The following is a 71,744-nucleotide window of genomic DNA, read 5'->3' as shown; positions in this document are numbered from 1 at the left end:
GTAATTTAGTCAACCATGCTATTATCTCATAGTAGATATAGACCATCTAAAAATCATCAAGTCTTTTAATCATACTCCAAATGTCCCTGAGAAGTGGATGGACCCCAGGCCCTCCCATACTCCTCTCAACTCTACACCTAGAACCGTGGCATCATAAAGATGGTTCTCGGCTTTTTTCAACTCTAACAAAACTTATGTATTTTATTTTATTGATTGTAATAAGAAATGGTTGGATTCTATCCATACAGTCCGCCTCTAGATCTTGAACTCATTCCCTTATAAGCCTAAGATCAACGTCGGATTGGATTGAGAATCTCCTGACAAATTGCAAAATCTCTGGTAAATGATGCAAAATGCATTATTTTACAAACAACCTAGTATATCATAAGGGGAAAAAAAAAGGAGAATTATGCAGAGATGCAAAATGCATTATTTTACAACCAACATATTATATCCTAAGGGGGTGGAAAAAAAGGAGAAATATGCAGAGGGGAAGACCAACAAAACTTTGAGGTCAAGGCTAATATATATAGCCTTAGACATGGTACAACCCTGCTACATGTGGACTGTAATCAGATTAGTCATTGAGCAAGATATCCTTGCTTGATCTTTAGCTGAAATTATTTATGCATATTCCTCATATAAGAATTTTTGGCATATTAGTTTACCAATCCAATTTCCAAATAATTCCCTTTTTAATAAATATATATATATATATATATATATATATATATATATATATATATATATATAGGTACTCATTTTTACTGTACAAACCAAAACAGTCCCTGCAATCTACCTGAAGATTAGTTTCACTAACCTTTAACATGAAGTGATTATTATATCCGTACCTAATTTTAGGCTAAATGAAACTCTTGATTTTCGTATGTATAAAGTATAAACCATAGTATACCATATTATACTGAACCAAATATACCGTACCAATTTGATACCAATGGCATACCGACCATACCGATACTATGCTAAGTATGGCATCAATATAAAATTCGGTACCAAAATTAGCACCAAGACGGCGAATTTTGGCTTAAACTATATTCTTCCTATCACAAGCCAAAAAGAAGAAGTGCCAAATGTCTTTTCTTTGAAAAAGGAAAAAGATTTCACTGGAACACAAAATCTAATACATCAAAATAATTTAGAATAAGATAGATGAATGGAAGTCTTATCTTACTTTTATAAAGATTCATACCACCTCCACTTTTCAGCACAAACAGCCCTCGATATCCAGTCTATAGTAATACAGCCATATCAATCCAAACTATCTTTATTCATGGAATCAGGCCCGTCCGTGGAATCGTCTACAGCCTCGCCCGATGCTCACCGAGGAACGGGTAGTCAGTGTACCCCACCACGGGATCATGGGTGTAGAACGTGGCCCTCTTGTACCGGTTCAGATCACCGTTCACCTTGAGTCTACGGACCAGATCGGGGTTTGATATGAAGAGCCTCCCGTAGGACACCAGATCGGCGTCCCCCAGTGCCACCGCTTCCACACCGAGATCCCGCGTGAACCCGCCGCTACATATAAAGGTCCCCTCGTATCCGGCCCTCCACGCCCGCATCAGACGGCTTTCCTCGTCCATGCTCCCCTGTTGCCCGGATTCGGTCTGGCCGTACGCGGTGTACCGCGGCTGGGTGACGTGGAGATACGCGAGACGCTCGCCCGCGGCGCGCTGGATGGCGTTGAGCCGTTCGATCACGGCGAGGCCGAGCCCGAGCGGGTTCGAGTCGTAGGCGTCGAGGTGGTCGATGGCGGGCGAGATGCGGACACCGACCCGGTCCGGCCCGATGGCGGAGGCGACGGCACGGGTGATCTCCGAGATGAACCGGCACCGGTTCGGGAGCGAGCCGCCGTAAGCGTCGGACCGGTCGTTGATGCCGTCTTTGAGAAACTGGTCGATCAGATACCCGTGGGCCCCGTGGATCTCGATGCCGTCGAAGCCTGTTGATTGATTGGTGGACCCCAGATTAGTGAAAAAAAATAGTGAACACATTGGTCCCCAGCACTGGGAATAACAACAGCTTAGATTCCAAATGGGTGACATCACATGGGGTTTAACAGGTCAGCAAGTTAATTGCCATAGCAGTATTCTTATCCACCAGCTAGAGATATTTGATAAAGTTTTGAATATTCAAGGCTGAATAAAGAAAAAAAGTGTGTATGCTTATGCATGCTAATTGTAAAAAAAACTTTATAACAATGAAAAGCTAATATACATCATTATCCATCCCTTATCAGCTTCATCTTGTGGAATCAAATGATTCATTAACAAGATATCCAGGCTCAATTTGCTCGAGATCATGAATTCGAATCCTATTTCGACTTGGTTATCCCTCCAAGTACATGATCTCAAGCATCCATTAAGCATGGTTGCTTGGCTTGGATGTTAGAAAAGCTGAGGCCTTTTGATCCTGCTCTGTCATCAGTTCTCATCCAAGGGGAAGTCCCACCAAAAGCCCATCCACAGCATGAGCATGAGAGTATAGTAGAAACCACATTATTTTGATGAGCTCAATCATCAAATTAAGAAACAGAATGATTGGTGTAACCATTGGTAAATCCCGTACCTGCTTCGATGGCATTTAAGGCTGCTTGGCGATATTGCTGGACTATCCCTGCGATCTCCGACGTGGCAAGCCTTCGAGGCGTAGGGTACTTGCCATAGCTCCCATTTGGCATCAATATCCTCCATCTACTTGATATTGGCTTATCTGTTGAGGATATAGGAGCTGCGCCACCGGGTTGATAGACTGTAAGAGAAGAAGTTTAGTCAGCATCTAAAGAGAATCACAAGGTAAGTTTCTATGCTTACAAGTTCGTAATTTCATACACAGAAGTCAATCTTTAACAACAATAATTTGAGTGAACAAGTCTAGTTGTATGAAACTGTTAGCTTCAATTAAATTCAGAGATGATGCTGTCATCGCATGATTGTATTTTGCTCAAAGGTTAATATGTCAGATAATTGCAGACCTCAAAGATATAATCCTTTGCATTGTTATTTCAAGTCAAAACAGATTAATTGTAACACCATGTTAGAATATTCATTATTGAAGTGGTTCGGAGTAATGTTCATAAAACTAGACAGTAAAACAGGTGATTCAGACATCTCAACTTTCATCATCATTTTCTTTTTTGTTTATAAACAACATTCTCATGCTTAATTAAACTCATCTATTATAGGACTTCAGATGAAATGAAATCTACCTTGATTAGAAGCTCGACCAACATGCCATAATTGGCAGAAAATGATGCTTCCCTTGGCATGAACAGCATCCACCACTTTCTTCCATGCATCTATCTGCTCTTGTGTGTATATCCCCGGGCAATGTGGAAACCTTCATCAAACAGTAGGCTGCAAGTAAGAATTTGTAGCATAATTTGTCCAATGACATAAATATAATGAATGGATTGTCCCCACCCCCCACCCCCCTTCCCTTTTCATGCAGCATCTTCTTTAAATAAAAAGATAACATTTGTGTAATTTGAAGCTGTGACAACCTACATAGTTTTGAGATAGGCGGCGCGATAAGCATCTGCAGAAGTCAATTATGAGGGGTTATAATTTTGGTGCAGCCAATTCATCCACCCATAGAATGACTGCAGTCATAAATCTATTAAATGCATCTTTGTCCGAAACCAACCCTAGATTACAAGCAAACAGAATGGTGTCCATCACCCATGTACTCCATACATTGGCCAAATTGGCAGTTCATAAGGTGGCATGCAGACTTATTAAGATGAAGACTTCAAGTCCGCAACTCAAACATCACATCTCATCATGGTGTTTTCAGATACACAAGTCATACAATGTTTTGCTGCTAACTACCTGGTAAATTTCTCTTAAATGGAATTGATAATGGAGCACACCTCAAAGTTCTTATTTAGTTGTATATTACTGGGCTGTCACAAGCTAGGACAGAAATAATGATTCACCAGTGCTTGGTTCTTTGTAAGTGCAAATTCAAACATAATCCAGCCTCATAAGGCTGCTAAATGATGGATCCAGAGCAACCATCAAAATGAAGGCAGGCTGCATTTCAGTAGCTGAGTAGCTAGCGACTGATGCAAAAAATATAACCTTTTAGGGACCAAAATATAACCGCCGTCACTAACAAAGTAACTTTTTGCAACGGTCACTTGTGGAAGCCACAAAAAGCATCCTTCAGTGATCACACAGGCTGCTGCTAAATCTTGACTTTTTAATGACTAAAATCCAGCAGCTGCAAAAGAGCTCTTTTTAGTGGCAGCTGCAATTTGGGTTACTAATTAATTGTTTTACTGACGCGACTTTTAGTGACCAGTGTGGCCACCACTACTTGCTGCCACTAAATATGTCTGAAATTTTTAGTGGCGGTCTCGGTTGCTAGTAAAACTTAGTTTTTTTGTAGTGCCGCAATATATTTTTCTTCTTGTAAAGAAACTTAGCATACAGTGTGTGCATAATGAGACATCAAATCCTTCATGTTATCATCCATTCGAAAGCTATACCAACATCGGCTAACACTAATAGATGGCTGATAATATGGACTGGGTCACTGGCGCTGATCTTGATGTGCCATACAATCCAATATCTCAGCCACCTTTATGGATGACCAATAGCAAGATGATCCAAAATATTAATCTAGTTCTTTACAAGTCACGCAAATTATCATCGATCAATATAGTAAAAACAAGTTTCACAAAGGATCTAAAAAGTGATTACAATATTTAGTGATGAAAACATTATATTAACATGGTGAATAACATATCAAAATATATCTGCAATACTCTTAAGACATAAGCTGGTAGCTGAGCATATATCCTTTTTTTTTTATTACTGATCGAGATAATCCAAGCTGATATCAAAGTACTCGATCTAACTCCTAATCCATCTTAGATTTAAAAGCTAAACGCATAAATGAAGTTAATAAGATGGCTGAGGATGACGAAAATACCCTGCGCCGGTGGGAGAAATTACGGTGCCCTCGGTGATGAGGAAACCGCCCTCGGTGGCCCTCTGGACGTAGTATTCAACGTTGGCGGGCTGCGGGACTCCGTTCAACGCTCGGCACCTCGTCATCGGCGCCAGCACCACCCTACACGTAAATATGCATAACATATAAGGATAAAACGGTAAACGTAAAATATCTCGCAACACCAGCAACTACTTCAGCTTTACCATCATCCACCCCCACCCCCCCCCCCCCCCCCCCCCCCAAATTCCCCCAAAACTCCACTAACTTTACAAGCTTAGCCCCAGTACATCTCAAAAGCCCACTCAAAAGTTAGCTTTAGTAAAAGTAAATTCGTCGAGATATATGGGCAATTCCGTCAATCCAATAAATTTGTTATTTTCCCTCGCTGTTACTCTAAAAAGAGAGGAGAGATGAGCTGACCTATGGGAGAGGCGGAAGCGGCCCATCTGGTATGGGGAGAAGAGGGACGGCCGTTGATCCGGTGATCCCTCCATCAGATCTCCACTGTCGAACACCAGAGAAGAGAAATCTGGGGGGCGAGGGGGAGAGTAGGAAAGGAAGGAAGGAAGGAAGGAAGGAGAGTTCGAGCTTTAGAAATAATAAAGATGGCGATCGGAGGGTGGAATCCGGGAAATAAAAGGACTTGACTTCGGGCTGTACGGGAGAAAGATCCGGTCACCGCCTCCTCCACCGTCCAGGGGAAACACGAGCCAATGAAGCGAGGGATCAGGTTCGACTATCTCACCAATGGTGTTGGGACCGCGGGTTCCGTCATTGGTGCGCGGTCGTCGGTCGTCGGTCCCCTGGTGGCCGTCTTTTTTCACCGCCATCCAAGTTTGGTCCGATGCAGGGAGGAAATTTTTCGTCCGCTGGGGGCCAGTGATTCGACAACACCTATAAATGCGACTCTCAAAGGATCTCGTGTATTGCATCGGTTGCATGCAAGGTGGGGATAAAGATTCCGGTGTACAGCGGTCCGACGACGCATTTGTCATGCTGGCCCCTCAGGGGTCGGGGCTGCGCGCACATGTTTCGCATTGATCGGCGTGTTCAATAATAAAAATAATAATAATAGCATAATTATAAAAAATATCTTTAATAAGAAATTATAATTTCATCAATTAAAATGGCCTGATCGTTTTAAATAATAACTTATCTAAAAAAATGTAATAAACGTATGTTTGCTTCCTTACTAGATCTCCGATACTATGACTTCATCATGACAACTTATTTATTCTTAGGATTTAGATATATAATAATCAACAAACAAGAAAATATATAAATAATTCAGAACTTCTTTGTAATTATTAGCTTGTAACCATTTAAAATTAAATCATAAGTATTGGCATATCTTTAAGATTAGCATAATTTAAAAAATAAATAATAAAAAAGTAAGGATTTGATTTTTAAATAGTATTCAAGCATACATCCACCATATGGCATAGTTAATCTTATGCAAAGATAAACCTTAAATACATCCCTATAAACATAAATGCTTATAAGCTATTGAGTAGAATAAATCTGTTACGGGGGAACTTAGCCACCATGCCCCACGTGACCGGCACACGCGCCCAGGAAGACTACGGCTGCCCCTTGATCCAGCAATCCGACCTCGGGTCGGATATCTTCAGCTCCGCAGCCCGACCCCGAGTCGGCTGCCCCTTGATCCAGCAATCCGACCTCGGGTCGGATATCTTCAGCTCCGCAGCCCGACCCCGAGTCGGCTGCCCCTTGATCCAGCAATCCGACCCCGAGTCGGATATCTTCAGCTCCGCAGCCCGACCCCGAGTCGGCTGCCCCTTGATCCAGCAATCCGACCTCGGGTCGGATATCTTCAGCTCCGCAGCCCGACCCCGAGTCGGCTGCCCCTTGATCCAGCAATCCGACCCCGAGTCGGCAATCTCTCGACAACAACAGACTGTTCCTCTGAGGCACGCCGCGGCCCTCTGCTCCACAACTCCCTGCAACGGCCGTATCCGGCGCTGCCCCACGATCCCCTGTAACAGCCGTACAAAGCGGAGCTCCACTATGCCCTGCCATGGCTGTACCCAGCGCTGCCCCACGACGCCCTGTAACGGCCATGTCAGTGGCAGCCCCATCGTGCCACACGATGACGAATTCCCGGAAAAACCCCCCAGCCTGATATATATGAGGCTGGGGGGGAAGGGGGAGGGTAAGATATATCTTCCAGAGTATCATCTCACCTGCTACCTTCTCCTTCTCCTTCTCCTTTAATCTCCTCTGACTTGATCGTCGGAGGGCCCCCACTACCCCGGTGGTGGTGCGAGGCTTGCTTGCAGGTTTCACGGCGGAGGGCGGAGCGTAACCAAAGCAACTCAAAGGGAACCCCATTCACACCGCTGTGCCAATCGTTCTCGGTTTGGACCACCAGCAACAGTTGGCGCTAGAGGAAGGGCCCGGATCTCAGAGCGATCGTAATGGCACGGCGAGGTGGTCGTGGAGCTTCCAATGCTTCCGGTCGCGGGGCCTCTCGCGCCACTGGCCGGGAGGCCGCTGCATCTCCAACACGCTCTCAGCAACACTCCACCGCCCCACCGCCCATTCAGATGGTCGAAGCCGCCCAGTTCGACCAGCTAACCCAGCAGGTTCGCACCCTCGCGGAGGCGGTGCAGAATCTGCAGGGTGCGATGTCCCGGGCGCCGCAGCGGGCTCAGGAGCCACTGCTCCCTGAGCGCTCGCCTGTCCTCCTCAACCCGCGCTCCTTCCTCTCCCATGGGGAGGAGCGCCGGCGCGAGGAGGATTCTCGAGCACGGTCTATTCTGCCGGGACCTTCCCATCGGAGCTGCGCGGGGTACGAGAGGCGGGCCCGGGCGCGTTCCCAGACCCCCCAGTCCTCGAGGAACCCGCGCTCCAGTCGGTCCCCCACTCGCCGCTCCTTGTCTCCCACCCACCGGTCGCGCTCCCTGGACCGGCGGGTGGACGATCTCCACCGACAACTCCAGGTCCTGAAGGGCCATTCCAAAGATCCCTTCGCCGACTTAGAGATCTCCTCCCAGCCGGCGCTTGCATCGAGGATCCTGCGGACCCCGAATCCCCCGGGGTTCAAAATGCCGGCGATCGAGCCCTATGACGGGGCGGCAGACCCGTGGGATCACGTCGAGAGTTTCAGGACCCTTATGCTCCTCCACGGAGCATCAGATCCCCTTCTCTGCAAGGCCTTCCCGGCAACCCTCCGTGGCCCGGCGAGGGCGTGGTTCGCCGGGCTGGAGGCTGACTCAATCCGGTCTTTCGACCAGTTCACTCGCCTCTTCATCACTCATTTCGCCGTCAGTAGCCGGCGGCGACTGGTCTCCGACTCCCTCTTTGACGTCCGGCAAAACGAGGGAGAAAGCCTGCGGGATTATCTTACCCGCTTCAACAGGGCTACGCTAGAGGTCCGGAACCTGAGTCAGGAGGTAGCTCTTTCAGCCCTGAAGCGTGGCTTCCGGAAGGGCAGGCTCACCTTCTCCCTGGACAAACGCCTGCCGCGGAGCTTCCCAGAGCTGTTGTCCCGGGCGAACCAGTATGCGGACGCCGAGGAGGCGGCCGCCCACCGGAGCAAGGAGGCTGCCGAGATCCCTCCAAAGCTTGGGAAGAAAAGGCGGAAAGAGGCACGCCAGAGGAGGAGCCCGACGCCCCAGCGTCGGCGCAGAAGCCCGTCGCCGGCGAAGAACCACGGCGCCCCACGCCCTCGTTCTCCGCCTCGACGTTTCAACCGGTACACCCCTCTCCTGACTCCCCGGGCCCAGATCCTTATGGAGATCAAGGGGCGGGAGGACCTCCCGGCCCCGAGACAGATACGAAGGATCCCTGGAAAGAGGCCCTCCCGGGCGTACTGTGAGTACCACCGAGACCACGGCCACGACACAGAGGACTGCTTCCAGCTTCGGGACGAGATCGAGGCCCTTATCCGTCAGGGGCGTCTCGGTCGATATGTGAGCGACCGACGTCCCCCCGCAGACCCGCGTCCGGCCGACCCGGCTCCTCCGGAGCCTCGGGAGCAGAATCGACCCGTTGCGGGCGTGATCCACACTATCACTGGGGGCTGCTCTCGGCCCGTGAGGAACGAAGGGGGCTCGACGGAAGCGTCAGGGACGGCCGTCGTAAAGAGGCAGAGGGTCGGCAATGTAATCACCTTTTCTAATGAGGATGTAATGGGGGTTCAGACTCCCCACGATGACGCCATGGTGATCTCCCTCACTATGGCAAACTATGATGTAAGGCGTGTTCTTGTGGATAGTGGAAGCTCAGCTGATATTTTGTTTTACGAGGCCTTCCAAAAGATGAGCTTGTCCAGACAATTGTTGCACAAAATGTCCACCCCCCTCGTAGGATTCACCGGTGACGCTGTCCCGGCGGAAGGTATCGTTGAGCTGCCTGTGACTGCGGGCGTCGCACCCGCAGAAGCCACGGTGCGACTCGGGTTCTTGGTCGTCCGTGTTCCCTCGGCCTACAACGCTATCCTCGGGCGACCCGGGCTGAACGCCCTTCGCGCGGTGGTCTCCACGTACCACTTGCTCATGCGGTTTCCCACGGCGGTCGGGATCGGAGAGGTCCGAGGTGACCAACCGACCGCACGGAAATGTTTTCTAGCAACCCTCAAAGGGAAGAAGCCCGTGGAAGCCCTAAGCGTCGAGTCCCTTGATGCCAGAGACGAGGTGGCCTTGCGGCAGGGGGAGCCGGCCGAGGGTGTGGTCGAAGTCCCCCTCGAGGAAGGCCGCCCCGACCGGGCGATCCGGGTCGGCGCCAATCTCGATCCAGGAGCTCGGGCCCGGTTGGTGGAATTCCTCCGAGCCAATACCGATGTATTTGCCTGGTCGGCGGCCGATGTACCTGGGATCGACCCGGAGGTCATTTCTCACGCCCTCAACGTCGACCCGACCCACCGACCAATAAAGCAGAAGAAGAGACACTGTGCCCCGGATCGGATCCGGGTGGTCGACCAGGAGGTAGACAAGCTCTTGGAGGCAGGATTCATAAGGGAGGTAAGCTACCCCGAGTGGCTGGCAAATGTTGTACTTGTCCGGAAGGCGAGCGGGAAGTGGAGGATGTGCGTCGACTATACCGACCTGAACAAGGCGTGCCCTAAGGATAGCTTTCCGCTTCCGCGAATAGACCAACTGGTCGACGCGACTTCCGGATATCAGCTGCTGTCTTTCATGGACGCCTTCTCCGGTTACAACCAGATAATGATGGCCCCACAGAACGAGGAGAAAACTGCCTTTATAACAGACCGGGGGCTGTACTGCTACAAGGTAATGCCCTTCGGTCTCAAGAATGCTGGCGCCACTTACCAGCGCCTCGTCAACAAAATCTTCAAAGAGCAAATCGGCCGGAACATGGAGGTGTACGTGGACGACATGCTGGTGAAGAGCCGCCATGCAGACCAGCACATCGCGGATTTGGAGGAGACTTTCACCACCTTGCGGAAGTTTCGCATGAAGCTGAACCCAGCGAAGTGCGCCTTCGGCGCTTCGGCCGGGAGGTTCCTCGGTTTCGTTGTCAACCAGCGGGGTATCGAAGCCAACCCGGACAAAATCAAGGCCATCCAAGGTATGTCCCCTCCGACCAAAGTAAAGGAGGTTCAGGAGCTCGCTGGAAGGATCGCCGCGCTTGGACGATTTGTGGCAAAATCGGCCGAACGCTGCCAACCATTCTTCAAGGTGTTAAAACGCCCGAAAGACTTCCTCTGGACGGCCGAATGTCAAGCAGCATTCGACCAGCTCAAGGAATACCTGGCGTCTCCTCCCCTACTGTCCAAGCCGCAAGAAGGGGAGATGCTCTACCTCTATCTGGCGGTCTCCCCAACCGCGGTCAGTGCGGTGCTGGTTCGGAAAGAGGCAAAGCTCCAGAAGCCCGTGTACTACATCAGCCGGGTCCTACGGGATGCCGAGACGCGGTATACGAAGGCTGAGAAGATCGCCTTCGCGCTGCTGACCGCGACCAGGAGACTTCGCCCCTATTTCCAGGCCCATTCTGTCACCCTCTTAACTGATCAACCACTACGACAGATCCTCAGCAACCCCGGGAATGCAGGACGGCTGGTGAAGTGGGCAATAGAACTCGGTGAGTTCGACATCCGCTACCAGCCTCGACCCGCCATCAAGGCCCAGGTGCTCGCGGATTTCCTCGCTGAGTGCACGGTGCAGGAGGCGGAACCTAGACCGCCGGAAACACCCAGCCTCGACCTCCCGACCTGGACGCTTCACATCGATGGGTCGTCGAACCCCGAGGGTGGAGGAGCCGGGCTGCTCCTTACCAGTCCTAATGGAGTGATAGCCGAGTATGCCTTGAGATTTGGATTTCCAGTGACCAACAACGAGGCGGAGTACGAGGCCCTAGTCACGGGACTCAAACTCACCAGGGAGCTCGGCATCCGGCGTTTAAAGGTCTTCACCGACTCCCAGCTGGTGGTCGGGCAGGTCCGTGGGGAGTTCGAGGCCCGGAGCCCGACCATGCAGAACTACGTCCGGAAGGTGCAAGCACTCATTCCCGATCTCGGCAGTGTCGACATCCAGCAGGTCCCCAGAAGCGAAAATGCTAGGGCCGACAGGTTGTCCCGCTTGGTGAGCGCAGAGGCGCACAACTTGTCGAGGGCAATCTACCTGGAGACCCTGGAGGCCTCGAGCATCGGCGAGGCTGGAGCGGTGATGGCGATTGATCCGGAGCCGTCTTGGATGGACCCGCTCGTCGCCTACCTCGCCGAAGGGATCCTCCCTGAAGACGAAGATCAAGCTCGGCGACTTGTCAAGAAGTCCGCCCACTACGTACTCTATGAAGGGAGGCTGTATCGGATCTCGTTTACCGCCCCCCTCTTAAGGTGCCTCCGCCCCTCGGAGGCGGCCTACGTCCTCGGCGAAGTCCACGAGGGCGTTTGCGGATCGCACTTGGGGGCTAGGTCCTTGGCGCACAAGATCATGAGGCAAGGCTATTATTGGCCTACCTTGTTGGAGGACTCAAAGGATCATGTACGGAAATGCGACGCCTGCCAGCGCCACGCCAACGTCCAGAGAGTCCCTTCTGTCCCCTTGGCACCAATCACCGCACCCTGGCCCTTCGCACAGTGGGGAATGGATATCCTCGGACCATTCTCCGTCGCTTCAGCCCAGCGGAAATTCTTGATTGTTGCAATCGACTACTTCACCAAGTGGGTGGAGGCAGAGCCGCTGGCCACTATCACGGAGGCGCAAGTCCGGAAGTTCGTGAAGAAAAACATCATTGTCCGATTTGGGGTACCCCGAGTCCTCATCTCGGATAATGGTCGACAGTTCGACAACAAGCATTTCCGTGATTTCTGCGAGAAGTTCGGGATCGAGCATCGGTTCACATCTGTGTCGCATCCCCAAACCAACGGTGAGGCCGAGGTCACAAATCGGACAATCCTCCAAGGAATTAAGGCGCGAATCGGTCGGACGGGGCAAGCTTGGGTCGAAGAACTTGAGAATGTCCTTTGGGCGTATCGGACCACGCATCGGACCCCTACCGGGGAGACACCTTTCAGCCTGACCTATGGCACGGAAGCGGTTGTTCCCGTGGAGCTCGGACTCCCCTCGCCCTGGGTGGCCACGCACCGACCCGAGGCCAATTCGGAGCAACTCCGAGGAAACCTGGACCTCTTGGAAGAAGCAAGAGAAATGGCGCAGGTTCGGATGGCGATGTATCAGCGGAGGGTGGCCCGATATTATAACTCCAAGGTCCGACCGAAACTTTTCAGAATCGGAGATCTGGTGCTAAGGCGAGCCAAAGCATCTCAACCCGCGGAAGGTGGGAAGCTGGCGCCAAATTGGGAAGGCCCGTATAGGGTTCGCTGGGTAAACCGACCTGGCTCCTACCAGTTGGAGGCCCTAGACGGTCGAGAAATTCCGAGGAGCTGGAATTCCGCTAACCTGCGGGCATATTACCAGTAGAACGACAAAGCCAGGAAGACAGTTCGAAAAATGTACAATTCTTTTCATTTCAATAATTCCTGGTTACAATGGCGTGTTCGTGTGATTACAAAGAATTCTCAGAGGGGGATTGGGGAGTAAAGAAAATAAGGAAGAGGTGGGGACTCCGTAGAGTTGAAGATCCGGGATCCCGAACCCTCCACCCGAAGCAGCTGCAATCCCACCGGGCGTGGGTGCTTCTTCCCGGAGGCGCCGTCGACGCCTCACGCAAAAGACGAAGAGCCGGCACGGACGAAGAAGAAGTGGACGAAGGAGGAGTTCGCGCTGCCTCCAGAGGAACGCCACCTCCAAGGGATATTCCGGTCCTCCCCAGGAGAAGGGGAGGGAAGGAATACAAGGGAGAAGAGCGCGAGGAAGCGTGATCCCGGATGAAACGCCTAGAGCGGAGTTCCGCCGGGGAGAACCTCCTTGTTGATCCCAGATGAAACGGCTAGTTGGCGGAAGTCGCGAGGGGCGCGCCTCCCGTTCCTCCGGCAGGGGTTTCCCAGCCACACGCCGGAGAGGAGGTCCACGATCCATGGCAACCTGAATAGCTCCGGCTTGGGAGGCTCCACCGCACCTGCACTTATATTTATAGCCAAACTGTGGCCCCCCGGTCGTTCCGATGCGGGTGGCTCCAATAAAGGCGGGCGCACCGAATCCGGAGCCGCTCCAGCTCTCGAGGCGTATCCTCCCACGATCTCCTAAGCGTCGTTCTCCTTAATTGCATTCTTCATGCAGGACACTCCGGGCGGTGTGTATCCCACGGCCCACGTATCTCCGCTCGCGCCCAGGCCGCATCCGCCTCGAAGAGCGCGCGTATCGCGGCCGCTTAACTGACACTCCTTGCAAGCAGCAACTGGCGATCCGATTTCCCAGGTAACGCCTCAATTAGCATTTAATACCCTTCTGGTGTTCCCCAGGCGACGCTTGGAGAATAGGAGAAACACGATCGTAGCTGGCCACGAAGAAATCCCGTCGAGCGGCAAGCGACAACGAGCGGAATTCCTCGAGGCTCGGCCCTCGGATGCCAGGCTAACCCGATGATCATCCCGGGAGCAGACTAGCCTGAAGCCCCGACCGGTCGCCTCGGCTTGCGCCAGCCTTGGCCGACCAACGAGCGGAATTCCCCGAGGCTCGGCCCTCGGATGCCAGGCTAACCCGATGATCATCCCGGGAGCAGACTAGCCTGAAGCCCCGACCGGTCGCCTCGGCTTGCGCCAGCCTTGGCCGACCAACGAGCGGAATTCCCCGAGGCTCGGCCCTCGGATGCCAGGTTAACCCGATGATCATCCCGGGAGCAGACTAGCCTGAAGCCCCGACCGGTCGCCTCGGCTTGCGCCAGCCTTGGCCGACCGATGAGCGGAATTTCCTGAGGCCTACTGGCCTAGTGCCGGAGGAACTTCAAGAGTCAGGAGTCGGCGAGACGCTACCAAGAGTTAAAAAGAGGAAGGACGAAAGTGAAATGAGGAAACACTTTGTTTGCATTAACTTTCGTTGCATCAGGGCCGAGACCCATACAACATGACAAAACGCCAACATACAAAGAAAAGAACAAAGAAAAATACAGAGGGTCAGCTTGGAGGAACCCCTGAGTCAGGAACGGCGAGCACACCCGCAAGGGGTAGGGAGACAGTTGGAGAATCAGCAGGCAATGGCATCGAAGGGGAGTCGAGGAGGGAGACCCCACTCAGGTCAATTTTGGGGTATCTAGCGGACACCCTCGCCAGGCCTTCATCGAAGCCTAAGACAAAGGAGTCGGACCCCGCGTCCGACATGTCACGGATGAACTCGGCGGACTGACGATAGGCCTGTACCGCCTGACACCCGATTTCCGCGCTCTTCTCGGCCAGCGCCGCCTCCGCTCGCTCCGTAATCTGAGCTTTCGCCTCCATGACCTTCGCCACAATCCGGTCGTCCGCCTCGGAGGAGACCCTCAGCAGATCGGCCCGAGCCTCCATGTGCTTCGCCTCGGCAGCAACGCGAGCAGCCTCAGCCTCCTCCAGGCGCGAATGAAGCTCCTGGTTGCTCGCGCGGGACTCCTCCAAGGCCGATTCCAATTCGGCCAGCTTGGCTTCAAGAGATCGGGCTCGGTTGCGAGCGTTGTCGGCTGACTGCTGGGCCTTCTCCCACCTCTCCCGGAAGTCGGCAGCCTTCCGGGACTGCTCTTCGGCCCGCTCCTCCGCCTTCCTGATCTCGCCTTCGAGACCCGAGGCAACCTTGAGTTGCTCCTGAGTCTCCAACAGTTGCCTCTCGAGGGCGGCGAAGCCGAGTACCCGCTCTTCGGCCACCTGGAGCCTCGTCTCGAGGTCCCTGGTCGTCCTCCCCGCCGCAGCCTGGCCTCCCTCCTCTACAGCTTTCAGTCGGCTCTCGGCCCTCGCCAGAAGCCTCGCCTGTTCCTCGTGGCTCTCCTCCAGACGGATCATGTACTGGGCGAGCTAAGAGATAGGAAAAATGAGGGCGTCAGGCGGGGATCAATAGAGCCTATAAATGATGAAAGCGGCCAGAAGAACACTCACCGACATGAGACAGACGCAGCTGGCAGCCCCGACGTCAGGGATCCCCATCTGCCGGACCCGCCTACGGTCACTCTCCAGCAGCACCGTCTCGATGAGGTTTCGGGCGCCGGCGAAAGTGAAGGCTGACCCCGACTTCGCCCCGGAGCCGGACGGTGGTTCTGCGGCCTTACCCTTACCCATTGCTTGGGGGAGAGTCGTGCTGACCGTGCTCGGGGCGGGGGCCGCTCCAGAAATCGACAGGGTCCCGCTCGGCCGGGGCCTCGGCGCGCTCCTTCTCGTATCATCCGAAGCCGACCGAGTCGAAGGCCGGGCTGGGGACCGATCGTGTCCGACCCGGCCGTCTCGGGCGCGCCCGGGTGACGCCTCCGGAAAAGCGGTAGTCTCATCACCGGAGGGCTGATACGGCGTCAACTGTCGGTCCAAGCCCGCGGCGTCCCCCTGACCGGTGGGTCCGGACCCGTCTGTCGGCGTCGGAGTCGCCTGCTGGCGGGACTTCTTCGCCGGTGGGACCCCGCTCGGAGGAGTCCGTTTCTTCCTCCGGACCGCTTCCAGTAGGGACGCCCTACTGACAGCCGTCGCCTTGTCCGACCGCATGACGTCGTCGATTTCTGCAAAAAGGACGAGATGGTCGGAGACTGAGAAACTGATGGAAAGAAGAAACGAAAGAGGAGAAAAGAGCTAAAAAAGAAGCGGTGGTGGGCTCACGGTCGGCGGGGACCGAGCTCAGACCGACGTTCACCAAGGCATCCTCGGAAATAAGGCGGGCCACCGGGGGAAGCCGGCCCTCGGCAACCAGCCCCCTCAAGACGGCAACGCCATCGGACTCCTCCCTCGACAACCTCGATAAGCCGATCGGGGACTTCATCGGCGTCTCCCAGGTTGCCCCGATTCCCCAAGAGGGATCTACGTCAATGAAAAAGAAACGCTCCTTCCAGCCATGAATGGAGGAAGGAGCATCCTTGACGAGGCCGCACCCTCGCCGCGCCGCAAAGCACCACCACCCTCTGTCCCGGGGGTGGCCGCTCAAGCCGTAGCATTCCCAAAAGACGTTCAGGGTGGCGGAAACCTCGTGCATGCGGCAGAGAACCTGGAAGGCCGTCAGGGTACGCCATGAGTTCGGCACCAGTTGCGTCGGCGCCATTCTTAAACCCCGAAGCACCTGCACGACTAAGTCCGAGGGGGAAAAGCGGAACCCAGCCCGAAGGATGTCCTCATTGATGGCGACCTTCCCTGGAGGAGGATGGGACATCCTCTCCTCAGGCCCCGGGAGCGTAATGTTGCAGGCTTCGGGAAGGTGGTACCGGGCCACGAACCTATCTAGGTCTTCAGGGACCAGCTCCGACCGAAGGCGGTCCGCCCTTACTTCGTCCATCCCTAATGGCCAGTGAACCTACGGTCAGGACGGGGTCAAGAGGGGGGAAGGCACCGGAACGGCTGGAGTACACTAACACGAAAGGAGAAAGTACGGAGAGCCCTAAATTGAAGAGTGGGGCAACTCACCGGAAAGGGAGAAAGAACGGCTCCGAGAGCGTCAAAGGAGGAGCGAACGAACAGTTCGGCGGCAACGGCAGCGGCACAAGGGAGAAACTTGAAAATGCCTGTGAAGAGAAAGGCGGACGGGGGAGGGGCCCCGGTTAAATAGGCGGAAAGGCGGGTGACGCCTCGGTGACGCCAGAGGACGCCTGGCTGCCGAAAGTTTGTTCGCGCCCCAAAGGCGAATCGACGCCATTAAGGAAGGATGTCCGCCGAAATCCGCAGACCGCCAGATCAGCGACAACTGCCATACGCCATAAAGAAGGCGGAAAGCTCGGAGCGCGCACGCCTTTCCGAGGGATGGCAGCAATCTCGAAGCATCACTCCCTTCACCCGTTCCCCTCCTGGTTCCAGGCTCGGGAGTGGGGGGCTACTGTTACGGGGGAACTTAGCCACCATGCCCCACGTGACCGGCACGCGCGCCCAGGAAGACTACGGCTGCCCCTTGATCCAGCAATCCGACCTCGGGTCGGATATCTTCAGCTCCGCAGCCCGACCCCGAGTCGGCTGCCCCTTGATCCAGCAATCCGATCTCGGGTCGGATATCTTCAGCTCTGCAGCCCGACCCCGAGTCGGCTGCCCCTTGATCTAGCAATCCGACCCCGAGTCGGATATCTTCAGCTCCGCAGCCCGACCCCGAGTCGGCTGCCCCTTTATCCAGCAATCCGACCTCGGGTCGGATATCTTCAGCTCCGCAGCCCGACCCCGAGTCGGCTGCCCCTTGATCCAGCAATCCGACCCCGAGTCGGCAATCTCTCGACAACAACAGACTGTTCCTCTGAGGCACGCCGCGGCCCCCTGCTCCACTACTCCCTGCAACGGCCGTATCCGGCGCTGCCCCACGATCCCCTGTAACAGCCATACAAAGCGGAGCTCCACTATGCCCTGCCATGGCTGTACCCAGCGCTGCCCCACGACGCCCTGTAACGGCCATGTCAGTGGCAGCCCCATCGTGCCACACGATGACGAATCCCCGGAAAAACCCCCCAGCTTGATATATATGAGGCTGGGGGGGAAGGGGGAGGGTAAGATATATCTTCCAGAGTATCATCTCACCTGCTACCTTCTCCTTCTCCTTCTCCTTTAATCTCCTCTGACTTGATCGTCGGAGGGCCCCCACTACCCCGGTGGTGGTGCGAGGCTTGCTTACAGGTTTCACGGCGGAGGGCGGAGCGCAACCAAAGCAACTCAAAGGGAACCCCGTTCACACCGCTGTGCCAATCGTTCTCGGTTTGGACCACCAGCAACAAAATCAATTTTCACAAAATAAGATTATGCAATAATCCGTAATGTTCCTATCGCCATGCAATGCAAATGATGGTATCAATATAGAAGTTTAAATATAAATATAAGAAATAAAATAAAAACAAAATTTGAAATTATATCAATGCCAGATCCATTTGCCCTGTCATGATATATGGATTGATAGAGGCATGTTTAACTCTCCAGTAGAGATATAATAGCTATCTGGCCTAACAAGAGAATTAAGATCAAGAGTAGTAGATGCAAGAAAAACCTAAAATAAAATAAAAGACTAACTAGTAAGATCTTTTAAATAAGATAATTTAATAATATTTTAATATAAAAATAATAAAGTTATTTTTTCTCGGATTGTAGCCAATTTTGAAGGCAAATGGAGGATACAGTAATCTCACATTCTAATATATTTTGAAATGCAATTATTACTCAGCCATCTGTACTAATTATAGATTTCAATTATATTGTGTACACTGAAATAAATAAAAGGTCTCTTACAACTCAAGCTAGAATAAAATTCTTTTCATCATTAGACTTCTTCTAAGCTAAGATATCAAAAACATCACTTTAATTTATGTAAATATAGGTTCCTCTATATATGTATACAAATTTATTTTAGCCTATTGTTATTTTGCATCTCTTTCATAAATTGAGCAAATCTTCTTCTTTTTTTTTCCTTCTATCTCTGCAAATTCTTTGGAGATATAACTATTGTCTTTTGATAAACCATTATTATGAATAAACAAAAGAGAAGGAAAATTTTCTTTCATAGTTGTTATAAAGCTTTCTAATGCCATGTGAGCTTTATCAACTTCCTTTTCTCCATTGATAGATCTACAAATAATAAAATTCCACTATTTTTATTTTGTAGCGAGAATATAAGAATAAACATATCACTAACACAAGATTAAATTTCCACCAATATTTTTAAAATTTTTCTTCATAGCTAATGCTATGAAGAGAAAAGTTGATCTTTGGGTTCGTACCGTATTCAACAATTTGTAATTGAATTTTACTAAAATCTTGAAAAAAGAGATTTATAGTTGGATATGTTATGCCTGAAAGAAAATTAGTGATATTATAAAAAATCTAAGGCTTCAAAAAATATTTTTATTTCTTTTCGTTGATCATTTGCTGAACATATATCAAATTTATAAAGGTTAATAAATTGTAATATATTGGAAGTCTCTTTATAATAACAAACATCCCTAAACATCATATATATATATATATATATATATATATATATATATATAGAGAGAGAGAGAGAGAGAGAGAGTTTTTACGTGTAAGGATATCAAGTGCAAGTTTACATATCTCCAAATTACATTCTTTAACTCTCTTCTTAAACTCTTCTAATGGTAGTTGAGATCTTTGAATGACATTCATCATTTTCAAAAAAAAATCAATTACTTTATTATTTTTTAATACATATTGTACAATCAAATTAATAATATATGTAGCACATCTCATACAAACAAATTAACCATCACATGTACAAGCTTATTGAATTCTCTGCATAACTTCTCTAACACATCATTATCTAATATTAATACAAATAACTCGTGATCAATATTCCAATGAATCATATTTTTGATGAATATATTATAGAAATTATACCTCCATATAACTTAAACAGTAAATAATTGAAGATATATATATATAATTTTAGATATTTATAAGAGTATGCACGTGAGAAACCTTTTAAATTGTTATCATGTCTGAAATGTTGCATAGGGGATTCATGTGCGGGTGGTGATGACTGTTCTTGGAATCTTGGTGGCCACATGGAGGACCACATGGACTAAGTTCATGGCTCATCACATACAACTTTCTTTTTTTTTTTTTCTTTTTTTTGATACAGGGGATGCCTAGCCACCTCGGATAGCCCCAAAACCATCCTACCTACCTAAATTAAGCTTTCAAGTTAGACTAAGTATGCGCTTGCTGAATCGAAACATTTTCTCAGGTATAAATAGGGGATTGGAAAAACTAAGAGCCGACGCTACTCATATTTGAACCCTCAATCTTTTATTTAGATGCAAGAGGGTGTACCACTAAGTAAGGGAGGTAATCAGGTTAGGTTAGATCATATACATATGAGATCGAATGCTCGTTGGATCAAATATTTGTCAACACAAATTCGAACTAATTGCTAAATAGGGCAAAAATCGAAAGACCAAATCCGGTTTCTTATCAAACTAGTAATCTGATCCAACCTGCTTAACACTATTAATAAACAAATTGGATCATTTTAAATTGGTTAAACCGGCTTTATATAGGTTAAACATAGTTAAATAGATCTTAAACAAATCGAGCCACGAATCTAGTTATTAAATCGGTCAAAATGGTATGAATAAGTTGGGGGTATTAAACCAGAATCCAACTCTCTTCATCAACATGTTGAGTTAGTAGCATCCCTGAGCTGCTGCTTGAGTATCAGGAAAAAAGAAAAATCTTTTTCTATCATAGATATTGAAGTGTAGCCCAAGTGGTTGTTCCTTTGAAGGCACGAGCAATTATTTACCATCACGGACCGGTGCAGGCGGGTCAAAGTCCAGAGTCCTCTTTGGCCATCATTATCGGTTCAAAAGCACGACTTCAGATGAAGTTTGGCCATCTTTTTTCTTTTTTTTTTTTTTGGTGAAAAAGTTTGGCCATCTTAATCGGACAATGACCCACACTAAATATTCTTTTCAGAGTAGGCACAACCTACAACCACTCATAGGTGGGGCTAGACTTGGGACAATCTCGTGGCTCGATGACGATGGACTCTAGAACGGACGGTGGAGGATGGGGGAGACGACCCCCACCACAAAAGTCATCCATGTTTCGCGCGACGATCACGTGCGAAGACTGTTGCCGGTCAAAATCGGCGACTTGAAGGCGCGTTCATTTTTCCCCGCGATTCTACCATCACCCTTCCTCGTTCCATTTGCTCCGACGATTTTTTTCTTCTTCTTTTTATACAGTAAAAAATATATTTAATAAAATTAAGAAAAACAGATTTCTGATTTTTCTAGAAAAGCCCTTTCTAATGGTGGATCCAATCTACCGTACTATTTACATTTCGATAGATGTAAGTGCTCCGAAAGAAACCAAATTTTTTCATTAGCCTGTGTATGTTCCGAAAAAGTGGGTGCCGATATGTGCTGGCCTCAAATCTACTCGATTACTATAGCCAAATCTATTGTCAGATATATATTATCCGTTCCAAAAATTCATTTCGCATGGATGATACTTTTTTAGGCTGTCTTCAACTCTATTATGAAATGCTGATTTATCAAAAATAAGTTGCTGTTCAGCCTGCGACGAGTCTAATCAAAATTTTTGATTATAAAGCCAACTTCAAGATCCTAAGGAGAGGGGGATAAAAAAAAAAATACTTCTACCGTTCGGTTTCCATCTGCTGCCCATTGCAAATGGCGATAATTAAATATGCAAACATCAATGGTGCCTTTTCCAATGATATGACAAACGCAAATTAAATGAGTTCGCTCATGTATTGTGTACACGTCAAGTTCTTTTATTTTTGGTAAGTCACTAATCAAGTTTTATTAGATAAATATAAATTAGAAAATAATCTAGATCCACGAGAACGAATATCTCATGACACATAATGGTACGTACTATAAAAGCACTAAATAAAATATAATGTTTTTGACAAATTATGTTAATCAGAGTTCAAGAAAAACTGTTGGGAACTCTTGCGGCACCTTCCGCTTCATGAGATGATACATCTCCGGCCTATTATTCTTTAGACTAGTCTTAAATATCTTCCCACCTTTTTATATTATTAAGATCTATCCGCAGCCAAAATTTATCACTTTTACTTTTAAAACCCAAAATGAAAAAAAAGTTTGGTCGAAATCCGAACCAGGTCGCTCGTATCCGATGCCACCCGATACTCGCAGAATCTACCAGCACTCAACTCATTTGTTTTGCTATTATATTTTTTTATTTTTATTTTTGCATAGATATCCACACCATCTAACACTGTCAAAAAATTAATGATTTCAAATTAAAATAACTAAATTATTTTTAATGGATAGATGTGTAAAAATTCTAAAAATATTCGCGATGAAGGACAAAAAAGTAATTTCAAAATTTTATTTTATTTTTAATTAAAATAAATATGATTTTTATTAATAATGTTAGAAAAACTATTATATTAGGGGTTTGTACAAAACATAGTGTATTATGAAGGTAAAAAATAAATATAAATTTGAAGAAGGTATTTACATAAATTTAAATTTTTAAGAAAATATTTATTAAAAAAACCCTTATATAATACAATGATAATTATTATTATTTTGTTAAAATAATATAATAATAATAAAGTTAATTAATTGCAAGATGAAATGTAGAATTACAAGCGTATTTGGTACTAGATTTCATCTGGTGCCACACTAATACCATATTAGCAAGGTTTAGTATAAATTTTTTTCGATATATCGAGCATTGATATATCCACGTGTTGAATATCAGTAAATAATATATGCTACTTCGCGTACCATCTGATTCGGACGGTCAACCAAATTTCTTCTCAATTGGGCTCAACTATAATCAATATTCGGGTCAGCACGAGCCTGAGTGTAGACAGTTCCTTCGTAAACTGCCCTTTTGCAGCAGAGATAATTCTAATTGTAATGGGTATTCTTCACGTAAACCAATAATTTTTCTACGTTAGTAGAATATATATATATATATATATATATATATATATAAAATACCGTTTGCTTTCCCTTCCTTGGCCGGAGCGATCGAGAGTGAGAGAAGTCCTGGAAAGGAAGACCTCGGCGGGCGGCCGCACTGTTGCCTCCTCGGTTCGTCGCAGGTGATCGATTTTGATCGCCTCGTTTAGTTTTTCTCATCAACTGCTCTTTGATTAGTCCATTTTTTCCGCTTTCTTTTGTGGGTTAATTTTTGGGTATTTCGGTGAAATATAATTTGAATGCTGCGGCCCAGCTCGTTTCTAATTGAAAACCTCTTGATAGAATCTCCTATCGGGATATTTGGGAAATTTTCTATTTTTGTCGAGGTTTCTAGTGCACACTTGCTTTCTTTCTTTGAGTTGTTTGGGATTCTTTTGGGGGAAATGGAATCTTTACTCGACGTGAAACCTTAATTCTGTTTCTGAGCTCGTTGATGAGTGTTGAGCTGATGAGGAAACTGTGGAAAAGGGAACCGTTTTTGGCGTTTTTGGATGCCCATTTTGTGCGACAGAAGTTCGGATGAAGAAATAGTCCGATGGAGGAGTATGGGAATTTTTCTCACGACTAATTGGACATCTTTGATGTATAAAGAACAAATTGTGTTGAATTTATCTCAATAAAATCGTCAAAAAATTTAACCCAGGCTTCTGATTTGGATGCCTGTTGGATTGTTAGTTCGATCATGAAAAAAAACTACAGTCATATCTATTGTGTGCTTGATATGAAGATTTTGAAATTTCATTAGTATCAGTCTTTGTTTTGTAATAACACTGGAGCTTGTGTGTTTTATGTAGCTTTTCACTTTTAAGGCAGAGAGATATGGGAGATATGAGCATGTTACCAAGCTTAACATATTCATATTTCAGATGAAAGACAATTGATGATGACGCTAGTTAAGATGGATATCTGATTATTGGAAAATATTGATATTTTAACATCATGGGCTGATTGATACTCGTTGATCGAAACACTGGGGTGCAAGGATGAGAGACAATTTGCCCAGACAATCAGTGGTTACTTGAAGTTTCAGATATAATTGATGAGAGCCAATTGCATTGGTCGGGAGTGATATCAATGAGAGCGTGCAATATCACCTCATATGACAGAACTTTTATGTTTATTTTTCAGCTAGTAAAATGTATTTTCAGCTGTGGACAGATCCTTGAAGTCACTTGAGTTTTTTTCACTGTTTACACACATATATATTCTTTATTGGAGCTTTGTACATTTTTTTCACTTGAATCTGTTTATTTGAAAAAGAATATCTTGTAACATTCATGAGGTATTGTTGCATTCACATTTGTATCATGATCTGAAATGAAACCTCTCGTGATCAATGTTGTTGAAGTTCTTATGCCATCAAAATTATGTCCTCATAGGCAATGTCTCATTTTCTCTGTCTTTGATATTTTATCAACTAAAGAACATTTTCTTCCCAAGGAGCACCTGATAAATTGAAGAGGCCATGTTTAGCCAGTGTTTCACAATATGGGCCACATTTTTCTTGGATAATTGATGCAGGTTAATCTAACTCAAAAGTGACCTAGCGTTAGTTGCCAATACTGGATCTTTGTGAGCTTCAGCTAGATTGTTTTCCATAATTTCATTCTTTAACTTGTACTAAAAAGAGTGGACCTTTTTCGGTTGCCTATATTGAATAATTTTCTCCTGATTTTGATATTGCATAGATAATAATGAGCTTCTTGTCCTATGCATTGCTTTCCAAAATCCCAACTTTCCTCCTGGAATGACAATAAAATTATTGTAAGCACTCTATTTAGATAAAAGCATGCTTTCTTATTTCATTATTGTGAATCCTCAGCTTTTCTGTCATTTCATTTGCCTACTAGTCATAAGTTTTTTTTTTTTGCCCTTTCTCCATGAGTTAGTTTCCAGTGAAGTAATGTGTTGATCTATTATCTGACCTGATGCACCTGAGACAAGTACATGCAACTGAAACATTCAACTTAATTGTATCTCTTACATGAATGGCAGAGAATCTATTTGATATAGTAAAGCAGGATGGATAAGAATGAAGACTCTGGTAGCCCTGGATGGGGTTCTTCATTTTTTATGCAAACAACTGAAGATGTTGCAAGAGCATTTTTTGCTGCTGCTTCAGCTGCAACTGTTCGATCAACACGCCCATCTGCAGTTTTCTCATCCAGAGATGATAACAGTAACAGCCAACTTCAAAAACTGCAAAGTCAGGTCACAAAAGTCTTGAAAGGTTTCTCACCTCCACCTGAAGTTAAGGGAGCTTACAACCCAGAAGTTCTAACCAGCCAAAAGCGTCAATGGTCAAGATTTCAGTTGCAATCACTGGTAAAGCATCTCTCTCTCTCTCTATCTATCTACCACCCCCCTCTCTCAATGCCTTCAATCACGCCTTGGGTTGAGGTTGCCAACTAGCTGAGCTGGTGAATTATCTTTTGTTGATACAAGAGACTGGGGTTCTTTTCCGTACTCACTCCAATTTTCAGCAAGGCTTAAACCTACAATAGTTCTCAAAAAACACATTTTGGATTAGTTGACCCAAATAGATGGGTTAGGGCATGATATTTAAGCTTAGACATGCTCTTTATTACAAAAATGAAGTTAATAGATGCTTAGACATCACCAGTTTTTTCTGGATCTTGAGACCAACGTTATGCTTGTTACAATAGTATGCTACAGTTAGATGATTAGCATGCTAAAATCTTGCTTATACCGATAGACAAGAACAAGTATGGAAGTCAAACTGCTAAATACTATCCAGCATGAATTATATGCAGGATGTTTGACTCATATGGTCTGACAAAAATGACCATTTCATTATCATTTATGCCAACTGCTGTTCATCCATGCTTTCTCCTCTTAATTTTCTCTTTGAAACCTCCATACATGTATCTTCTTGTTGCAATTTTTCCTCAGACTAATTGGAGAAGGACTCTAGAAACTTTGATGGAAAAGGCATATTTGTAAAATTGTGTTTTGCAGATCAAACGATGTTGATGTGCTTAGCATAAAACAATGATTTCTGTGCTGCCTAGTACTTGGTAAACCCATACTGACTCAATAATGTACTGGTATGGCACAGGGGCTTTATAAGGTACTGTGTTGACACATTGTACAACTGCTGTCTTGCCTCCAATGGTGTGCTATGTGTCTGTATGGAAGTGTACCATACCATTAAGCTATTGGTACAGGGTTTGGTGCTGAGATCGAAAACCATGGTGTAACATTGTTTTGTCAATTCAATTGAACATTTGTACAAGTTATTAATCCTCCAAATTTTGTTGCTCATCTTTAATCTTCTTTGGTAACTTGAGCTCCACATATGTATCTTCCTGTTGCAATTTTTGCTTTGTCAAGGACCTGACTTCCCTTTCATGTAATGGATAATGGGCCATACATGTTTCTACAGCCTTACCATTTATTTATTTTTCATTTGTTAATCATACATCTTAATTTTTTTTTACATCTGACAGGATCAGAGACCTGTGAAAGAACCATCGAGGGTTTTTGAGAGCATGGTAGTTGTTGGACTCCATCCTAATGTTGATGTCCAAGCACTTCAAAGGCTGGTATTGGAGAGGAACAATGAAGATTCAAAGAAAAAAAGAAGCTTGCTGAGTTACAATCTCCAAGTTCAAGCTGAACCAAATCTTGAACCTCAGGTTCTTATCCACAACTGAAATGCTAAAATCAGAACCTTTTGTACTATGTTAGCAATTCTTTCATAGTTTAATTTCATTTTTTAGTGGTATATTTTACATATTGTGATCTATGACAATTTCTAAGTAGTCATATCCAGAATGTTGATTATTGTTCTGTTGCCTTACAGTTTGCAACTTTGTGCTTTCTTGTTGCTATGTTTCCATGTATAATATTGTTGTGTGTTTTGCTACCATGAACTTCAACCTATACTGTTAAGTTCTTTTTTTTTTACTTTTAGGTGCTATTTGTATATCCTCCAGAAAAGCAGCTGCCGCTCAAAAATAAGGATCTCCTTTCTTTCTGCTTTCCAGGAGGTGTGGAGGTTTGGTATTTACCCTTTATATTTTATATTTTTTTTAGTGCTTTACAACATTTTCTTTTTCTGAAGATTCTGTATTGTGTTTGTAATGCGTATTATCATGCATATTACAATTTTCACAGGCTATATAGTTATGTAGGTAAGAACAGAAGGAGAAAAACCTTGGAACCACTCACTTCTACTTACAGTAGTTAACTGAAGAAAGAATCTTGGCTCTTCGCCCACATATGCAGTGCCTATACTGTTTGATGACCCCAACCATCAAAATCTTGGAATAAGCAGACCTAGCCGTGCAAACAAATGTCCTTAATATTTAGGTCAATTTATAGACACCATAATGCACATTTGTGGACTCCACTTACTCAGGACTGGCACTGGTCAGGGCCTAGAGTACTATATAACATTAGCAAGATTGGCATCGTGACTTTTTGAGTACTGCCTTAATGACTTTGACCTGGTGGGACTGAAATTCGAATGCTTTTGCACTAGAGAATGAGAAGTGATAGGTTGACTATGAAGATATGAAAGTTGTCTAACTTGAAAAGCCGCCACAGTTGTATCTATTTGCTGGAACCAATGAGTAATGCTCCTTTACTAAATCATCTAACCAATGAGGATCAGTTTCTGGTTAGTCAAGAAAATTGATCTTAAATTTTTATGCAATTGTTCATCAACTATATTTTCAATGTGTATTCAATTGTCATTTGTCTTATGCCTGTTCGGTATTTGTTTAATTGCGCATGTCCTTCTTATGCATGCACCATTAGTTTTGGACCTTTAGTCACCCTTTTATAGATCAAGAAGCAATGTCGTATCTTGCTCCAATTTTGGGGTTGACATATACTATCAAAAAGGTTGTTTTCCTTGGTGCCTTATGTCTTGACTTCTGCGAAAGATTTATTGCCCACTATCCTCGAGTGCAATCTGCATGGCAAATGATCTGATTTTTCATTAGCAAATAAAGCTTAATGATATTGATACTGCTTTCCCATCTATTCGCAATACTATTGTTTCCCTATGTCCAATCTTTACAATGGTTTGTGCTTGGACACAGTTTTGGTGTCTATTAGGGAAACTCTTGATCATTGATTCCCTATGAGTAGAAAAATAGAGGACTGGGTGTTTGAGATTTTCTTATTGCCAATGTATTTGCATAAATATATATTTGTGTATGGGCATCGCTAGTTTTTATCATATCTTATAGTTTACATGAGGACCACGGCTGATTGCAACTAAATTTCCTGTATACTGCTTTGCATTGTTGTAACCTACGGAGCATGGAAATGGATATGAGAGGAAGCCGTGAGTATATGAGATGATACTGATGCTATAGGATGGGATATAACCATAAGTAAGGTAAAAAGACACTAATAAAGCATAATGATTAATGAGTCATCACAATAACAGAATTTATACCTTGTATGCTAACATAAGCAAACTCCATTTCGACATCATTCAAATCCATAAAACACCGTTCATGGTTCATACTCAAAAAAATAACATTACAGTGAACTTGACACTCCCTACAGTGTGTCAAGTATGCCAACTCACCAAATGTCCAAGCCTATTCAATGCAATGCAAGTTTGGCTATCATACGGCCTACTGTGAACTTTTAGTATACAATACTTGTTTATTTTAGCGTATTATTTAAGATTTTAACCCCTTTAACCCCTCCACAAGGACCCTTTTCCTCCCCTTTGAAGCTCAATGCAACTCTTGCCATCCAAAAACCTGCCATAAAAGAAAGCACCATAAAGAAATGTATGCTGAAGCTTGTCCCTCCCCCCTTTGCTGTAGCAATATCCAAGTCGTCATGACCTGGATCTACCTCACCATTGGGAATATTACTGCAGAGCATGCTTCCCTTTGATCCCTCTTTGATGTGGTCACACAATACCTCCAGGCCATGGTTTGATCAGCTGCTGTTGTTGCCGTCACCCATGGCACTTGAACCTCCTCAACCTTGTTCAGGCCATCAAGATCCCCAGACCCCCTTTTGTGTTTTGCTGGTGCTTGCGATCTGAGGAAACCCCTTATTGAGATTGAATTTTTAAAAGGATCTAATGGTGTTTTCCAATTTGTCGAGGAGATCCTGCTGTTGAGGCTGCTTTGGCACAAATCCCTGATGGAGAGGGCTAGGGTTTTCTTGAGCAAGAGGAGACTGTGGATGATGGTAGGTGGGAAGTGGGACGAGGAGATGAGGCTGTTTGCTAGTGTGAAGGTGCTGCTGGATGTTGAAGAGGTGCTGCTGCATTGAGAGATGGGAGGTATCAGAGAAATGAGAAGGCTTCAGGGTGAAGAGATCAGGGATTTGGGGTCGAGCCACTCCCTTCCACAATTCCACTTATTTAGCTAAAGGTTTAAAGCATCATATTTTGATTCAGTATAGTTGTCCTGACCTGAAACATTGAGATGGTCTGACTTGAACCCAACTCTGACTTGCTGGTGAGTTGGGGATTTTTGACATGTACCCTCACCTGCAAACACAATGGGCTGGGTTAGGTGGGTTGCAATAGGCAAACAAGTCTAGATCAATATCACTGCCCCTCTTTGGATATATCTGAAAGGTATCCTGAATTCCTGATATAATGTATGTATTTATGGATGTATGTACTAATTAAATAATAGGATTCATTTCTTAGCCTCGTTCGACACTTATTGGTTTCTGATACATGTTGGATACAGCCATGGGGTACTACTTGAACTTTTTTCTAAAACCTAGATTGAAGCAATCCCATATTTGTGCCTTAATTCTACTTTCTATAGCTATTATTTAAGAATTTCACTAGTGCATCCTATGTAGATTGTAATTATTTTTTGCCTCTGTTTAGATAATTTGTTGCTTTGAGGTCATTTACATTCTTCTATTTAGTGTTACCTCTTTTCCCTGCTGCTATCATACAGTTAATTATAACTCAGATACCTGTTTGTTTTGACTACATTTAACATTGTTTAACATTAGGTTCATGCTGTAGAAAGAACTCCCTCACTAAGTGAGCTGAACGAGATACTCCTTGGGCAGGTGAATATTGTTCTTAAACGAGCTGTTCATTTTTTAACATCTCATTTGTATCCTGCACTTACAGAACTTTGACACTAAAACACTTCCAGTTGCACGAGAGTGCTTCCTTTCCTTAGTGAGATTTGTTTTCTGTTTTTGATCATTTGTTTTGATTTGATTTAATGACCTTCCTGCAGGAACAGCTAAAGCAAAACAACCAGTCTTTTGTATTTCGTTTACAGGTTCTTTTTTTCTATAGTCATTTTATTGCCAATTTTGTAGCTTCTAGCTATTTTTCTTCATTTGAGCTCCTGTTAGCTATAATTTTAGTTCCAGTTAATTTTGTCTTTAGTATTGCTTATTGTTTGCTTCATAATATGTTTTGGAAACCTTACCTGTTTGTAGACTGATAATATTGGATATTTTACAATTCTAGATTTTGTAGTCATTAGCACAGAATAAATGTTTAGCTTAATTTGTCCAAAACTTTTCTGTTTCCATCTGGATCTTGTTGTATGCTGGTTAAAGGTTTCATTCAATATCCCCAATACATAAAGGCTTTATCTTTTTGTAGATGTTTATTGTTCCATTAAACATGTTTAATTGAAACTCATGAATTGATCCTTTTTGTCCTGATGAATACTAATGCCAAAATGTAACTTATTATTTAATAGTTTTTAGGCATCAACAATTAATCAAGTAAGTTCAGCTGAGAAAAGTTTATATGGTATTTTGATTTTACATGATCCTGGTTTGTTTTATTTCATTCTTTGTTTCCACAAAGATGTGGTTGGATGAGAAGCATTGCTTTTTTCTTTGCCCTTTTGTCAATTTATACATTGTCTCCCTTTGAGTTAATATTTTAGTCATCTTTTTTAGATCTTGAAGCTTTCTTGTAGTTTACTGCCATACACAAAGTTGTGTTATATCTGTTCTATTTGTCAAGTGATCAGTTCTTATGGTGTCCCATGAATGGAGCTTACTCTGACGTGGTTGCAGTCATGGTTAACTAGACCCTTTGCTTTTACCTAACAGTATCCTCAGCAGACATTTAGAAATGGGTATTGGTGGGACACTTGAGAGTATAGATCCAAAGAAGGAATTCTTAAAGATTAGAAGAATCTGACATTAAGGCATGTAACAGCACCTGATGCTCATCCCCATGTCTGTGCAACATAGGTTACAGTAGATTTACATAAAATAGTTTAATTTTGAAAGTTTTGACTATTTTGTCTGGTAGACTTGTATTAAAACTGGATAGTTAGACTAATTGGGATCAAAGTCACTAGTTTTTATATTTTATTGGTTGTGAATGCTTGAAAAAAATGTAATTTCATATGTCACTAGATTCAAAAAGCCTATGCTATATGTACGACCAATGATCTCTTCTTGTCCATATAATACAGTCCAAAAGATCCTTATAGAGAGCTTGATAATTCCTCAGGTGGCTGATGATTCAACCTTCTATGGATGCTGTGTATTAGTGGATGAAATGGTACAGAAACCATCAAATTTAGTTTCCATGCTTATAGGTGAGCAAAGCTTCTCTCCATCCTTAAGCCGCCACATAATAACTACATCTCGATGCTATTGCATTCTATCAAGGCTTCCATTCTTTGAGCTGCATTTCGGTATATTGAGAAGGTAAAATTTCATTTTCAAGGCTTTTTTTCTTTTTTTCCCTCTTTTGGTGGTACCTTAGATATGTTTGGCTTTCCGTTTGTCTTGTTCAATATTATTCCATTAGTATTTCAGCTTTTTTGTCTAAGAAGTTATGATTTTATTGACGACTTGAAGGTTGACTATAAAATACTGCAAGTAAAGAAAATGCAATATTAGTTATAACTTCATTTAACTACTTTCTGCTAAAAGGCTTTTGCCAGTGATTTGACTTTGGCATTCCATCAAAAAGCATATTCTTTCCATTTTGCTCCTAGTGCATCTTTGTGCATTCAAAATAGGTGTTTAAGCGAAAATCTTTTAGGAAGAGACAGAACCATGTGGTAAAATAGAATAAAATAGTAAAGAAACATTATAGAAGTGAAGATGAACTCTGATGAGATAGTCTAAGACTTAGTGGCAAGGTCGTAGAAACCGGTACCGAGCACCATACCGGTTCTATGGTGGCACGAGTCGGTACGGGCCATGTCGGGCCTTTACCGACGAGGGCACAACACCGTGGGAGAGGGGAAGAGAGAGAGAGAGAGAGAGAGAGAGAAGGGGGAGAGAGGCTGGCGGTCGCCGGTGGAGGGCCGCGGCTAAAAAATTCAGCATTTTAAAGTGAAGTCGGCCCCCCGCGGCCCTCTGCCGGCGTTCTGACCTCTTCCTCTCCCTCCCTCCCTCGCTCGCTCTCTCTTTTCTTCTTCTTCTCCTTCTTCGGCTTTGTCAACGGGTCTCATTTCCGTTGCCGGAACCGTATTGGTGAGTCACCGGTACGACTTGAATGGCCGGAACTGTTCGGTTCAGGACGGTTCCACCGACTATGCTTGGTGGGATTGCCACCATGAGGTTACCCATTATTATACAATAAAAAGAAGTGTCATCAAAATAACATAAATAGTTTGTTAAAATTACAATGGGTACAAAAGGAAGAAATTGTTAAATCCGTAGATGATGCCAGAAGGGTTGGTATTTTATTCCACCCTTCCTTACCTAAATACACTTGTTCAACATTGTACCCTTTCTTTGCTCACTTTTGGCCCCATACTGTCTTATCTGTTGAACTTGTTGCCTATGTTCACCTGACCTGCAAGGCTTTTAGCAACCAGCTCCCCTCATTAACTGATCCACCATGCATTCTGCCACCATAAACCATTCTGTCCCTTTAATTTAGTTTTCGGTAGAGTTAGAGGGGAATGGATGTCTTTGTTGACTTGAAGAGAAGGCATGGAAGGCATGACCGGCAAAAAAAGGTGGGTGCAGGGGCCCAGGCAAACAGGAGGAACAAAAGGTGGTGCTGTGACATTGTCAGCAAAAGTTGGAGTCAACATTCATTGGTGAATGGAAGGGGTACTGATGGTTGTAAAGAGGAAGAATGCTGCAACTCGGTCTTAATTCTGATCCCTGAATTGGTGGTAGGGCGATCATGTTTTAAATTTTTCTGGAATGTTCTTCTGTAAAAAGGTTTTTGCTATATATACATGCACTATACTGTGCATTGGCAGACAAAAGATGGAGAAATGAGGAAACAACACTGAGCATCAGTGCCTCATGGGGTTCAACTAAGAATTTGACAGCATTTTTTCATCACTAGGCCTAGCTGAAATGCATGTGAAATGAATTATAAGTAAGAAAAATAGAAAAAGTTTTAAGAAAAGTGAATAGATATAATTTTAATATATTTTAATGTTGTTGTAAATGAATAAACATGTGGCATTGGAATGAGAGAAGAAACAATTATGATGTGCCTTGCATGTGAGACATGGAGAAGTCCATCGGAACTCAGTAAGAAAGTTTCTCTCAATAGTGGGATTTGCATGTTTTTTTTTTTCTTCCTCACACGAGGCTTCACTTTTGGGTTCTGGCTTTACTTGCGAACTCTAGCCATTTTCTATATATAATAGAAGATTAGAATCCAAATATTGTTGGATCAAACTGCCTAGTTTGATAAGGATTTGAAATTGAACTAAATTTATCTTTGATAAGCTTAGATAAAAGTGTTAAGTTCTTAAGGAAGGAAGGATTTTGTGGGTGGGTGAAATTCTTGGGAATAATTTTCGGTTTTCCAAGGCAGGCTTGGGGCTGAAATATTTTGGGATGGTATAATGGAAACTGAAACTTTTTTTTTTTTTTTTAACATTGAGTGGAGAGTATCGTGGAGTTAAATGGAGGCAGGGTTCAAAATTTTGAGGATCAATGCTGCATTGACCAAAGGTATGTGCAGCACGTGCCATATCGAAGATCGTTTTGAAAAGGTATCAATGAGTACGCATCGTTATGCCCCAAATGCCCTTAGTATGGCCTTTCTTGACCTCCAAATTCTGGTTTTGGATTTTTTTTATCATTTTTCTTATCTAAATGCTATATTTTTGCAAGAAATAAGATAAAAGTATCAAGTTAAATGTCCCATTCAAGGTTTTCTGTGTGTGCTCTTCATTATCATCATAAATATCACATAACTTGCAAACTAAAATTACATTCAAAAGAAATATGTATTTGAATTAGCAATTGAAATGCAAGTAAATAAAGAAAGAATATACTTATAACATTATTTAACAATAGTTACACTCGTTCAAATGATCATCATTTAGTACTACCATCAATAATCATGTTCTAAGCCCTAGCTTATCTATTTTTTTATCAAATTTGTACGGTACGATATGCGGTACGCATGGCGTACTGAGTGTCAGTATACCACCGGTACCAGACCGGTATGGTATGGTATGCTCGGTACCGTCCGGTACAGTATGGTACAATATACCATGGTTGGTGGTCCCACCTTGACAATTTTTTTGATTCACGGTGCTGATTTGATATTTTTTTAGATTTAATGCACTTGTTATGAATAACTCTTTGATTAGGGAAATCATTTGGTTAAGCATTCCAATTGGTGAATCTGTGATGAAGGAATCTTGAATCGAGAGCATTGTTTTTTTCCACTGTACCTGACCGTTGGATGTGCCTCCTTTCCACTACATCTGATCATTGGCTGAGCCTCCTTCCATGCAACCTTAGCTTTCCAACACGTTACTTTCAATAGAATAAAGTTGCTAACATTTTCATCTTGATTAGCGACTCTTTATTATGTTGCTCTCAACTAATGATGTAGCTGTCTCTTGTTATATGTTTGTGCATGCCATTTGTGTCAATATGTTTCTTATCTTCCGCCCTTTCTTGTAAAATACAACAAAAACATTGGAAGTCTCAAATTGATTTCTGTATGATTGCCATTTTTAAGTTCCATATTGCTTTCTGCTGGATGCGGTTGTCTATTTATTCTATACGTCCTTTCTGTGAAAAAAAGCTGCCACATATTGCTTCCTGTGACCTTTCCTCTATGATGTCCATTTGCATTCCTTCCTGTGACCTTTCCTCTACGATGTTTATGTGCATGCTTGCATGTATGCGTTCAGCTTGGCACTCCAGGCTAATAAAGTCTGCTGTAAGAGACCAAATTTTGGTTATATGATATATGCCTTCCCTTTGGTTGCAGCATCTTCATTGAAGAAAGGTTCGAATGGCTAACAAAAGGCATTGACATGCTAAATTTGCTGTCATTGGAAGAAACTTCTGATGAAGACAGCACTTATGATAGAACCAATAGTCCCGTACAGGAACAGTACTGCACCGAAGATGCAACAAATTTGATGAGATGTTCTGATTTAAGTACAGAAGTTTCTACCCCTAAGAAAATATCTGATAACGATAAACCTGTGGATAACCAGCTCCATGAAATGAACTTGAATTCTAAGGAAGTCATCCAGAGCAACACCACCTTTCAAGTCAATCAAGAAATAACAGATTTTGTAACTGAAGGAGAATCCAGAGATGTCATTCAAGATAACCACGATAACTCTGTTGATGAGGTCATGAAAAACAGGCAATCTGAAAGGCAGATTCCAGATGCCGTTTTGCCACTTTTGCGGTGTTGCCTCTATGAAAGCTCCGAATCCTCTGCCAGGTAGAATTTTATTTTCTCTGATCACATAAATCGTTCTTTAGATGAGTCTCCCTGTTGGTGAAATTGTTCTGAAATTCTGTTGGTATCAGATGAATAGTGCAAGTAGATTATAATGATTAAGTCTAATTGGTATGAAAAAGATTAGTTGTGTACACATTATTATTCTGGATTGATTTTAGCTGAACTTTATTGGTGCAATGCATCCACTTAAGTGGTCCTGGAATGTCATCTCAATACTGCTGATTGTCAATCGAATTGATGAGTGGTTTGGCATGAACCATATTCTGCAGCTATTTTTTCTTGAATTCCATTATGTTATAAATTTTTAAGGAGAATATTGCAAGGCTTTCCTTCTTTGAATTGATCTTCAGCCTTTTAATAGAGCGTTTTTGTCTTTTACCAAAAATTATTTATATATTATCTTGATATTATAGTTAACATCTTTAATGAAATGTATGATTACTTATAATATAGGTGGTTCTCGATGGTTTTATTAAATTATTGGCTCAGTTTGGTTGCTTTATACTGCAGATTGTTTAGCACCTTTTTATTGTTTAGAGAAATTTTATGGGAAATTGGTAGAAAATTGTTTGTTTATATTATGTATAACTTTCAGTTGTTATGTACCTTTTTTCTATTTTATATTTTCCTTATTAATGTTATTGGCAATAAATATGCAAATTCCTTAGCAAATTCTAGCAAATATCAGGGATCCTATATTCCTATTGGTGAGTTGCAATTAAAGTGAAGGTTTTGATCAATGACCTTTAACTGTTGTAGTGGCCTTATAACAGTTTCAGCACCTCCTCATTAGGCTATATATAATAACGGGAGAAAAAGATAATGGCTGTCATAGTGCATTATTTAGTGTTATGATTGTCCGCTATAACTTATAATGTAAGTAACAGTAATTATTTTCACCTGTACCTTTCTTTAAATAAGACATTATTTTCAAGATTTAATTTTTGTATCAAAGTTAATACATTTTCCTAAGCATAGTCTATGTACTGAACCAGAGCCCTGCTGTAACAATAATAATGGTCAATAATGGTTTATGATGGCATAACATGTTAATTAAAAACTTGACTAAAGCTTCATACTGGATTATGTATAAGATCTTTCATAGGTTTTCTTCTATGTTATAATAATAAATAAATTATGTCATAACAAGATAAGGGCTCTATGACAAGTATCCTGAGGTTCCTTCAAATTTTGCTGACTTCAATGTACATTTTCATGGTTGAATTATAATATGAAACTTTTTTTTGGTACAGAAATATAATATGAAACTTTTATCCCATAAAGTTTCACATTAGAAATAATAGTGAGACATGTGAATAACGCTAAGGCCACAACAGGTGGATTCTGAGTGTTCCTCCTGTAAATCTACATTATCTATGGTATGTAATGTTTCTATGACCAGAGCTTTCTGTTGAAATAAGAGTGACAGGAGATGATTATTGTTTGAGTTAGTGATAATCTCAGGGTTTAGTCTTACATTAGCACTTTTGCAGCTGTTTTGGCAGCCTAGTTTAAAGAAGAATTTCTGTTTGACGAGTTAGTAATGTTAATTCTTAGCATCTACAGTTTCCAAGGTTCTCCAAGTGAAGACAGAAATTTTAGGAGTGATATGGATGAAGTAGAGCTCGAAGAGCCATCTTCATCTGGTCTGGAAGATTCCAGTGGTCATGGTGATATCCTTGAATGGGCCAAGGTTTGATAATTGCATTTTTGTGACTAAAACCAATATTTCATGTTTTCTGGTTTCTGAACTGGGCCCACTTGACTACTTAACTCTTTCACTTTATATGCTTATTTGAATTCAGGCGAACAGTCATGGATCTTTGCAGATAATTTGTGAATATTATCAGTTACATTGCCCTGCTAGGGGTTCGAAGCTTACCTTCCGGCCCTTGGAGCACTTGCATCCTTTGGATTTTCACAGGCCTGGTGAAACAGTTCTTCATATTGCTGACTCCACTGTTGATCTTAGATCTTGCAATACAAGCTTAGAAGTGGCTGAGGTACATTCTGCTTATGCTAGGATTAGCTATCAATTTGACCTCCAGTTGCTGCAATGGTGCAGCATGTGTCCCTTTATATATGGAAGTTTGACATAAAGGTCCTGCATATTCTCTGGCCTTGATTTTTCAGGCACACAGTGCACTGTTAGCTGAGGAGGAGGCTATTGCTTTGTCTGTATGGACAATTGCATGCATATGTGGGTGCCTGAGGCTTGAAAATGTAAGTATGAAATATTTTCTGTGACCAGATTTATGAAGCTTTTTTTAACCTTACAAGATTGTTTGCAAATATCATATTTGATTTCCTTCATCATTTGAAGTAACCAAATTTAGTTTTAAAATCAGTGTACAAGGGAAGACCTTTTATTACCTAGGGAACAACTGGTTTAGTTGTTCCTATGTACAATGACAGATTTTGCAGGCTTTGCTCCTCTAAAAGTAAAATTATTTGGGTAGTTTTGCTAGTTTCAAAAAGGGAGAGCACTTCTGTGATCTTTTAAAAATATCATGTTATTTAGAGTATATATTCTCTTAAAATCTCATGAGAACTCCGTTTCCTCTTTTCTTCTTCCTTCCTTATTTCCCTCTGTAATTGGCTTCCTTCCCTCCACCCAGCAATCATTTCTCCTTCTCTTTCTCCTATCTTCCCCTTGTTTTCGTTGCTGCCAAAATCCTCCTCATCCCTCCTTACTCCCATTCCCATATGAGTGCTTGTTCTTGCTCTTCCCTGCTGCTAATCTCCTAACACAAGCCAACCCCTGGCCCTATCCTTTCTGCAACCACCATTGATTAAGATGTCTCCTACTGTCATGCATTAATCCTAGAGAGTAGGGTCTAGAGACTGTCATATAATGCTGTGCTAATGGGCATTCAACTAGTAGTCGATATCTAGCCTTTTTTCTATTATACTTGCCATTATATAATAGGATTACGAATAGCATTTTATTTTCTTAAGGTTTATGATTACTCTCTTACATAAATTACTAATAAAAATAACAAATTTAACATACTATGGTGAACTTTTGTCATAATGTTTCGAACTTTAAAAAGGGATCTGGTGAAGCAAACTTGGAAGTGGGCATGTTGACATAGCAGGATAATAAGATGTTTGAGAATTATATATATTATGCCTCTAGCATGTAGATGCTGCTTGGGTTTGAAGGTATGCAGCCTCAGGTCACACTACGTAGTTTTGTTAATAACCTGATTCCCAAATTGAAACTTATAACAAAAATCAAATCTAACCAATCATTCAAAATAAAATTAATGCGGATGCCTTTTCAAATCAAATTGAAATTTTTGCATTGAACTTCACGTAAATTACTTTAGAACATTAAAGAACTTTGGAACCTTTACATTTGAAAAATTCTTGTTCAAAGTAAATATTAAGGTCTTAACAATGTTATCAAGAATGGACCATATGTAGTCCCAATGGCTCCTTCAACTTTAGCTAAATCACCAAAATGGGTATTTCAATGAAGTTCTCCATCTCATAATCTTGCTTCCTTGATTTCTTAAAGATAGAAATAAAAACAACAATTAGTAGAAACGGTGGGAAAGCTGATTGATAGATTTGTGGATGCCCATTTATGTTATCATGTACTTGTTTTGCAATGATTTAACTGACATAAACATGCTCCATATATTGCCATCTGAAAGACATTTTTCAATCTTCGAGAAATTTTGTCCTGTTCAAATTTAGTCATGGAAAGAACATTAGAAATAGCAAAAGATTATTTTTAAGGCCCCTTCTGCATATACAAATTGTATTTTGATCTGTAATCTTAAACATATTGCGTTTAGTTGACTTATAATTAACTTATCGATATCAATGACAAATATGGCCTGGAACATTAAGAGAATTAACTTATGATTCATGCACACATGTTTAAACGAAGTCATATTTTGTTTGGTTTATGATCTTAAACTTTTGAATCTGGTGTGACAAACCTCTTTTTCTTTGAGGAAAATGATAAACCCAGGTTTTCCTCAAAATAGATGCTATTAGGATCACGGGAAGAACAATAAATGGGGATGTCAATGGCAGACGTGTGTCAGAAATTGTAGGCTTAAGCTCTATAAACCCTTAGATTCTCGGTGTCTACCAATTCTATCCAACACCACTTACTTTCTTTCTCATTATCTCTGTTTATTATGAATATAATGGGCAGTGGTAAGAGGAGTGTGGAGGAGTAAGAGTTGAGCCATGTGAAGATGTTGTGGGTTAGTAGTGGGCCATGGAAGGAGGATGTCGCATTGTGGTGGGCAGAGAAGGAAGGAAGAGGAACGTTTAGTAGAGAGGGAGTAATGGGCAATGGAGAAAAGTAGGGATCAATGAGATGGCGCTTAGGTAAGGGAAGGAGAAAGGAATTGTTAGGTGGATAAAGGAGGAAGGAGAGTATCTGGAGAAAAGAAAGAAGATGAGGAGGCTTGTGGGAGATTTTAAAAGAGAAGTAGCTCTCTTGAGATTTTAGAAGGCATGCTCTAAATATAATGTGATTTTAAAATAGCTAATGAGTGCTCTCCACTTGTTTTAACTACCAAAACAAGCCGTTTACTTTTTTATTTTTAGAAGGGGCAAAATCTGTCGTCGTTCATAGGGACAACTAAACCAGTTGTTCCCCAAGAACTAAAAAGCCTTCCCCATATTTACGTACTTATGTATTATGCATGCATGTATATATGTATGCTATTATCTTCGTTACTGTATTATCTTTTAACTTTTTCTAGCTTCAGTGAGAACAATATCTGATTTTTCCTAGCATTTCATGTGAACTTTGTCAGTTTGTGGTGATTGGAGCAAGCATACTTTTCTGATCACAGCCATCATATAGAACATATATGAGAAAACTGTTCCAGGGAAGATTTTTTTCTACATTATATTGTTGAAACATGCGTATACACACCCATCTGCCTATGCACAATCACCTATGCTTATGCCAAAGCCATGCCAACATGCAGATCAACCTACACCCGTGCACACACATGCATGTTTATTAATGTATATGGCAAAGTGCAAGGTGGGACATGCATATCAATGACACAAATTGCTTTTCATGGTGTAAACATTTTAAAAATATGTTGACTAAAATTCAATTAGTTTGATGCTTTCCAGCCATAGATCAGAATGAACCATTTGTATCGTTATTAACAAAAATCCATGTTTTAATTATTTCTTGTATATGTAAGTTCTCAAATCTCAACCATTCTATTTTTGGTTTTCTGTCACTTTGAACAATGTAGACAGTGAAGAATGCCATTTTAGTTAACCAACCATGCAATTTGTCACTGAGGCACCAAAGCGTATACGCATAAAGTTGTTCTGTACAATGGGACTGTCAGCATGTGTTTTTTCATCATGATATAGAAAATTAAGTGGAGTTGTATTTGCATTGTCCTTGTGATTTTTTTTTTCCATCTTAATATGGAGATACTAGTGCTCCTGTATTTGACATGATAATTTTGCACTTGACAGATAATAACGATGTTTGCTGGAGCACTTTTGGAGAAACAAATTGTTATTGTTTGCTCTAATTTGGTACGATGTTATCTTTGATTACCCCCCTTCCCCCAACACACATGCACGCGCGCACAGAAAAAAAAAGAAAGAAAAGGGAATACACACACACCAAAAAAAAGTTGACACATGCTCCAATCAGAATCATATGCATATTCCATTATATTTATGATTACAAAATAAATCTAACAACTGAAGTTTTCAACTCCTTAAAAAGATATAAGCTCGAAAGTTAGTTTGTACTTTGTTATTAGTGATTACATCTGCTAGCTTTTAGAACTTCTTTATCCTTTTTGTTTATTCAACATGTCTATGAGGAATTTGGTTGCTCCGGTTGTTTTTCTTGTGGTTGAGTCTCATATCAATGAGTGAGGTTTTGGGTACTTTTTTTCAGGACTTCTTATAGTGACGATGATAGGCTTCAATAAATCAGATGTACTTGCCTATCTCAAATATGGAAAAGAACTTCTGTTATTTTGCTAGTTTTATGTGTGGGGATACATAATAGCTAGCAGAGTGGGAACCATCCTGAACCGGGCGGTTCTGGCCATTTTGAGCCGTACCGGTGGCTCACCGGTACGGTTCCGGCAACGGAAGTGAAACCCGTTGCTGGAGCCGGAGAAGGAGAAGAAAAGAGAGAGCGAGCAGAAGAGGGAGGGAGAGGGAGAGGGCGGGAGATTGGTGGAGGGTAGCGGACGCCAGCCGCAGCCTCGCCGGGGTTCGCCACCCCTCCGCCGGTGTCTGCCACCCCTCCGCCAGGTCTCCCTCCCTTTCCCTCCCTCTCTTCCTATTCTCTCTCTCTCTCTCTCTCTCTCTCTCTTTTCATCTCTCTCACGGTACCATGCTTTCTCCTCTATCGGTACAGGCTCGGCACGACCTGTACTGACTCGTGCCACCGGAAAATCGATATGGTGCTCGATACCGGTTTTGCCGACCTTGATATCTAGTGCTAAAATGTAGTTACCTTCTGAACTCAGTTTTCAGTACAAGTGATCATGCGAACTGTTTCTTGTATTATACTCTCTTCTCCCATTTCAAGGGATAATTTCCATGGCTGATAGAATTCTTTAGTCCTAGAAGGAATTTATGGTGGAGGTAGTTAAAGAATGACCTAGTTTATCTGTTAAAAGCAGTGGGAGTTGGGACCATGTGTGATCATACATTTGCTCTTTGTACTTAGCATCAAGGCTCCTTTATAGATAAACTAACAAATGGATGATAAGGGAGATGCCAAATATGATTTAGAATCATGAGCAGACTTTGTTATTGTTATGCCTCAAACCTGCCACTTGGGCTGGCATGTGACATGGCCGTACATTCCACAGGGCATAACCCTAAAATATGCAAGACCTATTGAATGATCAAAACATCAACCATATTATTTGCCATTTTCAGGAATAAAATAAAATATTTTTTTTTTTCAAAAAGAGAAATAATATGATTACAAGGGCCAACATCCAAGGTATTAGAAATGTTCTGAATCTTCTCCATCTCTCACTAGCAAACCCCAAACCTCAGTTCTAATCACCCTGTCTCTGAAAAGAAACAGAAAAAATAACTGGCTCAGTAAGAATCCCCAAACATACACACCAAGATAAATAATTTAAAGATAAAAAAAAGGAAATGATCAATACTGAAATATATGCAATTACCATGAAATCACATATCAACTATCCAAAATATACCATGGTTGGTTGTATATATTATTTCTTAAATATTATTTCATACAAAAATACACCTAACCTTCTAAGTGGCAAAACTATCATGTGGGCGTGTATTTTTTGCCCAGTTTACTTACCTTGTTAATTGTTTCCTTTCTTCATCTTTTTGCTAACATTCTGATCATCTGATGTAACTCATGTTTCTCAGCCAGGTATCTTGCTGATTTTACGATAAACCACATGCAGATACACGGGGAACAAGCACAAACACATAGATGTAGAATAATTTTTCTGATTATCTCCTCTTGCATCCAAATAGGACTCGAAGGGTGTTTTTCTCTTCATTAGGGGAATTTTGTTTCTTTTTCTCATTGGATGAATGATATGAAGTCAATGAGATTTTGTCACTTGCTTTACTTTTTACATGAAGAGCTGTCTGTCTGTGTTCTAGCTTTGTACGCCCCTTTTTCTTAAACTGGGCAGGCTCCAGTAAATGTTCTCTCTGATTTTACTTCCTTGCACATTACTGAGATCTGCTGCTATATGTTTGATCTTATTAATATTTGTTTATTTATTTTTGATAGAAAGGTGTTAATTATAAAAAATGGAATAACAATAAACTATACGAAACAACTTTCAATCCAAGAAGTTATGATATATCAGAAAGTAAACATGCATCCCACGTGTGATTGCAAATCAGACACGAGCTGCTAGGTCCTGATATATGTACGATGTGCAGGGAATCTTATCTGCTGCAGTTTTATCAGTTGTACCACTAATACGTCCCTATCAGTGGCAGAGCCTACTAATGCCGGTATGCAACTTCTTTTTCCATACATTACCGACATTTTGTCTGCAATGGGATATTCTTTAAAGCAACTCTATATATTTATTGTATATGGTGCCACCAATGAGTAACTTTACATATGAAATCCAGATTTTGCCAAATGACATGCTGGACTTTTTGGATGCGCCTGTTCCATACATAGTGAGTTTCCTTGCATACTTCAACTCTTCCATATTTTTTTTTGACTGTGGATCATCTCAGAATTACTCTTGGATCTTGATTAAGTTATAAAATTGATGATGTCAGGAATTGATTGACACATGTTTTGTGCAATCTACCACCGCACAAGCTCTTTGTTAAGTCATGACTATATTCTTCCTGGAAAATCATAATGCTCTTTTTTGTTATTTTAACCTATGTTTGCATACCTTCAATTTTCTTTCCCGTTAACCCTGCTGAAATTATATTTGCATTTAATTAAATGTGTTCTATTATGTTGACAATAGCAGAGAGAACTCTGAGTTATGCGACTTCAACACTCATTTTTGCAGAAAATTTTTCTATCATGACTCCGTGGCCGGACCGGTACGTACCGGCTGGTACAGAACGGTGTAGAAAATTGTTCCATCATGACTAACAAATTTTTCTATAGTATTAAACACGGTCTGCCGTACCGGTCCGGCAGGTACGTACCGGACCTGCTATACATTGACCTGCTATACCTGCTATAGTATTCTCTACATTGATCTTGAATGTAAATTTGCAAAATGCTGGCTTACTCCCCTGTCTCAGGGTTGGTTAGTCGTACCGGGGCCTCGGGCTCAGGGTTTTAAATGCTGGCTTGAGCTGGTCTTTGCCAGCAAGCATGAACCATCTTGGGCCTGTATTGGCACCAGCACTGGGGCAACTCAACATCCATTAAATCTTGTTTTCTATTTTTTAGTTAAAAATTAATTAGGTCATTTTTAAATTTATTTGTTGTTTCCTAGCCATACAGATGCTTGGCATGACATGTACTATGTCAGCCTCTGGGTGTCATGCTCCATGCAAGTGGCAATATTAGGCTAAATTTTTGTGGCCATGCCACTGTTTATACCTAGGAATGGGACAGTACTTGAGCACCCTCCAAGTGCCTGAGCTCCTTCGCATGTTTAAGAATACTAGAATGTTTTGCTGAGCCAGTTCAAATAATCAAATTGATTAGAGAAATAATTCCATAAATGAATATTTCGATTCTTTAGCTTTGATATTAAAATGTCTAGTTTTTTGCTTAAGAGATGGGATTGTTGGACTGGTCACACATGGTAATTAGGTTACTGATGACAATCATTGATGATAGATGAGCTGCTGAAGCTGAGCTAGGCAATTAGATGGGCCATACTAGGATTTAGGTCCATGAATGAGAAAAAGCACTTACACTATTTTCACAAAAAAAGAAGTAACTGTAGGAGTTTGTCTAAGTTGTGCACTATTTGATGGCTCATCAAGTTAAATTAACTCAATTGAAACATTTTGAGCTATTAGATCTTGAGTTAAAAAAAGCAACACGACATTTGTTAAATTCATCATGTTTGGACCATGGTCTGCTGTGCCGGTACCGGAAACTATACCGGAGCCTTGTTCGGTGGCACGAGTCGGTACGGGTCTGCATCGTGTTGTGTCGTGCCTGTGCCGACACAGGAGACCTTGGGACAGAGGAAAAGAGAGAACGAGCTGGGGAGTAAAGGAGGCCGACAGAGGCAGCTATTGTCGGCGTTGGTGGCGGAGGCGGCCTGGCCGCTAAAAAAATTCAGAATTTTTAAGCGAAGTTCGGCCGAAATTTTTAGCTGTCGGATCCCTGTTTCAAACAAAAGAGAGGCCTGGTCTAGGTCTCCACCACTTGCAGCCGACCTCCCTCCCTCTCCCTCCCTCCCCCGCTCGTTCTCTCTTTTCTTCTCTTTCCTTCTCCTTGCCCCCCTCCGGTGACAGCCGGCCTCCCTCCCTCTCCCTCCCTCCCCCGCTCGTTCTCTCTTTTCTTCTCTTTCCTTCTCCTTGTCCCCCTCCGGTGACTGCGTCTCGGTTGCTTAGTCGGAACCGTCCCTGTCTGCCGCCGGTACAGCTCGGGACGCCCGAACCGGGCAGTTCGGGATAGTTCCGCCGACTTTGGTTTGGACACTTAGAACAATTATCTAAGCACATACTACATGAGGGCTTCTTGACAACTAATTGACATAGGCAACCACTTGATCTGTTAAGTATCCGTTCTGACAGCTTAGCTGAGAAGTTGGAAACTAGATCCAATCCCTTGGTTATACACATGGTCTGCTGAACCGACCTGTACCGGTCGGTTCAGCCCGTATCGGACCGGTGCCGACTGGCACCGGTCCGGTACAGGGGTATAAAACGGTTTCGACCCAAACTGGGTCGGAATCGATTGGTTTTGTACCTGGACCGGTGCGAACCGGCCCGGTACAAGCCGGTACCGGTGCGAACCGGCCCGGTTCGCACCAGTCCAAGCCACACTTTCCCCGCAGGGAATCGCGCCCGAGCGCGGTTCCCCACGTGGGCACCGTCCAAGCCACACTTTCCCCGCGGACGCGCGCGGACGCATTTTTTTATTGGGAAACACGCGCGGACGCGTGAGCGGAACGCGCGCCCGCGCGCGTTTCCCCGAGTAGGAATCGCGCCCGAGCGCGGTTTCCCGCGCGGGGCACCGTGCCCACGCGGGCTGCCAGCCCGTGTGGGGGCATTAAATGCCACAGAGTGGCATTAAACGCGCGGACGCGCGAGCAGAGCGCGCGCCCGCGCGCGTTTCCCCGCGTAGGAATCGCGCCCGCTTCCCAGCAGGAAATCGCGCCCGAGCGCGGGGCACCGTGCCCACGCGGGCTGCCAGCCCGCGTGGGGGCATTAAATGCCACTCTGTGGCATTTGAAGCGTCCGCGCGCGTCCCGGACGCGCGTGGACGTGTTTTGTTTTGTGGTACCGGTTTCAAGCTGGTACCGAACCGAAACCGTACCAGTGCCAGTGCTCACCGGTACGCCGGTACAAACGGTCCTGCAAACCTTGGTTGTACATTTCATTTATAAAGAGAAGTTGTTATGCACCAATCTGCTTCTCATCATATAGGATCCTGCTAAATCTGTGCTTTATTTATCTTTCTGCTTCTCATCAGATAGGATCCTGCTAAATCTGTGCTTTATCTATCTTAAACTTTGTAATTTCTTCGTCAATATTATGGATGGCACACCTGCATATACTTATTGGGAAAGCACACTCCACTTACATTTACTACGAAGACGTGTATAAGCAGATGTCCTTGAACTGTTAACTTTTAACTTACTAATATGTGACAGAAGCAAATTTCTGGTGGATCGTACTTTACCATGTTACTTTGTGAACTCTATAACTGAATGGAGTGCATGTGACCCTTACTGAAAAAAAATGTTCATCTGTATCTCCTTAATCACCTTTCTTCTGTCTTGTCTAGTGGCGCCCCCCCCCCCCCCCCAACCAACAAAACCCAACACAGAGTTTAGATTTATTATTATTATTTTTTTAACTTTTCATCAATTTAACTTATCTTGCTGCTATCTCTCTGAGAAGTGTTTGCTGTATGTGTAGGTTGGCATAAAAAATAAGACTGCTGACATTCAACCGAAGTTAGCAAATGCCATTCTGATTGATGCTAACAAGAACCAGGTGAGCAGGGCCTTTACTACTAGATGTGTCTTGTAGTTATATACAGACTAGTATTTTTAACTGTGCCATGCATGTGCCTTTTAAGAAGGGTCCGATGGGGAGGGTGATGGGAGAACAAAAGGCTGTGGACTCTATTGCATTTTTTTTAAAATTATTAGGCAAGGCAAATGGAGACTTCGCAGTTAAGAAGTCTGGCCTCACATGCCCAGTGTTAAAGAGTTCTCTTTATATATAAAGATAATATGCTCAGCAACTTAGCATCAGGATTGCTCGTTTCAAATTTCTTGTTTTGACCTCCTTCCTCTGGTATTGCTACAAGTGTGGTGTATAAGTTGATGTAATTAACATGCTAAAATTTGTATATGAGGAATGATAGAGGTTCTTGGGACATTGTTGCTAAGTAAGTATTGAAACTAGATCACCATCTATCACAAATTTTTGGAATTTGCTATATTCAAAACATCACTTATTTTAAATTTCTTATTTCAATTTTCTTCTTATCTTATTGCTAGGAGCATGCTAAGTAAGACCTATTGATAACTTGATTTTAACATTTGCAATAATAGATACACATATATTTAGGTTTCACAGAGTTCATTTTCTGGACATTGTTGTTGTAATATTAATAAACTCAATCAAAACTGTGAGATAATTGATATTTTGCATAAGATTTCCTATTGGGTTAAAAGCAGTTGAAGAATCGAATTGCTTGCTGGCATGTAGCATCTACAGAGATGAACCTGTGTATTTGAAACTACCAAGAAATCCTAGTACCAGCTCTCTTTACTTGATAACATTCAAGCAAAATTGTTATTACACACATGCACACGCACGCACACATACATATATACACTTAAAGAACCTGTTAGTTATATTAATTATGCAAAACTTTGCTACTTCGAAATATATAGGGCCCATAATGGGCCAGTCCACCCTTTGCCTAAGTCTATAATGTTCAATACATGTGAATGTAGGAGCCTTATGCTTACTAATTATTATTATTATTATTTTCATTAGATATGGTGTAATTTAAGAAAATTATCTTGGTGTTATTGCATATTTGGGTTGAGATTGCTATCTATAGAAATGGTCAATGTTCTAAAAGAAATATATATGTGACAGATGGGTAGGCAGGAGGCTGACTAATGCTTATGTGCGAAGTGAACACCCAAAAGCAAGGTCGGAGGAACCGGTACTGGACCCGTACGGGTTTTTCGATGGGATGGCTCGGCCATGCCATGCCAGTCCTGTACCGACACAGACAGGGGAGAGGCAAAACAAGAGAGGAAAAGAGAGAGCGGGAGAGGGAGGGAGAGGACGTTGGAGGAGGGCCGGCGGAGCCCTGCGCCAGCCCCCTCGCGGGCTCCATTGGCCCTCCGCCGGCGTCCCTCCCTTCCTCCCCCACTTTCTCTCTCTCTCTCTCTCTCTCTCTCTCTCTCTCTTTTTCTCTCTCGTTCTGCCTCTCTTGGGGTGGCCGGGCTCCGTTGGGCCTCCGCTGGTGTCCCTCCCTCCCTCCTCCATTCTCTCTCTTTTCCTCTTTCGTTCTGCCTCTCCTAGGGGTCGGCCGCTTATGCGGCCCTTCTTCCTCGGCGCCGGCCCCCTTGCGGCCTCTGCTGGGCTCTGCCAGCCCTCCGTCGGCCCTCCGCTGGCGTCCTTTCCCTCTCCCTCCCTCCCTCACTCGCTCTCTTTCTCTGGCTCCGGAAACACGTCCTATTTTTTGAGCCGGGACCGTACCGATGAGCCACCGGTACGGTTCGAAACGGGCGGAACCAGCTGGTTCGGCTCGGTTCCGTCGACGTTACCCAAAAGTGAAGGCAGACTAAAAGAGGAGTCATCTAAAAGAATATTTAAAATCTAAAATGAAATATAACATATTGAATAAGATGTTGCATGTCAACTTGGCAACATGAATTAGGAATTGTGATAGTCAATCATCCTCTATACACGGACATGATGCAGAACACTAAGGCAGATGAGTAAGCAGCTAAAGCGGCCATGATTTAGAACATCATATGGTTCTGAAATCCCATATTCAGTGGGTTTAGTATCTGCAACTCCTACATTGGTATTGGCTTACAAATGTTTTGAGTTATTCATCAAAATTCGCAAACTTAAGTATCTTGTACCAGGGTGGTAGACTTACATTTGATGTTGCGTGATGATATATTTTTGGTGTCTTTCTATGTGGGGTTCAATGGGAATCCAGATTTTGCAATTTCTGGTAAGTTTAAACATTGGACTCTTTGAAACCTGTATAATTGATGCAGAAAATGTGGAGCTATTTTAAAGGAAATCTATAAGTTATTTATGCTTCTCAGTGATGTCAACATGTGATTCTTGTGATCAGAAGAATATGGGACTAACAAACTCGAAGACTGATTCTTATGTGCAGTGCATTTGCAAAATTTCATTTTTAAAATATCCTTTCACTCTTCTTATTCCTCTTTCCATGGCCTTTTTTGTTATGGTCCACAACATAGTTCTTTTCCCTCAATTAAAATCCTTCACATCTCCCTTGTGGATATATGCATATATCTCATCATCTATTTAATTTTCATATTCAGCTATAGTTGAACTGTTTAACTTCAGAATTTTGCAAGAAATTCTAGCAATATAAAATTTAGTTATTATCTCGTGTTGATTCCCTCAAGTCAATTGTAAGTGGTATGCTGTACCGGTTGGTACCGGGCGTACCGTACCAGTACCGATGGGTACCGATATTGGTACGCCAGTATCGGTACACCTAGCGTACCGCATATCGTACCGTACCGACACTCGGTACGCCTATACTAGTACGGCATCGGTACGGGGTTCGGTACCGGTACGGCGAACCTTATTTGTAACCTTAGATTCCTGAATGCTAGGTTCATAGTTGGGGAACTGTGATCTTTTCTCTTTAAGAGTTTTGCTGGTTCACTTATATTAGAAAATTAAGTCTCAACTCTCAACGTGAAATTCTAGCAAGTCTTTAGATCAGTCTGAATTCAGATACATCTTAAAGCCCCAGAAAACCCTATCCTTTTCCCTATGCTGTCCTACAGCAGTTTGTTATCACTTATCAGAATAGGTTAATTATCATGTATAGCTGTCAAGAGCATTTATCAGCCTTTGCTATCAGAACAGGTTAGATATTGATCAAATGACAGCATAATCATTGTTCGTTAGCCTTTACAATCCTCTAACTCAAGGCTAAGTTGTGAATGCAATGGGCTGTTAGAATTCCAAACGCAAAGAATTAACAATTATACATGGTAAGCAAAACATGAAATCACTGGCTATTGCTGGACATCTTCAGGCATGTGAGGCAGCCAAGCAACAAGACTGAATTATCCTCATCCCTTAATATATTTCTTGTGGTTTTGTTCGGGATCAATACATCTGTGTCATGGAATTAGATAGGAGTTGATTGGACCGTGGAATATATCTGGTGTTGAGTTTTCCTGACTCATTAGATGTAAAGGACGGTTGTCTCCACATACAGTTACTGAAAATGCAAAACAAGTAGTCAAGAATTGTTATACTGGCGGCTTGATAAAAGGCATGGATTGATTTGTTGCATATAAGCTCTAATAAGCTTTCTAATAGTTGAGAATGAAAACCATTTGGACTACATGGTGATTATATTATCAGGATGGAACATAAAATGTGATGTTATTTGCAATACTTGGCGAATGAGGATCCATAAAGCTGAACTCAAATAATTAGGAAAAGGCTAGATGGTTATGGCTATGGTTTGATTCGTTAGGCATATAATCTCATAATCTTCTCCATATCAAGTATCTAGTATGTGCGAAGTTGCTAGTTTAATTCCTTTTTAGTAGGTGATAATTTCATTTTTGTGATCTTTATTTTTCACATGTATTTTCCTCTTTGCCTATCTTGTCACAAAGGGTACTTATTGTTACAAAATTATAATCAAAGGAGGTGATCCATAGCTCTAAGTTACTTTTTGTAGTGACACAATATTATTGACATAATTACATCATAGTATGTGGTCATGATGCTTTTGTCATCGTGTGTAAGATGTATGAGCTTATACATTGTGCATATAGCAACACTTTAAATCCCAGTCTTGGACCCAGTATCAATCAGAGGTTGGATTGGTATAGCATATAAAATTGTATTGGCACTTTGGGTGGCCTTGCATTATGGTAATTGACTTGGATGCTAGCTTCTTTTTCTTCCCTTGTTTGTTTTTTGCATGGTTGTTTAGAGACTTTTTAAGATTTGTTTAGGCATTTCTCAATTTTTATTTAATAATTATTTTATTATGAAAATAATATTGTTATATAAAAAAGAAAATGCACAACCAAGAAAACCTGTAGTTTGATGTCCAACCTACAACATATGAAATATTCATGACAAAAAAGCTCATGGGTTCACTTTTCTTTTTAATTTTCTGCCAAAATTGATAAAAAAGAAAAATGAGGTGGGATAGGAGATTACTAGGTTTTTAATCTGGATTAAGGGTTGGTGGAGACTAGACCTAAGGAATAAAAGCCAGATATAAGCTCCCTTTCTTCTTGGTCTTTCTCACTTCTCTTTTTCCTCCCCTCACCTGTGAAGCGAAAAAAGAAAAAGAAGAGGCTTGCACATCTCTATTTTGATGTAACCCGGCTAGTATTGGTGGATATTGGTTAATGCTGGTAATTTGCCCAACTCGTGCTTGCTGGAATTGAGACAACCCAAGTTTTTAAGCATCAAGATCTTAGACTTGTCCTAGGACTTGACATATTATGGGTCCAATTTGGAATGGCTGAGATGAAGCCATACAGATCTGGTTTTGAAACCTTGCTATATGGAGTCTATATATGTGCACCCTTGTATGTGTTGTTATAATCACCATGGTACCAGAACTCAACTCATGTTATACACGTGGGAACATAGAAAGAGGAGCAACATGGAAGAGACATCGAGATGTGAAAGAGTGGAGGACAAATAAAGAGTCACTCAGTAGTTTGAGTGTAACACTAGAGCTAGGAAATGCTACCTTGCCACCAAAGCTACACAAGAAAGATGAAAACCTGGTGTCCAGTGAACTACGAAGAGCAAATTGGCATTTTTGGCCCCCAAAACACCCAAACTCCTTGTTAAACACACTAAAACCCAGGTTTACACCCATAACAATGCTCTTAGGATAGGTCTTAGAAGTTAGAACAAATATGGTGGTGTTTTTCATGTGCAATGCACATGAGGACCTTGAAAAGCTACGATCAGTATACCTCGATGTAGATTGTATATATCTTGAAGGGGATTCTGCCATGGTGATTGAATGGATTCAATGCCAATATAGGGACAACCACTGCTACGGGACATACACAGGCTTTCGAGAGGATATGGCTCCTTTCGGGCCACTCATGTTTACCAGGAGGCAAACAGGGCTACTGACTGGGTCGCCTCCTTTACTGCCCAACATTCGGATGGAGTCCTTTGGGAGAATCACGAGACTGTTCCTTTTCCTCTTCATCAATTTTTTTCTGACTTTATTGGCCGTACTCATGCAAGATCAGTGTGAGTCGCCATTGTATTAAAAAAAAAAAAAACTATGATCACCATCATTTTTTTCCTAATATTTATGTAAGTTTATATGTACAAACACATTCTTGGCTGGTGTGCTTGTCTTGTTTCTTAGAGAAAAAGAAATAAAATGAGAGAGGTGTAATTGTTAAAGAAAGGAGTATTTATAAAATTATTGAATTATAGACATATGACATGGGGACAGAGGGATGGGGTAGTCCTCAGCAGTTTGAGTTTGATATTAATTGAAATTTGGGCTTATGCTTCAAATGACCCACTCTGAAACATGCTAAGAATGTTTTATAGTCATTGACACTCTTTATTCAATTAATCCCTTCGAAATACTAAATTGGATAGTTTAAGCAATAACTAGTTTCATTGTTATGGTCATGTAGTTCAATCCCTGATTGGAATACTAGTGCGGGTTCCACAAGGCTGAACCAAGAAGGTGGGGCAAGACCTCTTGATTATATCTCCAGACTTTGATAACGATAACATTATATATCGATACAAGTTGTTTGTTCAACTCTTTTTTTTTATATTTTTTAAGTGGGGGGGGGGGGGGGGTTGGAGGTTGCTTAACTTTGTGCATAATGGTTTATGTATAGGTAGCAATTTTGGTCCTCTTATTTTGCGTCTAAAATGTGATGCTGTGATGGTATGGGAGACCAAAACAGTCAGCTCTGTTTCCTAAAGTTGTTGTTTGGGAATGACTCTTTACACTAGTATGGAAGCTACTCAAATATGTACCGAGGGTCAATAAAGGGGAGAGGTTAAGATACCACCATCCAGAAAAACTGTTAGCCAGGAAGTTTAAAGGGTCATGAAAATTTAACCTTCCTTCCTGAGAATGTATTATGGGAAAGCCAAACTCATGTAGTTGGGTTGCAGATCGTTGGTTGTTGCTATGGCACTGTGATCTATAGACCTGTTTTCCTAACCTTCCATATGTGCTGGAGTTCTTTCTCCTTCTGATTGCCGTGAATTATTTGTAGCAACTTCAGTAGAAATGTTTCTTTATAATGTATTGAAGTTTGGATTCTATTTAAAAGAACTCTGATCAGTCGTTCCATTGCACAAGCAGGTGAGGTCACCCTCGATGCCACAATTACCCCGACAAAGAGAGTTGCTATCATCTCTTGGTCCGTATCATGCAAAGCTTGTGGGTGAAAGCTTTCTAGCAAGAAAAAGACCAGTTTATGAGTGCACAGATGTCCAGGTAAGTTCTTGAGGATTTAAACAAGTTATAATCTTTTTATCATTTTTAAATTTATTATTTCTTATATTCATCCATATATCTTTTATTATTCAGGTAAATTGAACTGAATAAGTGTAAAATCATGTACAGTAAAAAAATTTGTCAAGGTGCAAGGCAGTGCCTTGTCATGCATTCTTAAGATGCTTCATATGATGGAATGCAATGAGAAGCACAGCTTCTCTGGCCACTTGCATTAGAAATGTGTTGACAATTCAGTTAACATGTGAGAGCACCTAAATGCTTTCAGTGCAATTAGTAGTGCTCATAATTCAGCCTCAATGAGGAGCTGAAGTATTGACCATTAGTTTTGTGAAGTTTTAAATTTTTTTTTTAAGCTTAAAGTGCCTTTCCTGGCTGTTGGTATAAGAGGATTTGCACTGCCATGCCTGTTTTATAACTTGTATCTTATCTTAGCCAGCAAATGACATGAATTTGCACTTCATCTTTGTGCCAAAACCAAAGTCATTGTTATGATAAAAGCAACATTCCTTTGAACATTCTCATTAGCAATCAGACATTATGCTAGAAGTCAATGTGCATACACTGTCATTGCTCTGTCTTGCATTTTGTGGGAAAAGAAAACAATGACTTAGTTATGTCAGATGTCATTGCTGTATGCTGCCATTCTCGTGTGTTACAGCATTTGAGGGAAAAAAAGAAACATTAACTTGATCCTCTCTTTTCTTTGTTGGTTGGGGTAGAAGAGGCTTGTAGGTGGGCTACGAAATGTAACTCTCCCGTACATACTGCTACCTCCCAAACTCTTGTGAGGACAGAATTGACCTGTCTCCCATACAACCACTGGAGACTCTACCAGCACAATAAGAAAATGCTCATAATTGTTAAGCATGTTTGACATCCTTTGCAATCTGTAGCCTAAATCAACAGTAGTATACGACACCATCTTCTTTGAGGACTAATATTCAGTCAAGCTTAATTTTCTTAATCAAGGAAATAGGAGTGGTTTTAATTGTTTGAAACTATGTTGACATCTCTTTGATGCTCTATACTGTTTCTACTTTTCCTGCATCTACAGGTTGAAGCTGCTAAAGGTTTCTTAGCAGTTCTTAGATCCTATCTAGATTCTCTATGCTCCAACCTAAGATCTCATACAATCACAAATGTGCAATCAAATAATGACAAGGTTTCTTTCTAAACTTGATTACTTGGTTTTTTTACTTTTTGTTGTAGGATAATGATGTACATATTTATACACATATATTTATATATGTATATACATACACACATATATTTATATATGTATATACATACACACATATATACATAAAAACACACACACACATATATGTATATGTGTATATACATATGTGTGTGCGTGTGTGTGTGTGTGTGTGTATGTATGTAGAGAGAGAGAGGGATGGACTGTGCTCGTCTTGAGATATTCCTTTCAACTCCGAAAATCAATAATAGGGCATCTAAATCGAAGATCCATATCATTGATTATGATCTATACTATGCCTAGAAGCCAAAAAACATGTGTTTTGGTGGTCTTTAACCTATGGATCAAGTGGGTGTAAAAATGATATGAGACCATGTCTTGCTATGATCTAAGCATTAAAATCTATTGATTTTGAATCTATGCATGCTTTAGCATGTTTAAATCATGATCAATAAGGTGGATTTTCAGTTTAAATGCTTTATCATGTATTTTAGCCCACTAGCACAATGAAAATAATTTATTTTTATGTCCATATGATGCATACGTTAGAGACCGCCGAAATATAAGATTTTTGATTTCTAGGCATTTTTAGTGGTATAGATCATATGATTAATGGTGGGGGTCTTTGATTTAGGTGTCCATTATTGATTTTGGAGTGAGGGAGTACATACCCTCTCCTCTTGAGAGAAGCATATATATCATTTTAATTCCTTTAGTTTAATTTTACATTATTATGTTCAATAGAACGTTTACTTGCAAGACTGCACGAATGTTCTTTTGGTTACTTGGTGATTTTCTTGATTAGAACTAAAATTTACAAACTGTGATATTGATATTGTTTTTATACAAGATGCAATATAAATTTGAGGCTATTGAGGTGATGTGTATTTTTTAAGAGAGCTTAAAACTTGTACCTATAGAGGACAATGACTAGGAACTGACTAGATGCAATAGATGGCCATGAGGACACCGGGAGACCACTGCCTAGTCTTCCATAAAATCATACAAAATACTATATTATATATACATTCATATTAGATCTACTAAATTAGAAATTAGTATAATTGCATCCCTACACCCAGATATACATACATAAATACATATGTAAATACATACATAAAATGCATATTTCCATGCTGACACATGTCAATGTGGGCCAAAACATAAATAATGGAAATAGTAGGTATTTGTAATTAAACTAATTAAAATAAGGACTCAGTAATTCCTGCTCTGACTCAGCGCTAGGTGCTGAACCTAGCGCGGCTTCTTATGGTGCTGACTGGCATGGACCAACACTGGCCATCATGGGAAACGATGCACATACATAATCATGTCTAGATTTGTGGATGCGCATTTATATGTATAGAATATGTTTTCTTATAACTTTATGACAATTGGATAGAGTGAGGTATTGGAGCCCAAAGAAAAATCAGATTGTATTGTGAATGAATAAAAATAACTTAAATCAAAATATAAAACAAGTGATCAAGAAATGTCTATGATTCGAAACCCAAAATCCAAGCTCTTCCCTCTAACAAGTTGGATAACCAAGTAAGCTCAATAATATCCATCAGTTCAGCTAATAAGACAACAATGGGATATATTATTACTTTTATCATGTATTCATGAGTTGAGTATGGAATTTATGGATTGGATTATATTTTTGAAGTGATTGATATTGTTAATGTGTATTTGTAATTTTGTACAATATGTTTATCATGTATCCGTGTATGGCGTGGCGTGTTTGTGCACATGTGTGTGTTAATGAAGTAGTTGAATAGAAAACTGACCAATTCCATACTAAGTTTCCTGGTGATAATCTGGCCAAGTAGGGGCTCCGGTGATCACTTGGGCAACAGGCTAGGCCCATCACCTTTGAAACTAAGTTTTTAATTAGCAGTTTTTCTTTCATGTTGACAGAATACCTGTATTCTGAAGTTCTTTTGAATGTCTATATTAAATATCTATATGAATAACATCCACATTACTCTGTAGTCTAAAGTGGACTGCATTTCATGATTCTTCAACAGTGAGCTAAGTGAACATAGCATGAGCATGTTTGTTTCTCTTTCAGTGCTTGGGCAGTTCCCAGAAATGTGGGAGATCCTGCCCATGTTAATTCAAACACAATATCAGTTTTGCATCTGTTTGGATAATGATTAAACATATATTATCTTAATTCAAGTGAGCAAATTTGCTGTCAAATGTTTCCCTAATTATTTTTTTAAAAAAGGTGTCATTAAAATTCTTTTTACATGTATGTATTGATTCAGTTTATAATTGACTTTCATTAGTTTCTACTGCTGGAACTGATAATCTTGCTCTGTTGGTCTGAGCCTGAACTACTAATGTTTGTTTTGCCAATTATTTAGGTTTCATTACTTTTAAAAGAGAGTTTTATTGAATCATTTCCAAATCGCGACAGATCCTTTATGAAGGTATGCTTATTGGACACTCAAACCTTTTTCTTTATTGAATTGGATTTTTTCTGAAAATTAAATAATTATGGTTTTTTCCAGGACTGTAATTCATTAGCAATTCTGGTCAGGGTATAATCCATCTATGGAGCCATCAATTTTGTCTCAAATCTGCATAACTATCTTCTTTGTATATTCGAAACATAAAATTTTGAACTGGAAGTTACATAAAGATTTCACTCAATAGTAGAAATTTTAGAAATCTTTTTAGTGATTGGTACATCCAGTGGTGTTGCAACAATCTTCTTGATTTTTGCTTCTAGAATCTAGGGCTGTAAATGGTATATGACAACCTAATTCTTTTTTCTTTTTTTTTGGTTGGGGGGGGGGGGGGGGGGGGGGAGGGTGCTAAGAAAGGCTGGAGCCTTAATCATAGTTTCTCTTCTGATTTCAAATATTATAACTTAACAATTACATGTCAGATCTTGAAAGGTTAAAACATGATAGCCTACATTCCTTATGGAGTAGTACTGCAATAGTGTATTTGTGATTGTGTTAAAATATGAAGGGAAGGATTTTCTTTGCTGCTAGAACTGTTAAATACAGTGGTTTAACTATTCGCCATGCTTAACTTTCCTGTGTCTTTTCCTTTGAATTGTGGCAGCTTTTTGTGGATACCCAGCTTTTCTCTGTACGTACAGACCTTGTTCTCTCCTTCTACCAAAAGGACTAGAGCTGCTGTGGGAGGTTCTGGTAACCAAGGCGCCAGAAGGAGGTCATGAAAGCAATCCAGGTATTTTGCTTCTTCATCTTGCTGCCTTCATATTCCATCCAGCTTAATATCAAATTTAGGTCTCTGTATTTTTCTCACCTTTGTTGTAAAATAACAGGTTGATCAAATGATATAGTTTAAACTTTAAATTCTATTTTAATAGTTGAAGTTACCAAGTCTGAAAGAAAATTTGTGATTTCAGATAGGTCGAAGATAAAGCTACACATCAGATGCATCTCTTCATGTTTTCCATGTGTCTATTACTACTTCAAAAATGCTCAACTTTTTCTAGTATTAATTAAATATTCCACTCCTAAGAAGGTGACACAACTAAAAAGCTCTGACCGAAATTTGCAGCCTGTTAGAAGTGTAAATTCTCTGAAAGTTTATAAATATAGTTTTGGTTCACATTGATTTAATCTTAACTATTTCTATAAGGGTGCAACAATTTAGAATTTATGAACCCTGCCTAGATTGATGATATAATCACATACTGAAAAGGTTTTGTTTCCATCATGGAGGAAATCACTGGATTTTAGGTTTTCAGATTCAGGAGCTTTTGTATTCTTTCTCATGTTGGTGATAAAGGTTAACAGGACCTCATAATTACGTGTGTTCTTTCTCTGGGTATAGTTTTATGCAGGTTTGGAGATATTCCATGCCTTGGTGGTCATATATTAGAAATTTGTGGGATGGATTGAGGTGCAAAATTATATGAAAATTCTGACCTCTCATCAAACTTAAGAATTGCATGGTCCGGATGGTTTTAACTTATTGTTGCATTATACTTAATTGCTATAGAATCTTACTGTTAATTGATTGCACATTTCGAAGGAACATGTATATTGGTGTTTAATGACTGGACCAGTGTTTACTTGAAAAGAAAGCTAATCCGTCTGTTACCTATTCATTAGGCCTCAAGGTCTATATCTGTACCATAAGTCAAAATGCAAAGATAGCGAATGGATTTTTTATTTCATAGATTATCCATTTCCCCAAGAGTTAAAAGACATAATTACACAAAGAACTACTAGAAACTTCTCTATTTTATTGGAATTTGAGGATGTCAATACCCTGGAGTTGGAGAACCTGTCAATCTTTTCTTATGATTTCTGCTGTTGCTTTTCAAACTAGTGGCAACTTGCTTCCTAGTCCTCATGCTTCTACTTTTTCCAGAGGAGAAAGCAAGAGAGGGCCAATCAAACATCTCTATCGGTTCAGATTGTTGGTCTGATTCTCTTGGTTATGTCATTATTCTTGTTTGAAAGGTCACTTATCAGATTTTTTTTTTTTTTGTTGATAACTTACCAGAATTCTTCATAAGAACATCAGAGAGATTTTCACAGTCGGAGTTGTCAAGATATTACTAGTGAGTTGGAGGCCGTCTTCCCAATTCTTCTGAGGAATCATGCTGGATAATTTCTTCCACTCTCACTCTCCTGCTTGGAATCCGTGGCATATGATGTGATTGTGAAATCTTGACCTGTCTGTGAATTTGTGCTGCTGGTGTTTTGTGACTTAAAACATATGGGCTCTTGAAGCAATCTCGCTGCACTCGGCATAAAAATAGAAGGAAGTTATTGAAAACATCGAGAATTGGATGTTGTAGCTCGTGAAGATGTGTAGGTAACATGAACAAAAGCTGGGCGTGCTTGAAGGTCCAAATCTAGATTGACCTTGTAATTTCCTGTTGTTTTACAACTTTTATATTCTGACAGCTCCTGTGTAGAGATTAAAACCAAAAAAAAAGAAGAAAAGAAGTGGAATCTTACCCAGAAATGAATCGTTCTTATCTCATGCAAATGGTACAAGGGCAGGCATCCATGAGGCCTCTCTCTGTCTCTCTCGTGTTCCTCTCTTTGCAGACGTAGTACAGTACGATCCATTTGCCAAGAGGTTCGCTACAGAGGTCCAAAGATGCACGTATCTGTGTTTGTGCTTCAGTTTTTATTCATATCCAGGGAACTTTACATAAATTTCATCTTTTACATTTGAGAAATACTTTTTCTTGGAAAATATGATCTGCGTTAAATTTGGTGGGCTCTGCACAAAAAGTTCCACTTAGTTATTAAATTTTCAAGAAAATGCAGTCTTTTTTTGCCTAAATGACAGACATTCAGGGCTCTCCAATGAATGCCCTGGTGACTAAGCATAAGACAGGCAGTAGCTTCAACAAATATATATTGGATATGCAATTTAATAAATTATCGAGTATTTCAAATTTGTGTATAGCCTATCTTCCTTAGATCCAGGGTAAAATTGTTTGAAAATTTCCAATTACATGTTGTTCAGCTATAAAAAAAAGGAAACTGATACCTTGCAAAATCAATAATTAAGTAGATTTTTTATACAAATTTTCCTTAAAGTTTATTGGATCTTTTTGCTCCAAATCTCAAATGGAGACACTCATTTTGTGTGTGTTTTAGCGGTTAATGTACTGGTAATGAGGTCACGCAAATTATGTTGCTATGCATGCAAAAATGTTTCTATAGCAAAATAAACAGAAATAATAATCATTAATATATCTAAAATGGAAGAAATTTTTAGTTAGACTAGGTCCATCGAGCGAATGCCACTATTACACATATAAAAGAAAAAAAAAAAGAGAACAAAAGAGTTCAATTTATTCTAGCGTGTGTTGCTATTACACACAAAAAAAAAAAAGAAGCAGAAGGATGGAAAAGTAATTACGATTATATATCTTGATCCCTGGCTAGACTGATCCAACTATTATTATATTGTGGAAACAAAAGAAAACAAAGCCTGTATTTATTTTCAAAACTCCTTTATATCATGTAGAAGAAAAGGAGGAACATTTCTTTCCAGTAACCAGTGGGAAAAAAAGATACTAATTGGGAAAGGAAGAGAGGAAGGAAGGGGGGCGAGAGAGAGAGAGCTAAAAGTGGACTAGGGGCATGTATGAGTTCACAGTGGCAGTGGGTGCAGAGTGCTGTTGGTCTTCCAAAACCTGCTATCTTCTCTGAAGCCAGGTGGTGGTGGGAGGGAGGAATTTGGGTGGTGGTGGTGGTGGTGGTGGTGGTGGAAACTCCCCTCTCTCTTTAAATTGCAACAAAACAAAGACCCTCCTTTTTGCTCACCTTCCCCTGCTGCTGCTGCTGCTGCTCTCTGCTATTATGACTCATTCCAACATTGCATCACACTGCTGAGCACACTGGAAGATGCTGAAACCACGCCACTGAACACACAGCAATGTTTGCCAAATACAGAAGGAGCAGTCTGCTGTCACCCAGGAATGGGTAGGCTGCAGCTGTCTCCACTTTAGCCTTCCCCTAGGGACAATATTTTTGTAGGATCATATTGGAAACACTGTTTTACATAGACAAAGAACATAGCCTCAGGCTTCCTATAAAGAAGAGATAGAGAGAGAGAAAGAGATTCCATTTTTGGCTAAAAAATGAGAGAAGATGCAATAAAATACTTGAATAAGTATTTTTGTTCCGATATATTCCTATACTGTATTTTGTTCCTTTTGTTTTCGAAGAATGTCTAAAATATCATTTCTGCCCGCATCGAACATTCTCCTGGCAGGTGGGGGCTGCTACGCGGGGGTGAGCTTGTCCCTTCCTCCCCCCTTCTCCTTTCTTTTTCAGCAAAAAAAAAAACCAAAATTTTATTTGGTTGGAAAATTTTAATAGATAACATGGTTTTAAAAGTTTTTTTTTAGTTGGATAGGCATGACTAAATGGATTAAGTACTCTCTTTCTTCAAAACTCAAGAAGAACAAAATTCTTTCAATAAAAAAAAAGCATCCTAGTGTACTAGGTTCCTACCATTGGACGGCCTGAAGAGAGTTAGATGTATATAGCCTTGACCTATACAAAATCTCATCAATAATCTGGATAAAATTATTTGGTCTCTCTAGAATACTTTACTCAACTAAAAGCAGTAATATTGTATCTATTTTTTTGAAGGTTTTCTAAGAATAGCCTTTGAATGTTACATTTAGAACTTCTCATGAAACATTGCCTAAAGGAAAATGATAAAATATTAATTACATATTATATACTGTTTCATGTAAGAATGAACATGTAATTCATGAGTGTTCATCTACAAAATCACAATTAATTCATGAACAACTAATAATATTCATGAATTATAGACTGATCGATCAGCCCGATCAGTCACATCGCTGATAAAATATTCATGAATTATTCATTTTTTCTTTTAATTTGTCGAGTCTGCCGACATTATGAAAAATCAAATGCGACAAGAGGCTGACTTGTGACCAAAAAATCCTTATTGATATCACAAAGAACATGGATTGAGTCTTGGATGCCCTTAATGGTGCTTTATTTTTAGGCACATTCTCAATGCACCATGTCAGCACATATACTACAATGTCGACAGCTCTTGGCATTGGCTGACAGCAACAACAGTCTTAAGGGAACCTCCATTCTATTATTTACATAATGACAATTATATATCCAGCTTATAGTCAATATACAGCGGCCTTAGTTCGATTATGATATTGTTTACAAAATAAAATATTTAAGCAATGCCTACTAGATCTTGATATGGAAAAGTAATATAAAATGCTTACTATTATTTGGTTAAATTGCCATAACTTCTGTTCTCACATAAATGTTGATAGCAATTTTGGGCCATGACCAATATATAGCTGCAACTTGTGTCATTGAAGAATTGGAATAGCTGAGAAAGGGGTGCAAAGATGGTGTACTCACATGGTATCGCATCCTTCTGATCTTTGTGACAAGTTGGTGATTGGAGGGGGTCAGTAGCTTGCAAGGCCTCATATAAATCATGCCATGACCAGAAAAAAGCCAAAAAGGATTTATGGTGGAATGGAGCCTCCCCCATGCCTGTGTTCAGAAAGAAAACAGTGGAACTGCTGCTGTGGGTATCCATTCTATCTCCTTTGAGTGAGTTCCAACCTGCATGCTTTTAGGTTGCTTTATGGTCACTTGTTCGAGTTGCAATGGCCAGCAAGTGGAAGGCAATGATCCAATTCAGGCCCATATGTTCCTCATTTTAGTTCCAAACATTTTCACATCGTGTACCAGCAATGCACTTCTTTAGTGTGGTGTACCATCATAAGCATCTGATAAATGTCTCAACTCAAATCATATCCAGAAACTCCATCAAACCCCTTAGGATTTAGATAAAGGTATTAAAGGAGACTGAAACAGACAGTAGTACTCTGGTGACCAACTTGAGATCAAATCACCTTCCTGCAGCCTTACCTCTATAATTCTCCTCCATGCCTTCTTCTTCATAAAGCCTGTCTTTGAACTATCTTTAACCTTCCAAGTACTGGACATAGTTGGTGGAGAAGAGAAGAGGAGGCATTCCGAACTCTCAATTTCCTTACCAGTTGGTGACCATAACAACACCCCAGGTTGTATCATCTATTTTCTCAAATTCAAAGTAGAAACCAAAGCAGAGCTAGCTTCAGGTGAGGAAAGGTGGCATTACCAGTAGAGAGAGAGACAGAGAAAAAAAGAACCGCAAGTAAAACAATAAATTATTAAGAGAAGAAAGGAAGAAACAACAGCAAAAAGTGGGAAGCCGCAGTAGAAGAGTACAGTGTCTCACAGCTTTTTTTTTCCCTCTCTCTCTCTCTCTCTCTCTCTCTCTCTCATTGTTTCCGCATCTTTACCATTACTTTGTGTTTTAGTTTAACTCCCAAACAGCTCTTTTGTTTATGAGTTTCCGTAAAGCTGGCAGAAGAAAACAGCATCAGAAGGCACCAGAGCACAGCAGCTTGGTTCAGAGATAGAGAGAGAAATATCGAGCTAAAGATGGAGGGAATAGCTCTGCTCCCTTCTGGTTGGCAGACCTGCACCTGCCCCCTCCTGCTCCTGCTCTCAGCCATAATATAAGAGCAGAGTCTACTGCTCTCAGGTGGCAGAACCACCTGCAACCATTCTGACAGCCATTAGCATTTAACTAGTGGCTTTTTTTACCCGAGTGACATGGAAAGGCATGCACCATGTATCATCACTCCACCACCCAACCCTTTTGCTCGCCCTTTTCCTTTTCTTTTATTATATTTTATAAGTCTCAGGAGTCTTGATTGATCCATGCAACTACACAGAAGATTCTGCAGCCTACACTCTGCCTCTTGACTGAATGACCCATCCTATGCACCCACATCATAAAATAATCCCCATCCTAATATTATTGTTTATTATAATTTCTCAAGCTCCTCAGCATTAAATGCAGGCTGCCCTCCCCCCCCCCCCCCTTCCTCTCTCTCCTGGTTGTGACATCTAACTCCATACAAATATATCAATAGATGTAAGAAGCTGTAGCTTTGGTCTCCTCTCTCATTTCCTCCTCTCTCTGTTTTCAGCTCTTCTCCTCTTCCTGTTGTAAGGTTTGTGGTCTGGTTTTGAGATGATGATGAGTCGGAGGAACAGCTCTAGGTATCCCTTCACACCATCTCAGTGGCAGGAGCTGGAGCACCAGGCTCTCATCTTCAAGTATATGGCCTCAGGAATCCCCATTCCCTCTGATCTCGTCCTCCCCTTAAGGAGGAGTTTCCTGCTGGATTCCACCATTCCCTCCCCAACTCTGGCCTTCCATCCCCAGCCTTCGAGTAAGTTTCCTTCCTCTACATAAATTTTTTTTGTCATCTACTTCCCTTCCATGTGGTTTTTTGAGAAGAAACTGGGATCTGGGTCTCTGAATGGCAGTGAGCTGGGGCTGGAACCAGAAGGGTTTTGGCAGGAAGGCAGAGGATCCTGAGCCAGGGAGGTGCAGAAGAACTGATGGGAAGAAGTGGAGGTGTTCCAAAGAGGCCTACCCAGACTCCAAATACTGTGAGAGGCACATGCACAGAGGCAAAAACCGTTCAAGAAAGCCTGTGGAAATGTATTTGGCCACCAGTCTCCCCTCTTCCACCTCTTCTTCCACCACCACCACCACCACCTCCACCTCCCACACCCACACCCCCTCCCCCTACCCCCCTCCTCCTCTCTCCATCTCCACTCCAGACTCTTACCACCTTCTGTATACCTGCCACCCTTCTTCTAGGACACCTGGTGTTGGCCTCAACACTCCCCACTTCAATCTACATACTCCATCCTACACCCAAGCTGACAAGGACTACAGGTTGACATTCACAACTCTTACTCTCTCTCTCTCTCTCTATCTATATCTATCTGTCTGTCTCTCTGTCTATGTATCTATGTAGGTGTCTCTGTAACTAGTGGTAATGAATGAGTGGAATGGCAGGTATTGTCATGGAATGAAGGATGTGGATGAGTACTGCTTCTTTTCAGAGGCCTCAGGAAGTGAGAAGGAGAGCTCATGGCAGTTCAGGCCACTAGGGATGAGCTTACTGGGAGATACCAAACAGGGGAGCTCTGCCCTGCAGCAGAGCACTTACTCTCACTGTGGCAGGGATGCAGAGGAGAAGCAGCAGCACTGCTTTGTTCTGGGGGCTGATTTCAAGCTGGAGAGGCCTCTGAAGGTGGAGAGGGAGCAGGAGGAGGGCCGAAGGCCTCTGCGCCACTTCTTCGATGAGTGGCCGCAGAAGAGCAGAGACTCATGGGTGGATTTGGAACGGGAGAACTCCAACCAGGCCGCTGCCTACTCCAAGACCCAGCTCTCAATCTCCATCCCCATGTCCCATCACGACTGCCCGGTCACCGCTTCCCGAAATCGCAATGGTGCAGTCCTCATTGCCCAATGCCCCCTCCATCCCAATACATTGCTTTCTTCATTCTCGTATTAATCCTTTTACCACCCATCTTCCCTTTCAATTGTTTTGCAGCCGAATGACTGAGTTCCGAAAGGCCGTCCGTGTGAGCTGAGGCCAAACGACTCATCAAATCTCCATGGTATCTTGTCAGAAGACACAAGCTGTTTTTCAAATGGGCTTCAATGCCCTGCTTGTTTGTTCCCCATTTGTTTGTTCTTTTTCTTTGTCGACTGTTTCTGGGAGAACTTCTACATTCCTCACTTTGTTTCCTCTGGCTTTGTTTGTTCCAATGGCTGAGGAGAAGCCTTCAGGACTCAGCAGATTGTTTCATCTATAAATATGTCTGTCATGTCTTCTATTATCTCTGTCATCAATCTATCTGTGACTAGTTTTCTGATTTCCTCCAGCTCTGTGAACCCATGAGCCAGCTGGTAATGGTATTGAAGTAGCTCGAGCCATTAACTCGAGTTCAGCACAACATAATGACTCCTGTTAACTAGATTTCCACTACTCGATTCAACTTCTCTAAATGTTTCAGGTTTGTTGCATGTCATTGAATGGTGTTGCATATCTCAGGCCATGGACCACACTGGATTGCTGTCAGATTGCGCTCTGGTGGCGGTCTAATCACTGGACCCCATCACTTAAATTTTCTAGTACTCACTTGAGCAGGCTATTAACCTTGGCCTGACACAAGGGGGGGGCACAAGCTCTTCCTCCCTTGTTGGTCCCTTCGATTTCTCTTGTACTAGAATCTTTGCTTGCCTAGTATGTTCCCCATTCCATAGTGTTACACTGTTCTACCAGCATGGCGACACTTTTGTTGCCAGACCAAAGCGTTCCAAAGGGCCTCAGGACATGCACTGAATCTGATGATTCAGAGCAGTTCCTCATCACAAACCCAGAGTAATCTCTTTATTGTTTCTGTTCCTAAAAGCGAGCATTCAGAATAGGGGACAAAGCAAGTCTATAATATACAACTAAAGATAAGGCATGCTGTAGGTTTCTGAGAACCCCGTTTCCACAGAAACTTTTGTTCCATTTCTCTTTATAAAAAAAAGAAGAAAATTTAACAAATCTTGTGGAGCTAACAGGTTTGAACCATGAAATGGCGCCATACTTGGCTAATTTTTTTTTAGGAGCTTGTCCTTGTAAGTGTCAGGAGATAGTAACTGTAGGAGGATAAAAAAAATTAACCAGGTAGAAAGAGAATATAGATGGCATCTTTCAGTACGAAGCTAGTAGAGCATTATTCAAATAGTAACTGCTTGTTGAAAAGTGTCCCAATAATTAGTAGTTCACAGCAAACCAGCTGTTAAACGAGTGTATAATTTTTTGGCTTATTGAGATACTCAGAGATTCTTAAGGTGGTCCTCCTAGTTTATTTCGAGACTACTTAAATGAAGGAATCCAATGTAATTTACTTTTGTTTTAGACACTAAGAGATCTTCGCATCTTGTTCATGCCTTCATCCTTTTAAGCATGGTATGCCATACCAGTCCATATCGGATGGTATGGAGCGTTCAGTATGCTAAAAAATTTACTATCGTACTGATACTGTGCTAGTGTGGCACCGGTACAAGATCTGATACCGAAATAGTGTACCTTACTTTCAAACATAGTCTTCATGACATGATCAGATTTGGAGAATGTGGTGAAGCAGAAATAATACAAGTGAGAGCATGAATGAGAGAGAGAGAGAGAGAGAGAGAGAGAGAGAGAGAGAGAGAGAGAGAGGAAAGTGGTTGACCAAATGGATCTTGGGAGACCAGAATTCATCAATAATGTGGAAGCGGCAAAAGATGACTGTCATCACTAGCCTTCTAAAGCAGCTTTATGAGATAAAATTTGCACTGGGGTTATTCTGTTTTTTTAAGTTGTGGAGTGTGTCTAGGAGCAAAGATCTAGTTTTATTGAGTGGTTGTTTATTGTATATGCGACCATAACAAATCAACAATGCATTGGAGTTCATTGTAGATGCACAGTTAAGCACGTGCTTGGACGAGAGTAAAGTAGACGATCGACATTGAGAGTATGCTAATCTAGTTAGGAGACATAGAGATGTTTGTTAATGTAAAGCAAAAGATAATAAAGTTTGACTACCCTCTACAAACATCATTTCTAGCTAATTAAATGGAGTATAATCTCCTTTTAGCTTCATTCTTAGATGCTCAGCATACGAATTTATATGAACTTTATTTATGTTTCCTATCGACAACAATGTTCTTAAATCAACCGATTTAGTAAAATTCTGGTTCCGTGACTGACAGGAGCCTCAAAATTACCATACAAGAATTTCAAAGGAGAAAATGTATTTGATATCATGTCTGTGTTTCTCATTTTACCATGGGCACAAAGAAATAATTCACTAGCAGCTGCTTTCTCCAAATGAGAGATGACAATGCTTAATAAATTTCGCCTATCCTGAGATGATTTCCACCCCTAGATTCATGTATCAAGTTAGGTTTCTTAAAGACAGAAAAAAAGGAAAGGAAATTGATCATGAGATATCTAGTCATGCAAGATCAACCATTGAACCAGTCGGACTCCCTTCCGAATCATAGATGATGCCAACATCCTAAGCCGTCCGATCGTCGATCGATATTGGACTGTACTTGTGTCCATTGGTCCGAGTTGAGGTAGGACTTAAAGGACAATCATTCAAAAGGATAGGGGCATGAAGGTCATTGCACTAGCATGAAGACCAGGCTTACGGTGTGCCCGCGGAACAAAAACAAGACAGGACCGGCCAATCCGGTCCGCCACCCAGCGGAGGGCAAAATTATTACTGCCGGCAGCGATTGCCCGGGGCCCGGCCCGCACTCGAGCAGCGTACCCTAATAAGGAACCATTCAGCCCCCAGGTATTTGCTTATTTACGTAAATGCCATCATCCCCAGCAAAGTTTTGTCTCATGGAGCACCGAATCAAATACCATATTTCGAAGAACAAAGATGACCATAGCTAACCACTCTGAAGATACTCTTTGGGTTAGAGAGAGTGAGCTTCCTAGTGCGCTCCAAAATATGCAGTATTTTAACTTTTTTGGATGTATCCATATAAGATCTGTATAACTCATCCGTTTTAGTGCAAAAAAAGAAAAAAAAAAAAAGGCTAAAAGTATTGCCATAGGAGCTTATAAGCCAACATCCAGATACAAGAATCAACAAATTATTACACCTGTTTGGAACCAGACAGAGCTTACATTCATCCTAAACCAAATAGAGGTTAAAGATTAGCCAAGGAAGAGAAATATTTAAGGATAAGGTTTTGTATCCAAAGTGGATGTACAATTATGCTCAAAAAGTGATTTCCCTTATCCTGATTATTTTGCGGCTTCAGTGACCTTGAGTTCCCCCAAAAAACAGGCATCCAATAAAATCTATACATCATATAAAAATAATGATGGATAGATTTTATAGGCATCCAAATAGCGCCCCCCCCTAGCCCACACTATGTTCTTGATGAAGGAATAGTAAGATGACAGCAAGTTTTTGCTACTTGCATTTGCTTCGGTGTTCAATTACCTGTAATTGCACATTCATATAAGGTTTTTCTCTAAAAGAAAGCATGAATTTCGAATGCATATCCTTACCTATGATTGTATTATCCACAGTTCTAGTTGTTGTACTAGTAACTCTGGCTTCAAGTCCTAAAAAATAATAACTTATATTTCAAATTTATTAGCAACCAAACAATAGCTTAAACATCTCTACATGTTTCTGCTACTGACATCTGAATATATTATATTCTTAGTTGAGAACAAATACAATGGACAAGGGGGCTTGCACTTGCCGCCCGGGGAAGAGATGGGGCTTCAGTAAAAGTAAGCAGTCAATCGGATTTACGAACTCTGGAGTAAGCGAGCATCCAGGGTAGAACACATGTGCGGGGCCCCGTCTTACTGCTTAACCTCTGGGTAAAGCTTGGCCTGGCCTGGGCTTCCCACCTCTCTCCCATAAAGAAACTGATGTAGGTTTTGAAAAGAAAAAAAAAAAGGACCCACAACCACAGTGTTTACCTCAAAGGAAACAACAGAGACAACAGAGTTAATGGCCCCTCATGGTCTCCACCCCAACCAACACTCAAACAAGAACTGCTCCCAAAAGGCCATAACCAGCAATATCTGGATGCTTCCATGCTCTAATCTCAGCCTTCATTGGTCCCATTTTAGATGGCTGATTTCGTGCCGACACCGTGCTCCCACCCTAGGTAGTGATGAACCTTTCAATCACCTAAATCCTGATTCTAGATGAAGGATCATTGAAATCAAATGTTCTTATGGATTGGCTTTATTGAAACAATCTCCGAATCGTTACAGCAACACCGCAATGCTTACATAGTAGATACACTATGTTGGCCGTTAAAGATGATGCAATTTTTAGCAGCAAGCATGTCTTCGTATCCTCTTTGTATAATCTTCTTTTTCCTGAGTCCAACAAAATTTTGCAAGGTTGCTCCTTAGTTGCAAGAGCTGAAACTGCATTACCACTCAATGGTAGAGGTTTCTCCTGTCATCAGCTCATTGTTCATATCCTATGGCTGTTACGCCCTGAACTTAGAGCGTAATAGGCACCGCATACCTGTATAATAGACCATACAAGCATAGAAGGCTACAGATCATATCAAAACAATAATAATTCCTAAAAAGGAGTAGCGGCCTTATCTTCCCCGAGGAAGAAGGAGCCTCTGTTTTGGTTCCTCCTTGGCCACGGGCTGAAGTCGGTTGGGCCTGCCAACTTCAGCCCAATATGGCCTATTCATGGCCTGTTCTCACAATGGCCGTATCCTAGAAAAAAAAAAAAAAAAAACCTTTTATGGCATATACTCTCTTGCTGATCTTCAGTCTCTCATTATTCAGTGCTGAAGATTTTTACAAGAGATACAAATTGCAGCTGCCTATCCTACCTACGAAAGAATTGAGTTACCATTGCAGCACACATATGGACTAGCTTTTCATCAGATACGTATAAAAGCTTACAACCTTATCTATGATTATCATGTAAGCTGGATTAGAAGATTTGTTGATTCATAGAGCTCTTCCTTCTGCTTCCCTATACCCCTTTTGTTTTGCTAAAACTCTAAATTATGTCTTCTAAAATCTCCATGCATCTTGAATACATTGACCAGGTTTATTTGTTATCCTACATCACCAAAGCTCCTCAATCCTCACTTTAACAAGGAAACTTATCAAGGTGAATAATTGTCCTAGAATGATCATGACATACAAAGTAAAAATTCCTGTCTTTTCTAACGGCCTTCACAGAAGGACCATTGCTGATGGTTCTTTTACTCTCTCTTTAGGCACTACAATGTCCATCAATCAGTTTTCCCAATTCTCCTCCTTTTCATTCCGACGAAATATTATTCCCTGCACAATTTTAGTAGAGTGAGTGGTTTGTGTGTATCTTCTATGGTCCACTGAGAAATCCCATAATATACACACCAAACTTAAAAGTCATATATAATTTGCAGCCACTATTTTAGGTGAGCATTTACAAATATGGCATACTCTATCCTATAGTTTAAAGCTCGATTTAACTGATCTCGCTTCATTATTAATTCCAAGGACAGAACTAATTAGAGGAAATGTGTCTTCATATTCTGTTCATTCAACCTCCTAAACTCAAGAACCTGGATCCTAGACCCATCCTCAACTTCACACACATGATGAAGCT

General features: G+C 41.9%; 3 protein-coding genes across 12 annotated transcripts; 2 read left to right on the top strand and 1 right to left on the bottom strand.

Annotated features, from left to right (window-relative positions):
- Positions 1-1,167: 1,167 nt before the first annotated feature.
- On the bottom strand, positions 1,168-5,604 carry OPR3 (oxophytodienoate-reductase 3). The gene is made up of 5 exons (XM_088714102.2): positions 5,401-5,604; positions 4,960-5,100; positions 3,230-3,360; positions 2,590-2,772; positions 1,168-1,963 (listed from the first exon to the last, which is right to left on the bottom strand). Exons 1-5 carry the CDS (start codon positions 5,472-5,474, stop codon positions 1,320-1,322), a joined length of 1,173 nt encoding a protein of 390 aa, XP_088570228.2. The 5' UTR covers positions 5,475-5,604; the 3' UTR covers positions 1,168-1,319.
- Positions 5,605-22,924: 17,320 nt separating this feature from the next.
- LOC103703282 (uncharacterized) lies at positions 22,925-60,379 on the top strand. Of its 9 annotated transcripts, none has more exons than XM_088714347.2 (20): positions 22,925-23,051; positions 24,925-25,254; positions 26,400-26,588; positions 26,867-26,950; positions 29,911-29,970; positions 30,153-30,191; positions 31,394-31,593; positions 35,102-35,569; positions 37,157-37,283; positions 37,396-37,593; positions 37,724-37,813; positions 41,069-41,131; positions 43,511-43,585; positions 43,709-43,759; positions 47,159-47,236; positions 53,838-53,972; positions 55,048-55,155; positions 57,564-57,629; positions 58,273-58,401; positions 59,692-60,379. In XM_088714347.2, the coding sequence occupies exons 2-19, from the start codon at positions 24,952-24,954 to the stop codon at positions 58,339-58,341; spliced, it is 2,403 nt and encodes an 800-aa protein (XP_088570473.2). In that variant the 5' UTR covers positions 22,925-23,051; positions 24,925-24,951; the 3' UTR covers positions 58,342-58,401; positions 59,692-60,379. The 9 variants fall into 9 exon arrangements, with proteins under 9 accessions (XP_088570473.2, XP_038987436.3, XP_038987437.3 ...); XM_039131508.3 differs by having other exon boundaries at positions 37,148-37,283; XM_039131509.3 differs by having other exon boundaries at positions 30,147-30,191.
- Positions 60,380-64,595: 4,216 nt separating this feature from the next.
- LOC103703280 (growth-regulating factor 1) lies at positions 64,596-66,467 on the top strand. Of its 2 annotated transcripts, XM_039131505.3 has the most exons (5): positions 64,596-64,659; positions 64,739-64,960; positions 65,058-65,475; positions 65,599-66,035; positions 66,140-66,275. In XM_039131505.3, the coding sequence occupies exons 2-5, from the start codon at positions 64,759-64,761 to the stop codon at positions 66,145-66,147; spliced, it is 1,065 nt and encodes a 354-aa protein (XP_038987433.3). In that variant the 5' UTR covers positions 64,596-64,659; positions 64,739-64,758; the 3' UTR covers positions 66,148-66,275. The 2 variants fall into 2 exon arrangements, with proteins under 2 accessions (XP_038987433.3, XP_089784573.1); XM_089928447.1 differs by lacking the exon at positions 64,596-64,659 and having other exon boundaries at positions 64,672-64,960; positions 66,140-66,467.
- Positions 66,468-71,744: the final 5,277 nt, after the last annotated feature.

Source organism: Phoenix dactylifera, chromosome 18 (genome assembly GCF_051530095.1).
Source record: "Phoenix dactylifera cultivar Ajwa chromosome 18, Ajwa_hap1_PhDact_Kaust_v1.1, whole genome shotgun sequence".
Lineage (NCBI taxonomy): Eukaryota > Viridiplantae > Streptophyta > Magnoliopsida > Arecales > Arecaceae > Phoenix > Phoenix dactylifera.
This window is presented reverse-complemented; position numbering and strand designations above follow the sequence as displayed.

Excerpts from the sequence above, each read along its gene's own strand:
- LOC103703282 (XM_039131506.3), top strand. The coding sequence starts at position 24,952 with ATGGATAAGAATGAAGACTCTGGTAGCCCTGGATGGGGTTCTTCATTT. Across the intron at positions 30,192-31,393 it reads CTTTTGTATTTCGTTTACAG|GTGGCTGATGATTCAACCTT; the intron begins GTTCTTTTTTTC and ends ATAATTCCTCAG. Across the intron at positions 37,284-37,395 it reads ATATCCTTGAATGGGCCAAG|GCGAACAGTCATGGATCTTT; the intron begins GTTTGATAATTG and ends ATTTGAATTCAG.
- LOC103703280 (XM_089928447.1), top strand. The coding sequence starts at position 64,759 with ATGATGATGAGTCGGAGGAACAGCTCTAGGTATCCCTTCACACCATCT. Across the intron at positions 64,961-65,057 it reads CTTCCATCCCCAGCCTTCGA|TGAGCTGGGGCTGGAACCAG; the intron begins GTAAGTTTCCTT and ends TCTGAATGGCAG. Across the intron at positions 65,476-65,598 it reads CAAGCTGACAAGGACTACAG|GTATTGTCATGGAATGAAGG; the intron begins GTTGACATTCAC and ends GTGGAATGGCAG.
- OPR3 (XM_088714102.2), bottom strand. The coding sequence starts at position 5,474 with ATGGAGGGATCACCGGATCAACGGCCGTCCCTCTTCTCCCCATACCAG. Across the intron at positions 5,101-5,400 it reads CGCTTCCGCCTCTCCCATAG|GGTGGTGCTGGCGCCGATGA; the intron begins GTCAGCTCATCT and ends ATTTACGTGTAG. Across the intron at positions 1,964-2,589 it reads CTTAAATGCCATCGAAGCAG|GCTTCGACGGCATCGAGATC; the intron begins GTACGGGATTTA and ends ATCAATCAACAG.